The sequence below is a fragment of the Salmo trutta genome, unplaced genomic scaffold, assembly GCF_901001165.1.
Source record: "Salmo trutta unplaced genomic scaffold, fSalTru1.1, whole genome shotgun sequence".
Lineage (NCBI taxonomy): Eukaryota > Metazoa > Chordata > Actinopteri > Salmoniformes > Salmonidae > Salmo > Salmo trutta.
This window is the reverse complement of record NW_021822911.1, coordinates 226109-298197: the sequence shown is the minus strand read 5'-3', so window position 1 is coordinate 298197 and position 72089 is coordinate 226109. Positions and strand designations below refer to the sequence as shown.

At 40.7% G+C, this 72089-nt stretch overlaps 10 non-coding genes across 10 annotated transcripts; all 10 read left to right on the top strand.

Moving 5' to 3' along the window:
• Nucleotides 1-30709: 30709 nt before the first annotated feature.
• Nucleotides 30710-30782, top strand: trnav-uac (transfer RNA valine (anticodon UAC)). The gene has a single exon. It is a non-coding gene; the product is annotated as a tRNA-Val (tRNA).
• Nucleotides 30783-31138: 356 nt separating this feature from the next.
• On the top strand, nucleotides 31139-31211 carry trnav-cac (transfer RNA valine (anticodon CAC)). Its single transcript has one exon. It is a non-coding gene; the product is annotated as a tRNA-Val (tRNA).
• A 348-nt stretch (nucleotides 31212-31559) lies between these two features.
• trnav-aac (transfer RNA valine (anticodon AAC)) lies at nucleotides 31560-31632 on the top strand. Its single transcript has one exon. It is a non-coding gene; the product is annotated as a tRNA-Val (tRNA).
• Nucleotides 31633-31957: 325 nt separating this feature from the next.
• Nucleotides 31958-32030, top strand: trnaa-agc (transfer RNA alanine (anticodon AGC)). The gene has a single exon. It is a non-coding gene; the product is annotated as a tRNA-Ala (tRNA).
• A 2977-nt stretch (nucleotides 32031-35007) lies between these two features.
• On the top strand, nucleotides 35008-35080 carry trnav-aac (transfer RNA valine (anticodon AAC)). The gene has a single exon. It is a non-coding gene; the product is annotated as a tRNA-Val (tRNA).
• Nucleotides 35081-35221: 141 nt separating this feature from the next.
• Nucleotides 35222-35294, top strand: trnav-cac (transfer RNA valine (anticodon CAC)). The gene has a single exon. It is a non-coding gene; the product is annotated as a tRNA-Val (tRNA).
• Nucleotides 35295-36065: 771 nt separating this feature from the next.
• trnav-cac (transfer RNA valine (anticodon CAC)) lies at nucleotides 36066-36138 on the top strand. The gene has a single exon. It is a non-coding gene; the product is annotated as a tRNA-Val (tRNA).
• A 331-nt stretch (nucleotides 36139-36469) lies between these two features.
• trnav-aac (transfer RNA valine (anticodon AAC)) lies at nucleotides 36470-36542 on the top strand. Its single transcript has one exon. It is a non-coding gene; the product is annotated as a tRNA-Val (tRNA).
• A 134-nt stretch (nucleotides 36543-36676) lies between these two features.
• trnaf-aaa (transfer RNA phenylalanine (anticodon AAA)) lies at nucleotides 36677-36749 on the top strand. The gene has a single exon. It is a non-coding gene; the product is annotated as a tRNA-Phe (tRNA).
• A 7953-nt stretch (nucleotides 36750-44702) lies between these two features.
• On the top strand, nucleotides 44703-44775 carry trnav-aac (transfer RNA valine (anticodon AAC)). Its single transcript has one exon. It is a non-coding gene; the product is annotated as a tRNA-Val (tRNA).
• The last annotated feature ends 27314 nt before the right edge of the window (nucleotides 44776-72089 follow it).

The window sequence follows — 72089 nt, the reverse complement described above, 5'->3', positions numbered from 1 at the left end:
ACTGGTGTTCTTCCATGCCGTCCATGGGAGGGGTGCGTCACTTGAGTGGGTTGAGTCACTGGCGTGGTCTTCCTGTCTGGGTTGGCGCCCCCCCCTTGGGTTGTGCCATGGCGGAGATTTTTGTGGGCTATACTCGGCCTTGTCTTCGGACGGTAAGTTGGTGGTTGTAGACATCCCTCTAGTGGTGTGGGGGCTGTGCTTTGGCAAAGTGGGTGGGGTTATATCCTGCCTGTTTGGCCCTGTCCGGGGGTATCATCGGATGGGGCCACAGTGTCTTCTGATCCCTCCTGTCTCAGCCTCCAGTATTTATGCTGCAGTAGTTTCAACTTTTCTGCCTGCGGCTACGGAACCCTGACCTGTTCACCGGACGTGCTTGTTGCACCCTCGACAACTACAATGATTATTATTATTTGACCATGCTGGTCATTTATGAACATTTTAACATCTTGACCATGTTCTGTTATAATATCCACCCGGCACAGCCAGAAGAGGACTGGCCACCCCTCATAGCCTGGTTCCTCTCTAGGTTTCTTCCTAGGTTTTTTGCCTTTCTAGGGAGTTTTTCCTAGGGAGTTTTTCCTAGCCACCGTGCCTCTTTCACATGCATTGCTTGCTGTTTGGGGTTTTAGGCTGGGTTTCTGTACAGCACTTTGAGATTTCAGCTGATATACGAAGGGCTATATAAATACATTTGATTTGATTTGATTTTGAATTCCCGACCTGCTGCTGGCCTTCGTAAATTCTGATGTTATGCTGCTGAAGTTTCCGTTAAAATCGACAAACTTTTTCCATTTACGTTTGAAGTGCCAATTTATCTGACCATTTTTACCGATCTGCGTGCCAGTTATGAACGAGGTACAACACCATACTATCAGACATCCCCAAATGTAACTTTGACTATACTTACTCTTCCCTGAAGGAGGGAAATGAAGTACAACACCTGTTTGGCCCCACCCCTTCCTGGGTTGGTGAAAAGCGGTATTAAATTGAAGGATTAAATCCAAGCCTCACTCTCATCACCTGTGGAAGATGGGGCTTCCAGCGAGGCGTGGATTTAATAGTATGTTGTACCTAGTTTCCCTCCTTCAGGGAACACTAGTTATAGTCATAACGTGTGGATTTAATAGTATGTTGTACCTAGTTTCCCTCCTTCAGGGAACAGTAGTGATAGTCATAACATGTGGATTTAATAGTATGGTGTACCTAGTTTCCCTCCTTCAGGGAAGAGTAGTTATATTCATAACGTTAAGATTGTCGTATGATAAACTTAAATACTGGATCTTGCTGTCGGACAGTTTTTTTGTATTCAGATCTCTGAAATGCTCTCTAACTACGTAACATTTAGTGTCTCCTTATGTTACGCTGGGAAAACAGTTTTCACTGGCACAGAAATCTTAAATAATTTCAGAGTTTGCCAAATCCAATGGTTCTAACCTAGAGTCACCTTGACTTTATTGACAACACCCAAATGGATACTGTCATTAATGCGGTTCTTCAATAATTACACATAATACTTTATTCTGTAGCTGTTTAGTTACAGTCACATGTTCAACTATCATCAGATGATCCAGGAAATCATTTCCGCATGTCTGTCAAATGTGCTTCTTCATTCATTCATTACACCGGTAAAGCAAGTTATGCTGTGCTCCACGTTGGATCCAACATCCCTAACAAATTGATGTTTATAATGTGTTATTGTCTACTTGATTTCTAGTAGGGTCTCATTAGTTTGTTTGGAAACAGAGATACTTAGCTCATAATGTGTTCCTTGATGGATAGGCTATTGCACAACACACAGATATTTTCCTTTATTCAGGACATTTAGAATGACAACACATTACAGAGTAGCCTAGTGGGATTATTCACAAAATTATCTGGTGATCAGGTTATGAAATGTCATGACAAAGACATTTTAGTTTCCATGTTTCACCTGAAATATTAAATGATTTATAGTCCTAGGTCTATGTTGTTGTTAGATGAAGTTATGGGTCCTACAGTAGGTCCATGTTATTGTTAGGTGAAGTTATGGGTCCTACAGTAGGTCTCTGTTATTGTTAGGTGAAGTTATGGGCCAATTTGTTCAACACTTAGTGTACAAACCCTCATTGTCAGGCTGATGTTAAAGATAGCAAAATAGCATTTTACTGGTTGAAGTGTTTTTTAAGTGTAAAGAAGTTGATTTGCGACAATAACACAAACATATTAAGCAGGAGATTCAAGCGAGCCTTACAATTATAATCTTAAAGTAGTGTGAAATTCACTCATAAGCAACCTGGAAATGGAAGCTTTTTTTGCTGTCAGCCTATGAGAACTCCCCTGAGTTTTCCCCCACGGTGGTGAATTAGGGAATAGACACAGAGCTAAATGTGAGTTTCCTTGAGTAGCCCTCCTGATCTTGCGCTGTAATATTCAGAATACATTGTGAAAAACTAAAATTTTCACTCACCATTTTTGCCATATGCAGATATACTACATCAATAACTATCGGTTTCCTCATTAGCAGGGAGGAATTTCTGCAACCAAATTGTGTGTGAATTGCCCTCGTGCCACAATTTTAGCAAACACAGAAAGGAGCCAAAATTGGAGACCAAAAGTCGTCTGGCACACTGCTTAGGATTTCAACAACTTTAATAACTTATTTCTAGCCTACAATCATCGATGTTACTACTAATGTGAAAACAAGACAAAATATGATTATTGCGGCTCACTTGACTGTCTTAATTGTCAAATAATTTAACAGACGTCAGTTGTTGTACAACTTCGTGGGTATGATCTGGGCATCACCTTTTACCTCAAATGGTCTGACTTTGTTGTTCACACAGGAGAGAGATGTGACTATCGTGGATCCTCTGGAGAGCCTCAACAACATCATGATGCTGACAAGCCAGAGCAGAGTCTCTCCACATCAGAACAACTCAAGAAACAGCAGCAGAGACCCACAGGAAAGAAATCTATCTGCTGCTCTGACTGTGGGAAAGATTGCAAATCTTCATCAGAACTTAAAGTACACCTGAGAATTCACACTGGAGAGAAATCTCACTGCTGCGCTGACTGTGGAAAACGTTGCAAAGATTCATCAGAACTTAAAATACACCAGCGAGTACACACAGGAGAGAAGCCTCACCACTGTTCAGATTGTGGTAAAAGCTTTTCAACATCACAGACTTTGAAGCTGCACCAGAGAACACACACAGGAGAGAAATCTTTTAGCTGTGATCAATGTGGGAAGAGTTTTACTCAGTCAAGCTGCCTGAAATCACACCACAAAATACACACTGGAGAGAAACCGTATAGCTGTGCTCAGTGTGGGAATTGTTTTGTTACATCTAGCAACCTGATATCACACCAAAGAACACACACAGGAGAGAAATCATATAGCTGTGATCAATGTGGGAAGAGTTTTGGTACATCTCAAAATTTGATGATACACCAGAGAACACACACGGGAGAGAAGCCTTATAGCTGTGATCAATGTGGGAAGAGTTTTACTACATCTAGCCATCTGACTGTACACCAGAGAAGACACACAGGAGAGAAACCTTATAGCTGTGATCAATGTGGGAAGAGTTTTGTTTCATCTGGCCCTCTCGCTAAACACCAGAGAACACACACAGGAGAGAAATCTTATAGCTGTGATCAATGTGGGAAGAGTTTTATTTCATCTGGCCCTCTCGCTAAACACCAGAGAACACACACAGGAGAGAAATCTCATAGCTGTGATCAATGTGATAAGAGATACTCTGATAAAAGATCTTTGATCAAACATCAGAAAATACATACATGAAGGAGTTGTTTCATGATATCAATGAATTAATGTCACAATGTAGAATGTTTTAACATTGTAGTAGGAGTATTTTAATGATGTCACAATGTAGAACCCTAAACGTTTGTCCCCTGTTCTATTGATTTCAACATGATATGGATATTAGCCTCAGGGGGAAAATCCAGGCTCTGAAATGGAAGAGTTACTATTTATAAGATTTTACAAAAAGTGACTAACAAAAAGAGTTGTGTTACACTTACCACGTTGGTGACCCACTTGAATCAAAATGCAACACTTCAAAATGTATCTAGCTGTTTTCTACAAGTTGTCCTCTAACCAGGGATGTACACATCATTTCCAGATTCCGTGTGATTTTTGAGCTGTTTTAACAGGATGTGCAACCTCATCTCCCTCCTCGATGAGTGATTACAAATAAGTGTTGTGTTCCTTTGTTTAGCAACCCCCATAGTGTCTTCAGAGCCCCTCCTAAAAAACAAGTTATATTTTGGGTTGGATATTGCATCATATTGTTGATATTTTAATCAATGGCATTTCCTTACAATGCTCAATAGTCTTTCAGTTATTGTTTTTTATCCTCATATTTGTGTACTAAATATTTCTGATTATTTTCATAGTTTTTTCCTGTGAAGCCATTGTGTTGCATCCATGTCTGAAATGTGCTGTGTAAATAAAGCTTGATTTGATTTGAACCTATTGCAAAACTAATGAACCCTATGACCGACCAATCAACAGACTCTTGGTCCCTGTTAGTATGAAAATCAGTATCAATCCCATGTCAAAGGATTCAACTACTGATAACAGAAACAAACAAATGGATCAAACAGATCAATCCCACTTTTCCAGCCTGCTGAAGGCGTGGTAGAGTGGTAAACACCACCCCCGGCTCTACCAGGGGCTTGAGGTGGTCTCCCACAGCTCTGCTTATGTCATGTTCTGTGGCCTTGCTGTTCCATTTCTTGACTGCCCCTGCAACACAGAAAGAAACACATTTAGTCATATTATGTAAAACACTCAAAGTAATGGATATGGAGCATCTATGGCCTCAGTTACACCTGGCACCTAAATGTGACTTCTGTCATCTGATCACTCCAAGCTGCATTAGGTTCAGATCTACCAGGATGGGCCTTTGACATTGTCTGGATGCAGTCAGGCCACTGATTATGCATAAGCAATGTAAAGAGATGGGGTGAATGAGTGGAAAAGTACATTTGACACAAATTACCTTCATATTATCAAAGAACAAATGTGTGTGTCTGAGGGGAAATTAACTTTCATACAGCCAAAAGGGGTGAGAAATTACACCAATATCAGTGGACAATTTGCACTAATGTAAATAAACATAGATGGAACATATTCCCTTTAGCTGATGTGATGAACCACTAAGGGGACATAAATATTTACCATCTAAACCATGTGTGACCTCTCACCTCTCTGGCTGTAGAAGTGTTCTTCCTAACCAGTCCCTCAACAGCTCTCTGACTGAGCTCCACCCTCACTGGGTCTTCAGAGGAGAGGAAGGCTGAGGAGGGATGGAAGGATGAATGGATCAGTCAGTCAATAAAGTGTAGAGCTGCTGTCTATGCTGTCTGACAAAATCACTATTTTAGTAGTTCATTAAAGTAAATTAGGCTTTATGACTGCTGAATACCAACTATCAATCACTTAGATCATGTATTTTCAGGTAGAGATACATCCTTGGGACGTCCCTAGCCGGTTGAAGTTGACATTTAAAATGGTTAAGGTAGGGGGTTAAGGTTAGGGTTTAGGGTAGGGATGTCCCAAGGATGATGATGTTTCTATATGATAACAATAGAGTAATATATTTAATATGATGTATAATATTCCATGATGTTTCTATATGATAACAATAGAGTAATATATTTAATATGATGTACAATATTCCATGATGTTTCTATATGATAACAATAGAGTAATATATTTAATATGACAAATACTATTTTTTAATAGTTTCACTAATTCATTTTAATTAACTTAATCATTATGATTCAACATCAGTTCACCGTCTCACCTCATACTGTATTGGAGCAGCAGCAGCTGACTGCCCAGTTCAACATCAGTTCACTGTCTCACCTCATACTGTATTGGAGCAGCAGCAGCTGACTGCCCAGTTCAAAATCAGTTCACCGTCTCACCTCATACTGTATTGGAGCAGCAGCAGCTGACTGCCCAGTTCAACATCAGTTCACCGTCTCACCTCATACTGTATTGGAGCAGCAGCAGCTGACTGACCGGTTCAACATCAGTTCACCGTCTCACCTCATACTGTATTGGAGCAGCAGCAGCTGACTGCCCGGTTCAACATCAGTTCACCGTCTCACCTCATACTGTATTGGAGCAGCAGCAGCTGACTGACCGGTTCAACATCAGTTCACCGTCTCACCTCATACTGTATTGGAGCAGCAGCAGCTGACTGCCCGGTTCAACATCAGTTCACCGTCTCACCTCATACTGTATTGGAGCAGCAGCAGCTGACTGCCCGGTTCAACATCAGTTCACCGTCTCACCTCATACTGTATTGGAGCAGCAGCAGCTGACTGCCCGGTTCAACATCAGTTCACCGTTTCACCTCATACTGTATTGGAGCAGCTGACTGCCCGGTTCAACATCAGTTCACCGTCTCACCTCATACTGTATTGGAGCAGCAGCAGCTGACTGCCCAGTTCAACATCAGTTCACCGTCTCACCTCATACTGTATTGGAGCAGCAGCAGCTGACTGCCCAGTTCAACATCAGTTCACCGTCTCACCTCATACTGTATTGGAGCAGCAGCAGCTGACTGCCCAGTTCAACATCAGTTCACCGTCTCACCTCATACTGTATTGGAGCAGCAGCAGCTGACTTGATCGTTGATGCTAATCATCATGTTTGAATCTGAGAGTAAATAGAGCCGACTACACTCTAAAAATGAAGGGTTCAACTGGAGTTGTTCTCAGATCCCCTAAGAACCGTACGGTTCTTGGTCAATGAAAAACAGCCCCAAAAGGTTCTTCAAAGAACTTGTTAGAAGGTGGGTTCATCGAGGAACCTCCGTTGTTGCTGGACTTCTTCCGGGAACTTCGCAATTACAACTGAAAACGATGGTGACAAGTTTGGATGCGACAACAGTTAAAAAGGTTAAGTTGGGTTGATGTTTGGCTCTGAATATGTCTCGAAATCATTTATTATAATAATATAACATACTAATAATGAATAACGAAGACAATGATGGTTTTCTGTGAATATCTTCCATAACGTTACTATAGTTAATGAACGTAAATATTAGAAAGCCGGGTTTGACCGTCGGCGTTGTATGAGCTACAGTACAGTACCGTTAGCTAGCTAGCTAACATTATGTCCTAACTAGGCACAACTAGGTTTGGATTATTTCCTCAACTATATTCTTTCCCATATATTGTATATCGTTTCCATAAAGCCAACATGGCTTTACACTCATTAACGTAATTTTCCAATCTAGAGCAGTTCTCACTTTTGTGATAATGAACTAGCTAACGTTAGCTTCGTTAACTAACTAACTAACTTAGGACGGTGACCTGTCCAGACGAGATGTTACGCCCCTGAAAAAGGGGAGAAATAATCACGAGAGTATATTTTCCTCAATGACCTTTAGTGCAATGAGTTAAAACCCGTGATTTCCCCCGAACTTGGGTGGAGACCAGAGCAATCGATCTCAGGCTCATAGATTAAGAGCATTTAGTAGATCACAGATTAACACTTTTCCCCTTCAATTTGGCACCACAAAATAAAGTAACTAATATAACGTTTACACATTCCTTTTACAATTTTTACCCTTTGTAAGCTTGACGGATTTGAACTTTTTAACACAATTATATGAATGTTTTCCATCTCTATCAACTAATACAGAATGCATGATCTTTTTAACCTTAGATGTTTTAAGATCCTCACATACTATGAACTTACTAATACTTTTTAATGTATAACAGGCTATGAGTATTTCCTTTAACCTGTCACAGTTACAACAAACTGAATTGTCAATGGAGGTCTTCCTCTTTATATAGCCTGCTACAGCATGCAATACTATTAACTCACAAGGGGGCAAAACGTTACATGTACAATACTATCCCATTTTGGAAATGTTACATGTACAATACTATCCCATTTAGGAAACGTTACATCTACAATACTATCCCATTTAGGAAACGTTACATGTACAATACTATCCCATTTTGGAAACGTTACATGTACAATACTATCCCATTTAGGAAACGTTACATGTACAATACTATCCCATTTTGGAAACGTTACATGTACAATACTATCCCATTTAGGAAACGTTACATGTACAATACTATCCCATTTAGGAAACGTTACATGTACAATACTATCCCATTTAGGAAACGTTACATGTACAATACCATCCCATTTAGGAAACGTTACATGTCCAATACTATCCCATTTAGGAAACGTTACATGTACAATACTATCCCATTTAGGAAACGTTACATGTACAATACTATCCCATTTAGGAAACGTTACATGTACAATACTATCCCATTTAGGAAACGTTACATGTACAATACTATCCCATTTAGGAAACGTTACATGTACAATTCTATCCCATTTTGGAAACGTTACATGTCCGCACCCTTGTGGAGGGAAATTAATATCTTAGATGGTAGCTGTAGATGGGATTCAAATGCATAATGGTATTAATACAGTGTCTAGACTACCTCTTTTGTATAAATGCCCTTCAGAATCCAAACACAGTATTGCCACGCAGCAAAATGTTGTGTATAATCTTTCAAGTCAGCCTGATAAAATATTGAACAATTTGTGTACAAAGATATCTTGAAATGTGATATTAGGCCTGTATGGCAGTACTGTTACTGTATGGCAGTACTGTATTGGCTAGTGCTTTCTCCAATATGTTCTTCTATTTTGCATTACATTGTATGTTGATGCCATTTATCTTTCAATATTTATATTTCAATATTTATTTTATACATATCTTTTAATGCTTGTAAGACTATTCCTTGACACATTTTCTCTTCCTTTGAAATTCTTATAGGACAGAACATGGACACAATGCAATTGGGATCAAGAAGGTACAGATATGTTGTAGGACAGCTGCATTTGAAGTGTACATTTAACCTACATAGCAGTCAATACAAACTGAAATCTATTAGCATACAAATGTGTGCAAATTATCTTCTCAGAAATGAATAAAGTCTATGGAATGGATATAGACAACAAGAGAATAAGGACAAGCAGAGGTAGAGAGGCGAGGCAGGGGTGAGGACATCATCCTGCTATTTTGGCAGTCCAGATCTCTGAGAGGAACTACAGATCTCTGTGAGGAACTATAGATCTCTAGGAGGAACTAAAGACCTCTGAGAGGGACTATAGATCTCTAGGAGGAACTATAGATCTCCAGGAGGAACTATAGATATCTGAGAGGAACTACAGATCTCTAGGAGGAACTATAGATCTCTAGGAGGAACTATAGATCTCTGTGAGGAACTATAGATCTCTGTGAGGAACTATAGATCTCTAGGAGGAACTATAGATCTCTGTGAGGAACTATAGATCTATCTCTATGAGGAACTATAGATCTCTATGAGGAACTATAGATCTCTATGAGGAACTATAGATCTCTATGAGGAACTATAGATCTCTATGAGGAACTATAGATCTATGAGGAACTATAGACCTCCAGGAGGAACTATAGATCTCTGAGAGGAACTATAGATCTCTAGGAGGAACTATAGATCTCTGTGAGGAACTATAGATCTCTGTGAGGAACTATAGATCTCTGTGAGGAACTATAGATCTCTGTGAGGAACTATAGATCTCTGAGAGGAACTATAGATCTCTGAGAGGAACTATAGATCTCTGTGAGGAACTATAGATCTCTGAGAGGAACTATAGATCTATGTGAGGAACTATAGATCTATCTCTATGAGGAACTATAGATCTATCTCTATGAGGAACTATAGATCTACCTCTATGAGGAACTATATATCTATCTCTATGAGGAACTATAGATCTATCTCTATGAGGAACTATAGATCTATCTCTATGAGGAACTATAGATCTCTATGAGGAACTATAGATCTCTATGAGGAACTATAGATCTCTATGAGGAACTATAGATCTCTATGAGGAACTATAGATCTCTAGGAGGAACTATAGATCTCTATGAGGAATTATAAATCTCTGTGAGGAACCACAGATCTCTGTTACTATCCAAACATCAGATTAACTTCTTGAGGCTACCTGGGACGTTAGCGTGCCACCTGTGGCGCACCCTATCAACAGCAGGTGCATTTCAAGAGCGGCAAATTTGAAACCAAATAAATGTACAAATTCAAATTTCTCAAACATACAACTAACTTACAGCCTTTGAAAGATAAACATCTTCTTAATCTAACCACGTTTACCGATTTCAAAAAGGTTTTACGGGGAAAGCATAAAGTTAGGTTATGTTAGGAGAGTACATTGACAATAGCTGTGTGCAATGCATTGTCGATTCAAAGACATGCCTCACCAAAACCATACAATCAGCTAAAATTATGCACTAACCTTTTACAATCTCCATCAGATGACACTCCTAGGACATTTTGTTAGACAATGCATGCATTTTTAGTTCTATCAAGTTCATATTTATATCTAAAAACAGTGTTTTACTATGGCGTTGATGTTCAGGAAATCGTTTCCCTCCAATACCGGCAGTCAAGTCATGACGACAAAATAATTAATTAATATTAGAAAACATTGCTAAAATATTATATTGTCATTCAAAGAATTATAGATTTACATCTCTTGAACGCAATGGACTTGTCAGATTTTAAATTAACCTTACTGGGAAATCACACTTTGCAATAATCTGAGCACTGCGCCAGAAAAATACGCATCGCGATACAGACTAACCGCCATGTTGGAGGAATCTAAAATCGAAAATACTATATAAATAATCCATTACCTTTGATTCTCTTCATCAGATGTCACTTCCAAAGAGTCCCAGGTCCATAACGAATGTAGTTTTGTTCAAAAAAGCTCATCATTTATGTCGAAAAACCTCCGTGTTGTAGCGCATGATCTAAGCCAGCCGGACTTCACTTCACTTCAAGAACGGAAAAAATATATTTCCGTTCGTTCAAACATGTCAAACGTTGTATCGCATAAATCATTAGGGCCTTTTTTAACCAGAACATGAATAAAATTCAAGGCGGACCATTGGGTTTTCTTTTAAAACGTTTCGGAATGAGAGTACCCACCATCAAATCGCGCGCCAGGGTGAATGATGGACCATCACGTTCCATGGCTCTTATTCGGTCAGATCTCACTGTAGAACACTCAAAACACTTTGTAAAGGCTGGGGACATCTTGTGGAAGCAATAGGAAGTGCCAGAATATAATTCACCCCCTTTGTTTTTCAATGGCATAGGCTCAAAGTCAATTCAACACATCAGGTATCCACTTCCTGTCAGAATCTGTCTCAGGGTTTTGCCTGCCAAATGAGTTCTGTTATACTCACAGACACCATTCAAACAGTTTTTGAAACTTTAGGGTGTTTTCTATCCATATATAATAAGTATATGCATATTGTAGTTACTGGGTAGGTGTAGGAGGCATTTAAAAATGGGCACATCTTTTTTCAAAAAAGTCTCAATGCTGCCCCCTATACCCTAACAGGTTAAGACACAGTCACACAACTCTCATATCACAGTCACACAACTCTCATATCACAGTCACACAATGCTATTCATAAACATACCTAATCAATTAGTTTTTCAACAATATTTTAACCTGCAGGAATATTTTCTAATTTGTATCTCATAGTTAGTTCCTAGGATAATGAATCAAATACATTTACATCTTTCAATACTTCTAAAATGGGGTCCAGGTTTAAAACAATCACAGGTTTACCTTACTATCTTATACTATGTCACAAATGGTCTTAACTAGTAAACACAGATTCCAGTTTGCACAGATAGCTGACTCAGCCTCAGATTCTGACTGGGCCCTGTTTACACCTCCACACAGGAATACACACTCAGAGCCTCCTGACTGGGCCCTGTTTACACCTCCACACAAGAATACACACTCAGAGCCTACGAGAATTTTCTAAAAACTCCACTTTGCGTGCTTCGCTCACCTCTTTCTTTTTAAACTGCGTTCGAGATGTGGTATCCACTTGGCTTGCTGCCTCTCAGATCAAAGATGGGACCATCTGCTCCGTTCCCTTAGTGTGGTTTCCCTGAGATCCCAAGTTAGAGGGATCCCTGGTGCACCATTTACCCAGGTCACCAGGAGCGGTCACCAAGTCAAGATTCACATCCCCAAATGTGGTTGTTAATTTCTTTAATATCAAATGAGACAAACTTATCACACAAGTCAGAGTTATACTTAAACTAAATCTTTATTCACTTAATAAGGGAGCAGGTCAATACAACACACAAATAAAGTGAATCAATTGAGTGTTCTACGATAATGATGGCTGGTCGACGAATCACCCCCAGATGATTTGTTGAGAGATGAATCAACCCCAGATGATTCATTGAGAGCCGAGACAAAAGTACAAAGGTATTTTACAGCCAAGATACAGCCAAGGTTTTATCACCCAAAAGACATTGTAAATCTCCTGTCAGTGTTTTCTCCCAGAGGCCCTTCCTTAGTAGAACACACAGACACAATAGTTCTAAGAACCCTCTATTCTGTTGCATAAAACCACCATTTGATGCAATAAAAGTATTATAACATAATCTTGCAGTTTTGCTCTCAGTGTCCACTGAAAGTTGACTAGTAACAACAACTGGGACCTAAAAGACACCCACCATGAGACCCACTAAATCTGCCCAAGAAGAGGCAAACAAAAGAAAAACCCACACCAAACTTAAAGACAGGAAACCAAAAAGGTGGCGCAACTAAAGGTGTTGACTCTCCACATGTATCAAGACAACTGGAGCACTGGGCCAGACACTCTTAAATAGAACCTGGACCAGCTCAGGTGAAACACCTTCCCACTAACGAGATGGACAAGCCAGCACAGGTGTAACACATACTGACTAACGAGGTGACACCAATCAGTGCATCCTACGTGCTACATTCCAAACCTCAAAACAAAAATGGAAAAACCAAAGACAGTAACACCTTAAGAGAATGCTTTCCAACAACAGAAAAAAACTTCCAATTCACATTATAATCAACTACAATGCTTCACCTTCACCAATATAAACATGGTGTCCACTGGCTGTCAACAATTCAAGACAATATATATACTTCTAGAACTCTAGTCTTCCTAAAACTAACTAGTTTCTAGAACTCTCGTCCCCTTGGAACGAGCCCAAACAAAACACATCTCCAATAAGGAAAAACATGCAGTCAAAATAAATTGTGATCCATGGCAACGCACTGGCTAAACACAAAACACTCAACTTTTTAACTGCCCACCCTTGAGACAATCAGAAACAAAGTTGTCCTTACCACAGACATGTCTGATTTCAAGAGGAAACTCCTGCAATATCCGTAGTAACTTTCCACCTCACTGCAGAGCTTCTCTCTCTTTTCAGGGTTCACTAGACAGGCATGTTGTTGGATCGGGGCCCAGTCCCCAATGTCATGCTCTAGTACATTTGGGTTGGCACATCTGAGAATGAACCCTGATATTCTAAAAGCAGGGTAACAATGTCAATATAATAGTCAGTTGGTTACATAAATAATTATTACTAAATGTTACATAAAATGTAAATATGAAATATTTGGTTGCATAGTCTTATTTTCAACAGCTTTTCAATTACATGTTGCTCGGTGGGATATCAAAACACAATTTTAACATGTCCAAATCTAAACATAAAATGTGCTATATACACAAACATCTGCCACAATAATCATATTACTTGTATTTTTTAAACAAGCACCTTATAAACTGCACAAGCATCAGAAACGCTGTTGTTTTGACAAGAAGCAATAAATCACTGATATCGATTAGGGGGGAAATCAGGTTGTACGTGCTGTTGAAACTAACACAACTGAAAAACACACATGGAAATGGGAGATATATTTTACCTCACTGATTAGAGGACAACCTGCAGAAGACAGTCAGCTACATTTTGGAGTGATGCATTTAAATTTAGGGGTTGCTAAACAAAGGAACGCAACACTTATTTGTCATCACTCATCGATATCATGTGGATTTTTTTTCTCTTTTTTTTACCATTGTTTTACCAGTTAAGTTGACTGAGAACACATTATCATTTACAGCAACAACCTGGGGAATAGTTACAGGGGAGAGGAGGGGGATGAATGAGCCAATTGCAAGCTGGGGATGATTAGGTGGCCGTGATGGTATGAGGTCCAGATTGGGAATTTAGCCAGGACACCAGGGTTAACACCCTACTCTATGATAAGTACCATGGGATCTTTAATGACCACAGAGAGTCAGGACACCCGTTTTAACGTCCCATCCGAAAGACGGCACCCTACACTGGGCAGCCACAGCCCTGGGGCATTGGGATATTTTTTAGACCAGAGGAAAGAGTGCCTCCAACTGGCCCTCCAACACCACTTCCAGCAGCATCTGGTCTCCCATCCAGGACCAACCCTGCTTAGCTTCAGAAGCAAGCCAGCAGTGGGATGCAGGGTGGTATGCTGCTGGCAACAATTGTGCGAAAGGAGGAAGATGAGTTTACACGTCCTGTTAAAACGAACAGCTCAAAAACCACACGGAATCTGGGAATAATGTGTACATCCCTGGTTAGAGGACGATTTGTAGAAAACAGCTCGCTACATTTTGAAGTGTTGCATTTTGATTCAAGTGGGTCACCAACATGGTAAGTGTAACAACTTTTCTATTAGTCACTTTTTGTTAAATCACATAAATAGTAACTCTTCCATTTCAGAGCCTGGATTTTTCCCCTGAGGCTAATATCCATATCATGTTGAAATCAATAGAACAGGGGACAAACGTTTAGGGTTCTACATTGTGACATCATTAAAATACTCCTTCTACAATGTTAAAACATTCTACATTGTGAGATTTCATTTCGTTGATATCATGACACAATTCCTTCATGTATGTATTTTCTGATGTTTGATCAGAGGTCTTTTATCAGAGTATCTCGTCCCACATTGATCACAGCTATAAGGCTTCTCTCCTGTGTGTCTCCGCTGGTGTATAGTCAGATATCTAGATGTAGTAAAACTCTTCCCACATTGACCACAGCTATAAAGTTTCTCTCCTGTGTGTGTCCTCTGGTGTTGAGTCAGAGTACTAGATGTAGTAAAACTCTTCCCACATTGACCACAGCTATAAAGTTTCTCTCCTGTGTGTATTCTCTGGTGTAGAGTCAGAGAGCCAGATGTAGTAAAACTCTTCCCACATTGATCACAGCTATAAGGTTTCTCTCCTGTGTGTGTCCTCTGGTGTAAAGTCAGATATCTAGATGTAGTAAAACTCTTCCCACATTGATCACAGCTATACGGTTTCTCTCCTGTGTGTGTCCTCTGGTGTAAAGTCAGATATCTAGATGTAGTAAAACTCTTCCCACATTGATCACAGCTATAAGGTTTCTCTCCTGTGTGTATTCTCTGGTGCACTCTCAGAGTTTCAGATTGACTAAAACTCTTCCCACATTGATTACCACTAAAAGGTTTCTCTCCTGTGTGTATTCTCTGGTGTGATACCAGAAGGCCAGATTGACCAAAACTCTTCCCACATTTATCACAACTATAAGGTTTCTCTCCTGTGTGTGTTCTCTGGTGTAGAGTCAGAGTGAAAGATGCCGCAAACCTCTTCCCACATTGACCACAGATATAAGATTTCTCTCCTGTGTGTGTTCTCTGGTGCACTGTCAGCCCTCCAGATTGACCAAAACACTTCCCACATTGATTACAGCTAAAAGGTTTCTCTCCTGTGTGTATTCTCTGGTGTGATACCAGAAGGCCAGATTGACCAAAACACTTCCCACATTGATCACACCTATAAGGTTTCTCTCCTGTGTGGATTCTCTGATGAATTTTAATGCCTGAGGAGGTGAATCTCTTCCCACAGTCAGAGCAGCAGTGAGTTTTCCTTGTGGATCTCTGCAGGTGTTTACTGAGGTGTTCTAATGTGGAGAGACTCTTCTCTGCCTCTTCAGCATCATGAGGTTGTTGAGGCTCCCCAGAGGATCCACGATAGTCACGTCTCACTCCTGTGTGAACAACAAAGTCAGACAGATGGTTAAAGGCCCACAACAGCGGTAATCCACTGTAAAAGGTGATGCCAACAGCGGAGCCATGATGTTGGACAACAATTGACTTCTGTCATGAATATTAAAATTATTTGATATTTGCCTTAAAATGAGCAAGAATAGTCATATTTTGTCTTCTTTTCACATTAGCAGTAACATAGATGATTGTAGGCTAGAAATACGTTATTCATGTTGTTGAAACTCTAAGCAGTGTGCCAGACTACTTTTGGTCTCCAATATAGGCCCCTTCCTGTGTTTGCTAAAATTGCGGGACGAGGGCAATTTGATTGCAGAAACTCCTCCCTGCTAATGATGAAACCGATAGTTATGGATGTAGTATATCTGGTAATGAGGAAACCGATAGTTATGGATGTAGTATATCTGGTAATGAGGAAACCGATAGTTACGGATGTACTATATCTGCCTGGAGCAAAAATGGTGAGAAAAGATTTTAGTTTTTCACAATGTATTCTGAATGTGAATGGGGTAAACTCAGGGGAGTAACCTCCATTTCCAGGTTGATGATGAGTGCATTTCACACTACCTTGGATTATAATTGTAAGGCTATTTGAATGTCCTGTGTAATATAATGTTTGCTACAGTATTATGAATTATGTGTAATTATTGAAGAACCGCATTAATGACAGTATCCATTTGGGTGTTGTCAATAAAGTTAAGATTCTATTTTCTATTTTTTTATTTCACCTTTATTTAACCAGGTAGGCCAGTTGAGAACAAGTTCTCATTTACAACTGCGACCTGGCCAAGATAAAGCAAAGCAGTGCGACACAAACAACACAGAGTTACAAGTGGGATAAACAAACGTACAGTCAATAACACAACAGAAAAATCTATATACAGTGTGTGCAAATGGATTAACCTGTTGGGGATAGGGGACAGTATTTGCACGGCCGGATAAAAAACGTACCCGATTTAATCTGGTTACTACTCCTGCCCAGTAACTAGAATATGCCTATAATTGTTTGATTTGGATAGAAAACACCCTAAAGTTTCTAAAACTGTTTGAATGGTGTCTGTGAGTATAACAGAACTCATTTGGCAGGCCAAAACCTGAGAAGATTCCAAACAGGAAGCGCTCTCTCTGACCATTTCATGGCCTTCTTGATCATCTCTAACCAAAACAGGGGATCTCAAAATAGCTAGCCTGTGATGGCCGGGCTATCTACTCAGAATATTGCAAAATGTGCTTTCACTGAAAAGCTATTTTAAAATCGGACATAGCGAGTGCATAAAGGAGTTCTGTATCTATAATTCTTAAAATAATTCTTTTTTTGTGAACGTTTATCGTGAGTAATTTAGTAAATTCACCGGAAGTGTTCGGTGGGAATGCTAGTCACATGCTAGTCACTTGCTAATTTAAAAAGCTGGTTTTTGATATAAATATGAACTTGATTGAACAAAACATGCATGTATTGTATAACATGATGTCCTAGGATTGTCATCTGATGAAGATCATCAAAGGTTAGTGCTGCATTTAGGGGTTGCCACAATGGCGGTGGAACATTTTAGAAAGAGAGGGTCCAGATTGTCTAGCCCAGCTGATTTTTACGGGTCCAGGTTTTGCAACTCTTTCAGAACATCAGCTATCTGAATTTGGGTGAAGGAGAAGCAGGGGAGGCTTGGGGAAGTAGCTGCGGGGGGTGGGGAGTTGTTGGCCGGGGTTGGGGTAGCCAGGAGGAAAGCATGGCCAGCCGTAGAGAAATGCTAATTGAAATTCTCAATTATTGTGGATTTATCGGTGGTGAGTGCTATCCGAGTTTCACTGACCGAGTTGATAGTTGATATAATGTTTCAGGTTTGTTGTAGACAGGCCATGTGCAGCCAAAGTGATTTCTAGGATATTTATTTTTATCACAATATTTTCTGCCTGCAGAATGCAGGTCAGGTCATGTTGATGACTGGCTCCCTCCCTCTAGTCAGGTTATAGTGATGACTGGCTCCCTCTAGTCAGGTTATAGTGATGACTGGCTCCCTCTAGTCAGGTTATAGTGATGACTGGCTCCCTCTAGTCAGGTTATAGTGATGACTGGCTCCCTCTAGTCAGGTTATAGTGATGACTGGCTCCCTCTAGTCAGGTTATAGTGATGACTGGCTCCCTCTAGTCAGGTTATAGTGATGACTGGCTCCCTCTAGTCAGGTTATAGTGATGACTGGCTCCCTCTAGTCAGGTTACGTTGACGACTGGCTCCCTCTGGTCTGGTTATGTTGACGACTGGCTCCCTCGTCATTTGCGTGTCTTATTTATTCAATCAAACAGCGTGCTTAAAGCATCAGACAAGTTCAGTACATATAGATTTTATAAAAACACATGGGGCGATTGGTAGAAAGAACAGATGACTCTTGGTTGACCAAGATGTATTTTAGTTGGGGACAGCACTAGAACATGATTTTGGGGCTCCAGAGTGGACAGCACTAGAACATGATTTTGGGGCTCCAGAGTGGACAGCACTAGAACATGATGTTGGGGCTCCAGAGTGGACAGCACTAGAACATTATGTTGGGGCTCCAGAGTGGACAGCACTAGAACATGATGTTGGGGCTCCAGAGTGGACAGCACTAGAACATGATGTTGGGGCTCCAGAGTGGACAGCACTAGAACATGATGTTGGGGCTCCCGAGTGGCACAGCGGTCTGCATCTCAGTGCTTGAGGCATCACTACAGACACCCTGGTTCAAATTCAGGCTGTATCAAAACCGGCCGTGATTGGGAGTCCCACAGGGCGGCGCACAACTGGCCCAGCGTCGTCAGTCATTGTAAATAAGAATTTGTTCTTAACTGACTTGCCTAGTTCAATAAAGGTTACGTTTAAATAAATTTTAAAAAATGGTGTTTCATGACAAACCATTTTTTACAAATCCGTCAAGGCACCAACTTTGAGAAGGGTTAAAAACAAAGGTTTCAAACCAATTCATGAATGTAATTAAATCTAGGTATGTCTTGCCTTTAATGTAATGGCATGAAAAAAAAATTGGCTGAATATTATACAATGACTTATCAACAGCTCTAACAATTTGCCTCCACAGGAAATCTACACTGGCAGTTATAGAATATACTATATATCCTAGAAACCTGGTTAAACTATCATTAAGACATCATGGATGAATTCTAGAATACACTATATAGCCTAGAAACCTGGTTAAACTATCATTATGACATCATGGATGAATTCTAGAATATACTATATAGCCTAGAAACCTGGTTAAACTATCATTATGACATCATGGATGGCCAGTCTTTGTATTCATAGTGTAGTGAATTCAGGGGGTAGACCTGAGCTGAACTCAAATCTGGGTCCAGTGACTGTCAAGCCAACACCTTATAACTGTTACACCAAGATGTCTGAACTTCTTGACGAGGTCGCTAGGTGTTGAGTTACGGTTTCTACAATAGCTTTCTCTATGAATTTCACAGTGGTTGCACTTCTCCTTCCCCCACCCCTCAGCTGTTTACCAAATCAAGTCTCTGGGCAGCCATTTTGTTGCTGTTTAAAAAACCCACACAACCCAGCAATCTGCAGTTCATACAATAACAAAGCTGTCATTCCACCACTAGTTTGGTTATAAGATGATTATGGGGTTGGAGAAATGTAACTACTCTCAAATTCATAGACAGACCTATGGATGCAAGGACTGACCATCCATGATATCAACATTATAGTTTTAACCATGTTGAGGCTATACAGTGTTGATTTACATTTCTTTACTCTAATGTTTAGAACCAAGCTTATTTGGGGTTGTGATGGGGAACAACAGTTGAACTAAGCTCATGAGACATGTGTTATATTCTTCAAGAATCAATGGCTATAAATTAATAATTTAAAAGTCACAATATGGATGTAGCTATTGCATATTTCCCCTTTAACACCAAACATCAGTTCAACAACTGCAGAGTTTGTGCCTCTGTATTTAAGACAGTACTTACTAGTGTTAATCAGGGAACGGTTTCTCAAAACCATCTTATTGCTAAGTTCACCGTTAGAACCATTGGACGCCTTAAGATGCTTTTGGGAAACCGGGACCAGATATCCAGTTTCCACCTCTATCGATGTAACAGTCATCTCCCCCTCTTCCTCTTTCACTCCATAAACTGCTCCTCCTCTCCTTTTACTGTAACATCCTCCTCCTCTTTCACTCTGAACGTGTCTTTTTCTTCTTTCACAGTAACGGCCTCACCCTCTACTTCTTGTTTTACTGTGATGTCCTCCTCCTCTTTCACTCTGAACGCGTCTTTTTCTTCTTTCACAGTACTGGCCTCACCCTCTACTTCTTGTTTTACTGTGATGTCCTCATCTTCTTTAGCAGGAGGAGAGTAGCTCAGTGACCGCATGGTCGGAGATGTTAGCTAACTAGGCTAATGCTAACTTAACCAGCCCGCTAGCTGAATAATAACAACAACACCGTAAACATGAAATTAAATCTGATAACTAACTAGACGACAGTAGTGGGTTTAAAACACAGTGTCTAATATACACTAACGCGTCTAAATAGCTTTATTGGTTCGGCTATTTTGTCTAGCAAGCTACCGAGGTGGCTGAATAACTGTTGCTACTGTTGAAAGAAGAGTTCCGTCCACTACATTATACGTCACACCAAAAGCATTGCGTTAAATTCCCAGACCGCCATCTGCTGACTGGAGTGGGTAACGCAGTTGAGTAAATGTTTATTTTGTCAGACAAAAAGTTAAAGGGTAGGAATAAGGGACATCGCTGGTCCTAAAATATTCATTAGACGGGCGGCACTAGGACCGGGGGAGGCTGCTGCTGCACTAGTGACTGTTAGACTTTCTTCAGAAATACTAGGAGAGGGGGGTACCCCTACACAGAACTGATCTGGATCTAAGATGGCGGACAGAAATACTAGGAGAGAGGGGTACCCCTACACAGAACTGAACTGGAACAAAGATGGCGGACAGAAATACTAGGAGAGAGGGGTACCCCTACACAGAACTGAACTGGATCAAAGATGGAGGACAGAAATACTAGGAGAGAGGGGTACCCCTACACAGAACTGAACTGGAACAAAGATGGCGGACAGAAATACTAGGAGAGAGGGGTACCCCTACACAGAACTGAACTGGATCAAAGATGGCGGACAGAAATACTAGGAGAGAGGGGTACCCCTACACAGAACTGATCTGGATCAAAGATGGAGGACAGAAATACTAGGAGAGAGGGGTACCCCTACACTGAACTGATCTGGATCAAAGATGGCGGACAGAAATACTAGGAGAGAGGGGTACCCCTACACAGAACTGATCTGGATCAAAGATGGTGGACAGAAATACTAGGAGAGAGGGGTACCCCTACACAGAACTGATCTGGATCAAAGATGGTGGACAGAAATACTAGGAGAGAGGAGTACCCCTACACAGAACTGATCTGGATCAAAGATGGCGGACAGAAATACTAGGAGAGAGGGGTACCCCTACACAGAACTGATCTGGATCAAAGATGGCGGACAGAAATACTAGGAGAGAGGGGTACCCCTACACAGAACTGGACTGGATCAAAGATGGTGGACAGAAATACTAGGAGAGAGGGGTACCTCTACACAGAACTGAACTGGATCAAAGATGGCGGACAGAAATACAAGGATGGAAGCAAATGTAATGGATTATAACGAATCATGCAGAAACATGTACAGTTGACAGTGTTGATGATCAGTTACTTGAGAAGGAGACCAAGTCAAGACGCTGGACCGGGTGGATTCAATTATCGTAAGGCAGCTTTATTAAGAGACAAAGATATTTGGCAAAACGTGCACGGACTCGTTCTTTTAGCTCTTATGGAACTAGCGGAAGCGAGCCCCTACACATAGTGTGCATCTATTTTATACAACATGATTGAAATATAATGACGTATGTTGAGTCTTGTAGATTCGTCCTCCTGACTGGTCGATGAGTGGAGTGACGATCTGGTCTCAGGTCGGTATCAACTCCCCATTGGTCCATGAGTGTGTTCTTTGTTCCGCTGACCCAGCCCTCTGGGATGGGTTTGTGTGTGTGTGTGTACTTTGTGCTGAGTCCTTGTCTGTGTATCTCTGTTGTCACAAGATGTTATTGCGAGACTGGACGTTGACCCCTGTGATCAGGTCATTTCCTGTTTTATCAGTGCTGTGTAAGGTCTAATTCGGCCAATCTGTTTCTGGGTGTGCGTGTATAGCTAGTATCAGTTCAACACAGAATGTGTCTTTTGTATCAGCAGATAAGTGTTGCGCAATAGACCAGCTTATCAAATATATTTATAACAAATCCCCCTCTTCACGTCTCCTAAGAGATGTGACAATTATATATATGAATAGGAAAACAAGGGCAAAATTTGCAAGAGGCAAATTTTGTGAGTCCCCCTCTTCACGTCTCACAAGAATATGTAAGTAGGTTCTGCTTCCTCAACAGTAAACCAAGGATCATTGCCCATAGCTGGATTCAGTGTCCTCCGGGGTCACTTCCATCAAAGGCATCATTCCAGTTGCCCATCTGCTCCGTTATCAATCTCTCCAGAATCCTGGAAATGAGACCTCTCGCACACGGGACCAAACAACAACCACACAACACAAACACACTCATACCGGTGAAAGCAGCCCATAATACAGTTCCTACAACACTTTTCCATTTCCCAAACATGGGCTGTGTTATCAGGAATGTACGTACAGCAATGAACCTAATCATTCTACCTACACCATCCTCCTTTGCCAATAACATATCGAGAGTCAGTCTATTTTACCAGGTCAAGAGGGGGGTGGCGGATAATTGGTCAGAGAACCTCTTTACTGCATCCCCGGTTTCATTCATGAATATATTTGATTCATAGCTTTGTATTCATCTGGAACTTCCCTGAGGATGCCAATAGCATCCATCTAGACAAAGCTACTCCCATCCTGGTCAAAACTCCTCCTGTACCTACTTTAGCCTCCTATAACTGGTCTCTTATCACTAATTTAAACTGGTTGGACCAATAACCCCAGGGCGCAAGTTCCTAACCACCCTTTGTGGTAATTTCTGTCGTATGCGTCCTTTGCTGGTACTAGCCCACCCTTCATCAGTTATAGGTGCTATGAGGTTACACATTTTCTCCTGTGCTTTCAAACCTAAGTCAGTCACATTAACGATTACCTTTCCAGCCATTAAAATCATCTTAATTCTCGGTGCCATTCTTGTATCTATTACACTGGTGCTCATCAGGAATCCAGGTGAACCGAGGTGTGTTGGCTGAGCACTTCAATCTGGCCAACCCCCATTCCTATACAGTTGTCTTCTTTCCCAGGAAATTGTTTAATGTTTACCTTAAATCCTACATCTTGATCTTCTTTGACTCCTTATTCTGTAAGTCACTCATCAGTGTATTATATAGTTTATCCTCTACTTTTTCTCAATGACAACGGTATCGTATGATTTGTACCAGAAGGTGGTGGATCTGAATGTATCAGTCAGATTAGACTATGATGCAGCTCAGAGTCTCTACTCTTCCCAAAAACCGCCAACCCTCTCCTGCCCTTAGTCTCTCTGCTAGGTACCACCCCATACTCACACCTCTAGGAGCACACACAGTGATGAACGGTCGGGATAGGAAATCTTCGTTAAGGAGGTAACCCCCGGACCCTATTGGTATCGGTTCTTCTCCTAACTCTGTGTGTGATCAACAGTGTTCATATGTGTACATACCTCCTTGCAGTGGGTAACGTGGACCCAAGTGACTCTCTCAGCTTTTCTAATGGCAAAGGCAGTGGTTTAACAGAACCTGGTATGGGCCTTCCCAACTGTGTTGCTTCCAGTTTTTTCTCCTCAGGGACTGGATCCACACCCAGTCTCCTGGTTGGATTGAGTGAATCACCTTCTCCTGTAATTCACCTGTTGGACACAAATTCTTGCACATACGGGTTTGGTTAACAAACAGTCTTCTCATGTGCTCTGCCAGTATATTTTTAATTTCTATGTCTACCTGTTCTGGTATCTCTAACTCTGGCATTCTATAGGCTCTACCTGATTAGCTAATCTGTCATTCATTCTTTAAAGAGATAGATCCCAGTAAACCAACTCTAGGGATAATATCTCAATTCGGAATAGTTCAATAAGTCCATTTCCAAATGTTGGAATGGAAATTCTACAAAAATGTTTTTTGTTCTAGTAGCATCCTATCCTGTTCTATCGCCTGCTCTACTATACTCCCCCTTTTTATACATGGCTCAAGCCCTGTATCAATTTTGCTGCATTTCTTAACAATGTCTTTTGTAAGGTTAGTAAATTATCCTTATGTCAGCCCTTCTCTTGTAGGATTGCCCCCTTTCATTTTCCACATGTCCAATTCTCCCTGGGGCATTCCTCCTTAGCTACCCTGTAACAATTCTCTATCAAGTGTCTTATCTTCTTTAAGATTTAACTACTTTCCTTTAAATTATCATATCTTTTCCTAGCGAATTTTACCAAACATAAACTTCAAATCAAAACTAAAATACATGCCTGCCAATGGAGCCGATAGTCTCTCCATGAATTAATATCCTAAATCTAAGTGAACCAAATCCTCTTCCTATCTACTCCTGCTGGCCCCCCTTCTTTCTTCCTGCTACTCCCCAACCCTCAAGGTTACAGCAGTGCAGGGGAGGATCTCTCTGTCTGCCCTTCTATCTGTCTCCAGCTTTTTCTCATAACAGAAAGTATCAAATCTGGGTTGTTTCCAAATATTGACAAAATGTCTCATTGTCTTCTTGGTTGCACTCCTGAACTTTAGAAAAATCAACCCGTCTAGATATTGCATATCTACTTAAATTTATCTCGATACCCTCAATAATCCTGGATCACCTAAAGATGTCATGTATCCCTGTCCTGTTGACATAAGTCTACCATTATTAAACTTATTCACAACAAAATATAGTAATACTAGTATATCAATTTCACAGCCTTGTTGTGTTAAATCTCTTACACTGAATTCAACAACAGCTGACTTCCTAAGGGAAAATAAACGTATCTAGATCATGTAAAAAATACCCCTGCTACTGGTCAAAATATTTTCAAATCACATAATCAGATCAAAATGTCTCATCTGATTTACTCCACCCAGAAAAAATATTTTACCCTTATTGTTCTAGGAAAATAGACTTAAGGAAGCCTACCCTTAGTCTAAGGCTTTACCCTTTTAGTCCTATCATTGGTTCAAATGATCAATTGTGTCTAAGAGCTTTAACTCCATCATTATTATCAGTTCTACAAATTCCCTTAAAATCAATATCACCAATGCCCTTAAATTCACCATCCAAATGGCTTTTTAATGTGGCTGATCAGACCACACAGGAAAAGTCACCAGAGGGGTTAAAAAGTCATACCACCCTTTCAGAACCGTGTTTCTTACTACATTTAACAAATTAAAGCTAAGAACTTTATCTACATTTGTATCCCAGGTTCCCAGAACATCCCTTATCAAAAGAATTTCGTGTGTTTATTAAAACTCAGAAAACAAAACTTCCAAAATGCCATGTGTGTATACCCCTTTAAGATATCCTGTCCCTAGGATTTTTCCAAAGACAGTTAAGCGCTCCTTTTTCCATAAAATAACCACTTGGTCAGCATTTCCTCATACTACACCGATTCAGAAACCCAAAAGTTAACTACAAACAAAACCTAAAAATACTTTATAATTCCATTATACTCCCCCCGGTCATTAGTTTTAAACTTACTTGAACATGCGCTACCCTTGGATACAATACTGTACTTCAAACCTATTAAACTCCCCTACTTTAACATACTACTTAACTAATTTAACCCAAGATTTCTTAAAACCTTAAACCCCTTCAGTTTGTCTGCAAACCGGCCCATTCTGTTTGCTAAGAATACCTTGCCATTATACACAACTGTGTTTAATGTGCACCGTCCCTGTAAAAATAAAATTAACTCCACCTGCAATTCACTTTACTAACTTAATATTTTTCCATGCAATGTTCAAATCCCCACCAGTGAGAGTTCCTAAGGATACTCCGGCAATGTTTATGAAAATAACAAACAGGGGAGCTGATATCCCTAGCCTCTCCCAGGGAGGGAAATAACCCGACCCTGGGCGTGGCGCCTTAGGTCGTGGAAACGGGAGCTGTGGTCCCATTTTCCCCAACTAAGGTTTCAGTGGTTGGAATTGAATTTTAGGGCGCGCAAATCGGCCCTGGTTTTAGTCAAAGTTCTGGAAGGGGTTGGGGCCGGAGTGCAGTGTGTAAGGTGGTGCCAAGGCGCGCCTGATTTGCCTTTGACCTGGACAGAGTGTGAAGTAACTTCCTTCACTTCGTACGGTCCAGTCCACCTGGGTTCTAGCCACTTTCTCTTGTGGACTTTGACCCTCACCCAGTCCCCAACTTTTACCTTCAGTGGTGGCGAGTCTCCCGACAGCCCCCCCTTCTTGGACCTTGCGGATCTGTGTGGAGAGAGCTGCAGACAGTTCCGTCAGTTTTCTCACATAGTCAGACATTCCAATTCTCAGCACATCAAGAGGGGGCATATGACCTCCCTCCCTTGGTGGGCCAGGCATGACTCTCCCCGTCATTATCTCATGGGGAGAGAGATGGGTCCCCGCCCCTGGCGAGGCCCTCATGGCCATCAGTGCCAGTGGTAGGGCTTCCACCCAGGTTAGCTTCGAACCTGCACATACCTTAGCAATCTTAGCCTTAAGAGTTTGATTTGCATGTTCCGCTAGGCCCTGAGATTGTGGCCTGTACACTGACCCGAATTTGTGCACAATTCCAAACCTTTCCTCCACCTGTCTCAGGTGTTTATTGCTGAAATGGGATCCGTTTTCGGAACGGATTTGTCTCGGAACCCCATACCTAGGGATGAGGTCTCTTTGCAGCCATTTGATGACTGATTTGGCATCTTCCCGTGCCGTTGGTATTGCCTCTACCCACCTAGAGAACCTGTCTACCATTACTAACAGGTACCTTTTTCCTCCCCCCACGTTATCTGCTCCCATGTCTGTGTAATCTATACTAATGTCTTGGAAACAGGCATTGGGTACTGGGTAAGCATATCTGGTTTTTTATATAGAAGCGCCCTTCTAGTCTCCTCTATAGCCCAAACTCCTATTCTCAATTCTGCTTCTGCCTTTTCTCTGTTCTTAGTCCCTTTTTTCTTAAACATATGCTTTCTGTTACCTTCTATCTCACCTTCTATTCCTTTCTGAACTGCCTCCTTCAAACCTTCCTCCATCACCATCAGCTGGCCTTTAGTGGGAGCTCCCCCGCTAAAATAGCCCGCCTGTGTCCATCTCAACTTCACTTCCTCCCACACTTTTCTTATTACTTTATATTGTTCCTCTCCTCCAGCTCTATCCTGTATTTTTTTGTTCCAAATTTTCGCTGAATTTAAGTTTGGTGGGCGGAATAGCTGCCATGTTATTATTTGTATAAATGTCCCTCTATCTTTGTATACTTAGCTCGTCGTTGGTCAAGACCAGCGATGTATTCACGGTGCTGGCTCAGACTTATCTCTGGTGCCCCACCCTCGTAAACAAAGTTTTTTGAAATATTAGGACTAATATTTTGAATAGGCTAAAACATTAACCCGGTCAATACCAACTCCCCGGTGATTACCCCAATTTGGTGTTCAATGTTATTTAGGTCCCCCGCAGTACTTGCAAATCAAATCCTCACTCAGTTCTATAGACAGACAGATCGCACACCCGGGCTGAAACCCAAACTATTGGTATAGTTTCGGACCTTCGGGGTACGTACAAACAAGCACACTCAAACAGGGCTGGAAACAAATTCCAGACGCACTGGAGGCGCACAAATCCCTCCCTAAACAAAGTCAAAACCGGAACTATTTCTAGATCTCCGGGACGAAACTAAACACGTTATTACAATGTACGGGACTTCCGACCAAAATCGGTTTATCTACCTACTTGCTACTTCAATTATTCCCTAAGCAAAGTCAAAACCGGAACCAGAATAAATTCCAGATCTCCGGGACGAAACTAAATAATTTTACAATGTACGGGGCTTCCGACCAAAATCGGTTTATCTACCTACTTGTTATTTCAATTATTCCCTAAGCAAAGTCAAAACCGGAACCAGAATAAATTCCAGATCTCCGGGACGAAACTAAATAATTTTACAATGTACGGGGCTTCCGACCAAAATCGGTTTATCTATCTACTTGCTATTTCATTATTCCCTAAGCAAAGTCAAAACCGGAACCAGAATAAATTCCAGATCTCCGGGACGAAACTAAATAATTTTTAACAGGATTAATGTTTTAGTTATATTTACTTTACTGAATCCGCTTGTTCTGAGTGTTCCCTTCTGGTCACCTATTCCAGTAGGCCTTCTCTAGTTAGCAGATGTATACTATCAATATTTCGCCACACATGCTTTTAATTTAGCATGGGCGACCGACACACAATCTCTCTGTTCACTCTATTCGCGATCTCTCTATTCCATTTTTATGTATCCGACTTTCTATTGATGTCCCTTATCCACACGCCACGGTGAATGGTCATAATCTCACGGTATACATTTGTAACAATCCCAGTTTCTACTGATGCTACTTGGTATCAAGCCTATTACCACAAATATCCTTGTACTCAGCCCTTACATTTCGTTATTACAATCCTATACAATATTAACAGTAATTCATACTCACGCCCGGTACTTCTGATCAAAATGTGGATATGACTATAATACAATATGCAGATTTTTGTTTTAACAGGCTCTGCTTACCTTTTATTAGTCGAGCTCGTTGATCAGTTTCCCGGGGCAAGTAGAATCACCGATGGCTCCTGCGGACAGGTCACCCGTCCTCACGAGATTGTCCTGGACTTGTCCCCTCTCACATCAACCATCTATGGACCGAATTCAGAAGTATGAAACCTTCCTCTGCTACCAAGTTTTGTTGATGATCAGTTACTTGAGAAGGAGACCAAGTCAAGACGCTGGACTGGGTGGATTCAATTATCGTAAAGGCAGCTTTATTAAGAGACAAAGATATTTGGCAAAACGTGCACGGACTCGTTCTTTTAGCTCTTATGGAACTAGCGGAAGCGAGCCCCTACACATAGTGTGCATCTATTTTATACAACATGATTGTAATGTAATGACGTATGTTGAGTCTTGTAGATTCGTCCTCCTGACTGGTCGATGAGTGGAGTGACGTTCTGGTCTCGGGTCGGTATCGACTCCCCATTGGTCCATGAGTGTGTTCTTTGTTCCGCTGACCCAGCCCTCTGGGATGGGTTTGTGTGTGTGTGTGTACTTTGTGCTGAGTCCTTGTCTGTGTATCTCTGTAGTCACAAGATATTATTGCGAGACTGGACGTTGACCCCTGTGATCAGGTCATTTCCTGTTTTATCAGTGCTGTGTAAGGTCTAATTCGGCCAATCTGTTTCTGGGTGTGCGTGTATAGCTAGTATCAGTTCAACACAGAATGTGTCTTTTGTATCAACAGATAAGTGTTGCGCAATAGACCAGCTTATCAAATATATTTATAACACACGCGAAAGGTGCTCGGTTTGAAACCGGGTGGAAACAGTGCTCTTTGACACCTGCAGTAGGTACTGTACTTTTAACAGAGAAAAGTTATTTTCATAAATTCTGTATTTTGGAAATTGGAATACTTGCCATGAATATCTGTAAAATTCGGTTTACTCCTTGCAGATAATTGTAGCAGCAGTTTCTGTAGTGTAGTGGTTATCACGTTTGCTTCACACGCGAAAGGCCCCTGGTTCGAAACCGGGCGGAAACAACGCTCATTGACACGTTCAAGAAGTACTATAGCGGTAACAGAGAATTTCATTAATGCCTTATTTTGGAAATTCGAATACGTGCCATGAATATCTGTAAAATTCGGTTTACTCCTTGCAGATAATTGTAGCAGCAGTTTCTGTAGTGTAGTGGTTATCACGTTTGCTTAACACGCGAAAGGTCCTCGGTTCGAAACCGGGTGGAAACAGTGCTCTTTGACACGTCCAGTAAGGTACTGTACTTTTAACAGAGAAAAGTTATTTTCATAAATTCTGTATTTTGGAAATTCCAATACGTGCCATGAATATCAGTAAAATTCGGTTTCCTCCTCGTAGCTAAATATAGCAGCAGTTTCTGTAGTGTAGTGGTTATCACGTTCGCTTAACACTTGAAAAGTCCTCGGTTCGAAACCGGGTGGAAACGGTGCTCTTTGAGACGTGCAGTAGGCACTATACTTTTAACAGAGAATAGTTATTTTCATAAATTCTGTATTTTGGAAATTCGAATACGTGCCATGAATATCTGTAAAATTCGGTTTACTCCTTGTAGCAAACTGTAGCAGCAGTTTCTGTAGTGTAGTGGTTATGACGTTTGCTTAACACGCTAAAGGTCCTCGGTTCGAAACCGGGTTGGAACAGTGCTCTTTGACACGTGCAGTAGGCACTATACTTTTAACAGAGAATAGTTATTTTCATAAATTCTGTATTTTGGAAATTCGAATACGTGCCATGAATATCTGTAAAATTCGGTTTACTCCTTGTAGATAAATTTAGCAGCAGTTTCTGTAGTGTAGTGGTTATCACGTTTGCTTCACACGCGAAAGGTCCCTGGTTCGAAACCGGGTGGAAACAACGCTCATTGACACATTCAAGAAGTACTATAGCGGTAACAGAGAATTTCATCGATGCCTTATTTTGGAAATTCGAATACGTGCCATGAATATCTGTAAAATTCGGTTTACTCCTTGTAGAAAAATCAATCAGCAGTTTCTGTAGTGTAGTGGTTATCACGTTCGCTTTACACGCGAAAGGTCCTTGGTTTGAAACCGAGCAGAAACAGTGCTCTTTGACACATGCAGTAGGTACTGTACTTTAAACAGAGAATAATTATTTTCATAAATGCCTTATTTTGGAAATTCGAATACGTGCCATGAATATCTGTAAAATTCGGTTTACTTCTTGCAGAAAAATCAAGCAGCAGTTACTGTAGTCTAGTGGTTATCACGTTCGCTTTACACGCGAAATGTCCTCGGTTCGAAAAACGGGTGGAAACAGTGCTCTTTAACACTTGCAGTAGGTACTATACTTTTAACAGAGAATAATTATTTTCATAAATACCTAACTTTGGAAATTTGAACACATGCCATGAATATCAGTAAAATTCGGTTTACTGCTTGCAGACAATTGTAGCAGCAGTTTCTATAGTGTAGTGGTTATCACGTTTGCTTCACACGCGAAAGGTCCCTGGTTCGAAACCGGGTGGAAACAACGCTCATTGACAAATTCAAGAAGTACTATAGCGGTTACAGAGAATTTCATTGATGCTTTATTTTGGAAATTCGAATACGTGCCATGAATATCTGTAAAATTCGGTTTCCTCCTCGTAGCTAAATGTAGCAGCAGTTTCTGTAGTGAAATGGTTATCACGTTCGCTTAACACGCGAAAAGTCCTCGGTTCGAAACCGGGCGGAAACAGTGCTCTTTGACACGTGCAGTAGGCACTATACTTTTAACAGAGAATAGTTATTTTCATAAATTCTGTATTTTGGAAATTCGAATACGTGCCATGAATATCGGTAAAATTCGGTTTACTCCTTGCAGGTAATTGTAGAAGCAGTTTCTGTAGTGTGGTGGTTATCACGTTCGCTTAACACGCGAAAGGTCCCTGGATCAAAACCAGGCGGAAACAATGCTCATTGACAAATTCAAGAAGTACCGTAATGGTAACAGAGAATTTCATTAGTGCCTTATTTTGGAAATTCGAATACCTGCCATGAATATCTTTAGAATTCGGTTTACTCCTTGCAGCTAATTGTAGTACTAGTTTCTGTGGTGTAGTGGTTATCACGTTTGCTTCACATGCGAAAGGTTCGAAACCAGGCGGAAACAACGCTCATTGACACATTCAATTAGTACCACAGAGAATTTCATTAATGCCTTATTTTGGAAATTCGAATAGGTGCCATGAATATCTGTAAAATTCAGTTTACTCCTTGCAGAAAAATCAAGCAGCAGTTTCTGTAGTATAGTGGTTATCACGTTCGCTTAGCATGCGAAAGGTCCTCGGTTCAAAACCGGGCGGTAACAGTGAATTTCTTTAAAATTCGGTTTACTCCTTGCAGCTAATTGTAGCAGTAGTTTCTTTGGTGTAGTGTTTATCACGTTCGCTTCTCACACGAAAGGTCCCTGGTTCGAAACCAGCAGAAACAATGCTCATTGACACATTCAAGAAGTATCATAGTGGTAACAGAGAAATTCATTAATGACTTATTTTGGAAATTCGAATACGTGCCATGAATATCTGTAAATTTCGGTTTCCTCCTTGTAGCAAAATGTAAAAGCAGTTTCTGTATTGTAGTAATTATCACGTTTGCTTCACACGCGAAAGGTCCCTGGTTTGAAACCAGGCGGAAACAACGCTCATTGACAAATTCAAGAAGTACCGTAGTGGTAACAGAGAATTTCATAAGTTCCTTATTTTGGAAATTCGAATACCTGCCATGAATATCTTTAAAATTCGGTTTACTCCTTGTAGCTAATTGTAGCAGCAGTTTCTGTAGTCTAGTGGTTATCACGTTCGCTTTACATGCGAAATGTCCTCGGTTCGAAACCGGGTGGAAACAGTGCTCTTTGACATGTGCAGTAGGTACTATACTTTTAACAGAGAATAGTTATTTTCATAAATACCTAATTTTGGAAATTTGAACGCGTGCCATGAATATCTGTAAAATTCGGTTTACTCCTTGTAGCAAAATGTAACAGCAGTTTCTGTAGTGTAGAAATTATCACGTTTGCTTCACACGCGAAAGGTCCCTGGTTCGAAACCAGGCGGAAACAACGCTCATTGACAATTTCAAGAAGTACCGTAGTGGTAACAGAGAATTTCAATGGTGCCTTATTTTGGGAATTCGAATTCCTGCCATGAATATCTTTAAAATTCGGTTTACTCCTTGTAGCTAATTGTAGCAGCAGTTTCTGTAATGTAGTGGTTATCACGTTAGCTTCACACGCGAAAGGTCCCTGGTTCGAAACCGTGTGGAAACAACGCTCATTGACACATTGAAGAAGTACTATTGCGGTAACAGAGAATTTCATTACTGCTGTATTTTGGAAATTCGAATTCGTGCCATGAATATCTGTAAAATTCGGTTTACTCCTTGCAGAAAAATCAAGCAGCAGTTTCTGTAGTGTAGTGGTTATCACGTTCGCTTTACATGCGAAAGGTCCTCGGTTTGAAATCGGGTGGAAACAGTGCTATTTGACACGTGCAGTAGGTACTGTACTTTTAACAGAGAATAGTTATTTTCATAAATGCCTAATTTTGGAAATTTGAACGCGTGCCATGAATATCTGTAAAATTCGGTTTACTCCTTGCAGATAATTGTAGCAGCAGTTTCTGTAGTGTAGTGGTTATCACGTTTGCTTCACACGTGAAAAGTCCCTGGTTCGAAACCCGGCGGAAACAACGCTAATTGAAACATTCAAGAAGTATCATAGTGATAACAGAGAAATTCATTAATGACTTATTTTGGAAATACGAATACGTGCTATGAATATCGGTAAAATTTGGTTTACTCCTTGCAGCTAATTGTAGCAGCAGTTTCTGTAGTCTAGTGGTTATCACGTTTGCTTAACACGCAAAGGTCCTCGGTTCGAAACCGGGTGGAAACAGTGCTCTTTGACATGTGCAGTAGGTACTGTACTTTTAACAGAGGTAAGTTATTTTCATATATTCTGTATTTTGGAAATTCGAATACGTGCCATGAATATCTGTAAAATTCGGTTTACTCATTGCAGATAACTGTAGCAGCAGTTTCTGTAGTGTAGTGGTTATCATGTTTGCTTCACACGCGAAAGGTCCCTGGTTCGAAACCGTGCGGAAACAACGCTCATTGACACATTCAAGAAGTACTATAACGGTAACAGAGAATTTCATTAATGCCTTATTTTGGAAATTCGAATACGTGCCATGAATATCTGTAAAATTCGGTTTACTCCTTGTAGCAAAATGTAACAGCAGTTTCTGTAGTGTAGTAATTATCACGTTTGCTTCACACTCGAAAGGTCCCTGGTTCGAAACCAGGCGGAAACAACGCTCATTGACCAATTCAAGAAGTACCGTAGTGGTAACAGAGAATTTCATTAGTGCCTTATTTTGGAAATTCGAATACCTGCCATGAATATCTTAAAAATTTGGTTTACTCCTTGTAGCTAACTGTAGCAGCAGTTTCTGTAGTCTAGTGGTTATCACGTCGAACCGAGGACCTTTCGAAACCGGGTGGAAACAGTGCTCTTTGACATGTGCAGTAGGTACTATACTTTTAACAGAGAATAGTTATTTTCATAAATACCTAATTTTGGAAATTTGAACGCGTGCCATGAATATCTGTAAAATTCGGTTTACTCCTTGTAGCAAAATATAACAGCAGTTTCTGTAGTGTAGAAATTATCACGTTTGCTTCACACGCGAAAGGTCCCTGGTTCGAAACCAGGCGGAAACAACGCGCATTGACAAATTCAAGAAGTACCTTAGTGGTAACAGAGAATTTCAATAGTGCCTTATTTCGGAAATTCGAATACCTGCCATGAATATCTTTAAAATTCGGTTTACTCCTTGTAGCTAATTGTAGCAGCAGTTTCTGTAGTCTAGTGGTTATCCCGTTCGTTTTACATGCGAAATGTCCTCGGTTCGAAAGTGGGTGGAAACAGTGCTCTTTAACACGTGCAGTAGGTACTATACTTTTAACCGAGAATAGTTATTTTCATAAATACCTCATTTTGGAAATTTGAACACGTGCCATGAATATCAGTAAAATTCGGTTTACTCCTTGCAGATCAGTGTTGCAGCAGTGTCTGTAGTGTAGTGGTTATCACTTTTGCTTAACACGCGAAAGGTCCTCGGTTCGAAACCGGGTGGAAACAGTGCTCTTTGACACGTCCAGTAAGGTACTGTACTTTTAACAGAGAAAAGTTATTTTCATAAATTCTGTATTTTGGAAGTTCGAATACGTGCCATGAATATCAGTAAAATTCGGTTTACTCCTTGTAGCTAAATGTAGCAGCAGTTTCTGTAGTGTAGTGGTAATCACGTTCGCTTAACACGCGAAAGGTCCTCGGTTCGAAACCGGGCGGAAACAGTGCTCTTTGACACGTGCAGTAGGCACTATACGTTTAACAGAGAATAGTTATTTTCATAAATTCTGTATTTTGGAAATTCGAAAACGTGCCGTGAATATCTGTAAAATTCGGTTTACTCCTTGTAGCTAAAAGTAGCAGCAGTTTCTGTAGTGTAGTGGTTATCACGTTCGCTTCACACGCGAAAGGTCCCTGGTTCGAAACCAGGTGGAAACAACGCTATTTTGACACGTTCAAGAAGTATCATAGTGATAACAGAGAAATTCATTAATGACTTATTTTGGAAATTCGAATACGTGCCATGAATATCGGTAAAATTCGGTTTACTCCTTGTAGCTAATTGTAGCAGCAGTTTCTGTAGTGTAGTGGTTATCACGTCGAACCGAGGATGCGAAAGGTCCTCAGTTCGAAACCGGGTGGAAACAGTGCTCTTTGACACGTGCAGTCGGTACTATACTTTTAACAGAGAATAGTTATTTTCATAAATTCTGTATTTTGGAAATTCGAATACGTGCCATGAATATCAGTAAAATTCGGTTTACTCCTTGCAGATAAGTGTTGCAGCAGTGTCTGTAGTGTAGTGGTTATCACTTTCGCTTAACACGCGAACGGTCCCTGGTTCGAAACCGGGTAGAAACAACGCTCATTGACAAATTCAAGAAGTACTGTAGCGGTAACAGAGAATTTCATTACTGCCTTATTTTTGAAATTCGAATACATGCCATGAATGTCTGTAAAATTCGGTTTACTCCTTGTTGAAAAATCAAGCAGCAGTTTCTGTAGTGTAGTGGTTATCACGTTTGCTTTACACGCGAAATGTCCTCGGTTCGGAACCGGGTGGAAACAGTGCTATTTGACACGTGCAGTAGGTACTGTACTTTTAACAGAGAATAGTTATTTTCATAAATGCCTAATTTTGGAAATTTGAACGCGTGCCATGAATATCTGTAAAATTCGTTTCACTCCTTGCAGATAATTGTAGCAGCAGTTTCTGTAGTGTAGTGGTTATCACATTCGCTTCACACGCGAAAGGTCCCTGGTTCGAAACCAGGCGGAAACAACGCTCATTAACACATTCAGTTAGTACCACAGAGAATTTCATGAATCCCTAATTTTGGAAATTCGAATACGTTCCATGAATATCTTTAAAATTCGGTTTACTCCTTGCAGCTAATTGTAGCAGTAGTTTCTGTGGTGTAGTGTTTATCACGTTCGCTTCACACACGAAAGGTCCCTGGTTCAAAACCAGCGGAAACAATGCTCATTGACACATTCAAAAAGTATCATAGTGGTAACAGAGAAATTCATTAATGCCTTATTTTGGAAATTCGAATATGTGCCATGAATATCAGTAAAATTCGGTTTACTCCTTGCAGATAAGTGTTGCAGCAGTGTCTGTAGTGTAGTGGTTATCACTTTCGCTTAACATGCGAAAGGTCCCTGGTTCGAAACCGGGTAGAAACAACGCTCATTGACAAATTCAAGAAGTACCGTAGCGGTAACAGAGAATTTCATTACTGCCCTATTTTTGAAATTCGAATACGTGCCATGAATATCGGTAAAATTCGGTTTACTCCTAGCAGCTAATTGTAGCAGCAGTTTCTGTAGTGTAGTGGTTATCACGTTCGCTTAAAATGCTAAAGGTCCTCGGTTCGAAACCGGGTGGAAACAGTGCTCTTTGACACGTGCAGTATGTACTGCACATTTAACAGAGAAAAGTTATTTTCATAAATTCTGTATTTTGGAATTTCGAATACGTGCCATGAATATCTGTAAAATTCGCTTTACTACTTGTAGCTAAATGTAGCAGCAGTTTCTGTAGTGTAGTTGTTATTGCGTTTGCTTCACATCCGAAAAGTCCTTGGTTCGAAACCGGGCGGAAACAACGCTCATTGACATTCAAGAAGTATCATAGTGGTAACAGAGAAATTCGTTAATGCCTTATTTTGGAAATTCGAATACGTGCCATGAATATCGGTAAAATTCGGTTTACTCCTTGCAGATAATTGTAGCAGCAGTTTCTGTAGTGTAGTGGTTATCATGTTTACTTCACACGCGAAAGGTCCCTGGTTCGAAACCAGGCGGAAACAATAATAATTGACACATTCAAGAAGTATCATAGTGATAACAGAGAATTTCATTAATGACTTATTTTGGAAATTCGAATACGTTCCATGAATATCGGTAAAATTCGGTTTACTTTTTGTAGCAAACTGTAGCAGCAGTTTCTGTAGTGTAGTGGTTATCAAGTTTGCTTCACACGCGAAAGGTCCCTGGTTCGAAACCAGGCGGAAACAACGCTCATTGACACAATGAAGAAGAACCATAGAGGTAACAGAGAATTTCATTAATCCCTTAATTCGGAAATTTGAACACGTGCCATGAATATCTTTAAAATTCGGTTTACTCCTTGCAGCTAATTGTGGCAGAAGTTTCTGTAGTGTAGTGGTTATCACATTCACTTCACACGCCCCTTTTTGGAGTTTCAGAAGTGGAAGAGAAGCAGGTGTCTGAGTGCTTGAGAGAGAATATCGTTGTTTTTGGAGGTCTATTTGCTTTATAAGTTTGAAAGTTTGTGAGTGACTGTAGTGAAGTTTCTGTGAAACTTTTTTGCTATTGTCCCCCATCAGCGTGAGCTGTTTGGGGGATATTGCTTAAAATAACCGGACGGACAACATGGCTTCGACATCAAGAATACAAACGACGACGAGAAAGGACAACAGTGAAATCAGAATGTTAAACGAAGAACTGAAAAAAAGAACATATGAGAAGGAACTGACGGTGAACGTGGAAATAAGTGGAGAAGGGAAAATAACAACGATGGAATTGCTGAGAGGAATAAAGGAAGTTTGCGGAGCAATACTGGGATGTCGAATGAAAGACGGAAATAAGTATGAAATAACAATGTCTCATGTAAATGGAAAAGAAAGACTAATAGACGGGCTAAAGATAAAGAACTGTCAAATCATGGCTAAAGAATTAGGGAACGATGAGCTGGTGGTGTCCTTTTTGAACTTGCCCGCATACATTACGGATGAGGAGATAGAAGAGAAACTAAAAGGCTGGAATGTGAAGGCGACCACGCCAATCAAGAGGAGGATGTGGCCAGGAACGGACATTGTAGATGGGACGAGATTTTGCAAGGTAAAGTTTACAGACAATGTGCAATCCTTGCCATATTCTACTAAATTTAACACTGTCGAGGGATTTGAATATTTTCGTGTAATCCACGACAATCAAGTGAAGGTATGTAGATTATGTATTCAGCCGGGGCACATACTAAAGGAATGTCCGGAATTCACATGCCACAAATGTAGTGAACAAGGGCATTATGCCAGAGAATGTCGGAACATAGGAAATGTGTGCAAAATGTGTGACAGACCCAAAGTTAGATGTAGCTGTAATAAGGGAGAAGATCACTTACTTTTGCAAACAATGGACCTCACGTCTGAGGAAGGGGAGGGGAGTGTGCCGATGGAGAGAGAGGATGAGAGTGACATGGAGAGTGTGACTCCAGAGACAATGGCAGATAAGCTTGAAGAGCCTGTAATGTCTTATGGCAAAGCACGAGACAGGGTTTTAGTCTCTGCTGCTGACAAGGTGGAACAGCAGCACATGATGGGTGAAATACATACACAGGTGGAGATGGTGCAAGGTGCTTCTCAGGTGCCTGAGCCAGCTTTAAGCCTGTGTGAGAATTACACCAAAGAGTGGGTTGGGTCCACTGAAGTCACGGGCACTGTTAAAGCGCACTTTTCAAAAGGCTTCACAGCCGCTCCCCCCAAAAATCCAAATAAAGAGACGGATGATGAAATAGATGGTGAAGATCTTCAGTTGTTTGTAAAAAATAAGAGGTCATTGTCGAAAACCAGGGAGATGATGGGATTTGGAAAAAAGAAAAAGTAGGATTTGAAAGGACTTGTTTGACTCTGATTATACTTCTGCAAACATTAATAATGATTACAGTCGCATCCCTAAACGGTAACAGTTTGAGAAACATGAGAAAATTTGAGCAGGTATTAGTGTCTGTTAAGGCAGACATGTTGTGTTTTCAAGAGACCAATTGGACAGAATCCAAAATGCAGGAGATTAAGAGTAAATGGTCTGATTTAATTTTTTGTAGTCATGGAGGAGATAAAACATGTGGTGTGGCTATTTTGATAAAAAATGATGTGGTGCAGAATGTAAAACAAATATATGCTGACAATGATGGTAGACTTATTGTAATTGAATTTGAAGTTCAAAATGTAGTTTTTCGTTTAATTAATGTTTATGCTTCAAATATTGAATCTGAAAGGAGAGAAATGTTTCACAAATTAAAAACACTGTGCTCAGAAAACTGTATACTGATAGGAGATTTTAATGTGAGGTGTAGTAGAATGGATGCCTCTAGTTGTGCTAAATTCAGATATGACTCTTCTAGAAATGCATTATGGAAACTTATGAATGAGGAGAATCTAGTAGATATATGGAGGGCTGAAAATCCAAACAGAAGAGTATTCTCTAGAAGGCAGGTGGTTCTAAAGGAATTAAAACAAAGCAGAATTGATTTATGTCTAGCAAAACAAGAATTGGTGCAGAATGTTAAGAAGGTGTCATATACCTTTACAGCATATAGTGATCATGCAGTAATGTCATTTGAAATGGGTTTTGGTGTGGAGAGGAGAGGAGAGGGGGAGGTGTATGGTGTTTAAATGCCAGTCTGTTAAAGGAGGAAGGATATAGAAATGAAATTGTTGAATGTATTAATGATGAAATGTCTAATGTACTGTTAAAAGAGAATGTGTGTTTATGGTGGGAGGAAGTGAAAGTAAAAGTAAAAAATAGGAGTATTAGGTACGCAAAAAATCATAACCGGTTAGATAAGCAGAAAGAAATAATGCTTAGGAATAGGATGTTGCATGAACTTGAAAAGGCTGATACGGATCCAGACTATGATGTTGTGAATTATTTGAAAATCCATGCAGAGCTGGGTAGTTATGAAAAAAAGAAATGTTTGGGTGCTATTGTTAGGAGCAGGGCACAGTACGCTTTGGAGGGAGAGAAATGTACATCCTTTTTTTTGGGTCTGGAAAAAAGAAAACAAACTAAGAGTTACATTGTAGAGTTGGAAGATGAAAGAGGTGTAAAGGTAAACGATTTTGTTGGGATCTTGGAGACAGTTGAAAACTTTTACAGAAATCTTTACAAAAAGAATGATGTAGATAAAGTGTGTGTTGTAAAAGTGTTGGATACAATTAGTGCCAAAGTATCGCAGGCAGAGAGAATGATGTGTGATGAAGAGATTTCGATTATGGAAATCAAGGAAGCAATTGTTAGCACGCAAGGTAATAAAAGTCCGGGTTTGGACGGTTTAACAAATGAGTTCTATAAAGTCTTTGTAGATATTTTGGCACCCATTTTAGTGAGGGTGTTTCATTATATGGAAGAGAATAAGGAAATCCCTGAGTCTATGTCAACTGGAATGTTAACGATCTTATTCAAAAATAGGGGCAGTAGATTAAAGTTAGAAAATTATAGGCCTATTAGCCTTCTAAATTCGGACTATAAGATACTGACTAAAGTGTTAGCGAATAGGATGAAAAAGGTGATTGGGAGTATTATTGAATCAACACAAGCCTACGGCATACCTGGAAGAGATATTGCAGATGTAATTTGTACAATTAGGGATGTTGTTAATCAAATGAAAAATGAAGGTGGTATAGTTTTAAGTTTGGATTTTAACAAAGCTTTTGATAGAGTGGAGCACAGCTTTTTATTACAAACTATGGAGAGGTTTGGGTTTGGGCCAAAGTTTGTATCTTGGATCAACCTGTTGTATAGTGGGGCTAAAAGTTGTGTGAAATGTAACGGAGTGTTAACAGATACTTTTCCTGTGGAGAGGTCAGTAAGGCAGGGTTGTCCTTTGTCAGCTCTGCTGTACAGTGTTTCTACAGAACCGTTAGCTACATTGATAAATAGTAATAAAGAAGTAAGGGGTATTGGAATCCCAGGTGGTGGTGTCAGTGTTGTACATCAGTATGCTGATGACACTACTTGTACTGTGAAGGACATAGAAAGTATTGGAAGCATTATGGAAATCATAGATATATATGGCAAGGCATCGGGTGCTAAAGTTAATATAGAGAAGACTGAAATAATGTTTGTTGGGGATATCAATGTAAAAGGGTGTGAGATTCCATTCAAGAGCGCAAAGGATTTTATTAAAGTGCTGGGAGTAAACATTGGTGTAAAGGAGAAAGAGGCAAAATATATAACTTGGACTGGGATCCTTAATAAAGTCAAGCTAACGTTGAATTTCTGGAAAAATAGAAAACTTAAGTTAGAAGGGAAAGTAATTGTTGCAAATGCTTTGGTATTATCCAAATTTGTGTATGTTTTGGGAGTCCTGGACATGCCGGAGTGGGTCCTAAATGAATTGAATAATGTGGTGTCAAATTTTATATGGGATGGTAAAGGAGTGAGAATAGCTCAGAAAACATTGATTGCTGACTATGTGGATGGAGGTTTAAAACTTGTAGATTTAGATGTCAAAAGAAAAGCTATTAGGATAAAAACAGTAAAGAAATATTTGTATGACAGTGAAGATTATGGCTGGAAACACTTCTTTAAAGTCTACTTAGAGGAGAGTGGTGGTTGTGAGGATAATGGTTTATTGATGGGGCTTAAAAGGGCAATGTTTGAAAAGGTACCAGATTTTTATAAAGAGGTGCTAAATGCATGGGCAGAGTTGTTGCCTAATGTATATTATGAATGTGGACATATTGACCTGATTATGAATCAACCTATATTTCTGAATGAGAAAATCAAGAACAAAGAAAAAGTTTTGTATAATAAAGTATTTATGAGTGCAGGTCTACGGCAAATAAAAGATTATACATATGAGGTAATTCCAGGGTTTTTACCTGGGGAAGCTATTTTTGACATAATCAATGAATGGGATGAAGAGGTGGGAAGGGGAACAGTGAATAATATGTATAACAAGATAAAGAATAGTATACCAAGAGAATGGGTTGATTTAATAAATAGTGAAGTTGAAAGAGAAGATTTATTTGTATTTCCTAATTTGTTCATTGGTAGCAGTAAGAAGAAAGTACATTTATCTAGTATACCAGTGAAAAGATTGTATAGAATAATGGTAGGAAAAGTGTGTAGAAGGCCGGCTGCTGATAAATTTTGGAAAGTAGTTTTTCCGGAATTAGATGAAAAAAAGATATGGGAAAATTTAAATGTAAAATATAATAGTAAGGAGTGTGAAAATAATGATTTCAAATTAAGACATAATAGAATATTTACAAAGGTGGTGTTAAAGCAAATTAATGGTGAGATAGAAAGGGAATGCGATGTATGTGGACGTTTCCCGGAAACTCTAATGCATTTGTTTATAGAATGTGAGGATTTAAAATATTTTTTTTGTAAAGTTAAGGAAATGTTATGTAGAAACTGGGGGGGAGATTTCGTGAAAAAGTATGCGTGGGAGGAACTTTTGTTATTTGGAGTGTCTGGTAAATGTGAGGGTGTTAATGTGTGTTTGTTGAATATGGTTTTGAGTTTTGTGAGGTATGCTATTTTTTGTAGGAGGAATTATGTTTCTTTTGACAGAAAGAGGGTTCAGGTGTGGAGTATCTTTATAGCACTGTTCAGTAAACACATAGATATGTTGTTTAATTATGGGATGGAACATTTTGATGAATCTTTTGTTGAAGGGAGTGGGTTAATTTCACGAGAGGAGAGTGGAGGTATCACTTATAATTTTTGAAAGCACTGTTTTGATATTTACTTTATTTTTCATTGGGTCCCTTGAATTTGATAGGGGGTGAATTGTTCACCAGCTTCTGTTAGTCTAGTGTCTTCTGTATTGTTCTCTGTGGATTGTACTGTAAACAGTAGATTGTACTGTAAATATTGTAAACAAACATTTTTGATAATAAAAAAAAAAAAAAATCACGTTCGCTTAACACGCGAAAGGTCCTCGGTTCGAAACCGGGCGGAAACAGTGCTCTTTGACACGTGCAGTAGGCACTGTACTTTTAACAGAGAATAGTTATTTTCATAAATACCTTATTTTGGAAATTCGAACGCGTGCCATGAATATCTTTAAAATTTGGTTTACTCCTTACAGGTAATTGTACCAGCAGTTTCTGTACTGTAGTGGTTATCACATTAGCTTTACACGCGAAAGGTCCTCGGTTTGAAACCGGGCAGAAACAGTGCTCTTTGACACATGCAGTAGGTACTGTACTTTTAACAGATAATAGTTATTTTCATAAATACCTTATTTTGGAAATTCGAATACGTGCCATGAATATCTGTAAAATTCGGTTTACTCCTTGTAGCAAACTGTAGCAGCAGTTTCTGTAGTGTAGTGGTTATCACGTTTGCTTTACACAAGAAAGGTCCTCGGTTCGAAACCGGGTGGAAACAGTGTCTATTTGACATGTGCAGTAGGTACTGTACTTTTAACAGAGAATAGTTATTTTCATAAATTCTGTATTTTGGAAATTCGAATACGTGCCATGAATATCTGTAAAATTCGGTTTACTCATTGCAGATAATTGTAGCAGCAGTTTCTGTAGTGTAGTGGTTATCAGGTTTGCTTCACATGCGAAAGGTCCCTGTTTCGAAACCGGGCGGAAACAACGCTCATTGACACATTCAAGAAGTACTGTAGCGGTAACAGAGAATTTCATTAATGCCTTATTTTGGAAATTCGAATACGTACCATGAATATCAGTAAAATTCGGTTTACTCCTTGTAGCTAAATGTAGCAGCAGTTTCTGTAGTGTAGTGGTTATCACGTTCGCTTAACACGCAAAAGGTCCTCGGATCGAAACCGGGCGGAAACAGTTCTCTTTAACACGTGCAGTAGGTACTTTACTTTAAACAGAGAATAGTTATTTTCATAAATACCTAATTTTGGAAATTTGAACACGTGCCATGAATATCAGTGAAATTCGGTTTACTCCTTGCAGCTAATTGTAGTACTAGTTTCTGTGGTGTAGTGGTTATCACGTTTGCTTCACACGCGAAAGGTCCCTGGTTCGAAACCGGGTGAAAACAACGCTCATTGACACATTCAAGAAGTACTATAGCGGTAACAGAGAATTTCATTAATGCCTCATTTTGGAAATTCGAATACGTGCCATGAATATCTGTAAAATTCGGTTTACTCCTTGCAGCAAAATGTAGCAGCAGTTTCTGTAGTGTAGTGGTTATCACGTTTGCTTAACACGCGAAAGGTCCTCGGTTCGAAACCGGGTGGAAACAGTGCTCTTTGACACGTCCAGTAAGGTACTGTACTTTTAACAGAGAAAAGTTATTTTCATAAATTCTGTATTTTGGAAATTCGAATACGTGCCATGAATATCAGTAAAATTCGGTTTACTCCTTGCAGCCAATTGTAGCAGCAGTTTCTGTAGTCTAGTGGTTATCACGTCGAACCGAGGATGCGAAAGGTCCTCGGATCAAAACCGGGTGGAAACAGTGCTCTTTGACACGTGCAGTAGGTACTGTACTTTTAACAGAGAATAGTTATTTTCATAAATTCTGTATTTTGGAAATTCGAATACGTGCCATGAATATCTGTAAAATTCGGTTTACTCCTTGTAGCAAACTGTAGCAGCAGTTTCTGTAGTGTAGTGGTTATCACGTTTGCTTAACATGCGAAAGGTCCTCGGTTCGAAACCGGGCGGAAACAGTGCTCTTTGACACGTGCAGTAGGCACTGTACTTTTAACAGAGAATAGTTATTTTCATAAATACCTTATTTTGGAAATTCGAACGCGTGCCATGAATATCTTTAAAATTCGGTTTACTCCTTGCAGCTAATTGTACCAGCAGTTTCTGTACTGTAGTGGTTATCACGTTTGCTTTACACGCGAAAGGTCCTCGGTTTGAAACCGGGCAGAAACAGTGCTCTTTGACACATGCAGTAGGTACTGTACTTTAAACAGAGAATAGTTATTTTCATAAATGCCTTATTTTGGAAATTCGAATACGTGCCACGAATATCTGTAAAAATTCGGTTTACTCCTTGCAGAAAAATCAAGCAGCAGTTTCTGTAGTCTAGTGGTTATCACGTTCGCTTTACACAAGAAAGGTCCTCGGTTCGAAACCGGGTGGAAACAGTGTCTATTTGACATGTGCAGTAGGTGCTGTACTTTTAACAGAGAATAGTTATTTTCATAAATTCTGTATTTTGGAAATTTGAATACGTGCCATGAATATCTGTAAAATTCGGTTTACTCCTTGTAGCTAAATGTAGCAGCAGTTTCTGTAGTGTAGTGGTTATCACGTTCGCTTAACACGCAAAAGGTCCTCGGATCGAAACCGGGCGGAAACAGTTCTCTTTAACACGTGCAGTAGGTACTTTACTTTAAACAGAGAATAGTTATTTTCATAAATACCTAATTTTGGAAATTTGAACACGTGCCATGAATATCAGTGAAATTCGGTTTACTCCTTGCAGCTAATTGTAGTACTAGTTTCTGTGGTGTAGTGGTTATCACGTTTGCTTCACACGCGAAAGTTCCCTGGTTCGAAACCGGGCGAAAACAACGCTCATTGACACATTCAAGAAGTACTATAGCGGTAACAGAGAATTTCATTAATGCCTCATTTTGGAAATTCGAATACGTGCCATGAATATCTGTAAAATTCGGTTTACTCCTTGCAGCGAAATGTAGCAGCAGTTTCTGTAGTGTAGTGGTTATCACGTTTGCTTAACACGCGAAAGGTCCTCGGTTCGAAACCGGGTGGAAACAGTGCTTTTTGACACGTCCAGTAAGGTACTGTACTTTTAACAGAGAAAAGTTATTTTCATAAATTCTGTATTTTGGAAATTCGAATACGTGCCATGAATATCAGTAAAATTCGGTTTCCTCCTCGTAGCAAAATGTAGCAGCAGTTTCTGTAGTGTAGTGGTTATCACGTTTGCTTCACACGCGAAAGGTCCCTGTTTTGAAACCAGGCGGAAACAACGCTCATTGACAAATTCAAGAAGTACCGTAGTGGTAACAGAGAATTTCATTAGTGCCTTATTTTGGAAATATGAATATCTTTAAAATTCGATTAACTCCTTGCAGCTAATTGTAGCAGCAGTTTCTGTAGTCTAGTGGTTATCACATTCGCTTTACACGCGAAAGATCCTTGGTTTGAAACCGGAAAGAAACAGTGCTCTTTGACACATGCAGTAGGTACTGTACTTTAAACAGAGAATAATTATTTTCATAAATGCCTTATTTTGGAAATTCGAATACGTGCCATGAATATCATTAAAATTCGGTTTACTCCTTGCAGCCAATTGTAGCAGCAGTTTCTGTAGTCTAGTGGTTATCACGTCGAACCGAGGATGCGAAAGGTCCTCGGATCAAAACCGGGTGGAAACAGTGCTCTTTGACACGTGCAGTAGGTACTGTACTTTTAACAGAGAATAGTTATTTTCATAAATTCTGTATTTTGGAAATTCGAATACGTGCCATGAATATCAGTAAAATTCGGTTTACTCCTTGCAGCTAACTGTAGTACTAGTTTCTGTGGTGTAGTGGTTATCACGTTTGCTTCACACGCGAAAGGTCCCTGGTTCGAAACCGGGCGAAAACAACGCTCATTGACACATTCAAGAAGTACTATAGCGGTAACAGAGAATTTCATTAATGCCTTATTTTGGAAATTCGAATACGTGCCATGAATATCTGTAAAATTCGGTTTACTCCTTGAAGCAAAATGTAGCAGCAGTTTCTGTAGTGTAGTGGTTATCACGTTTGCTTAACACGCGAAATTTCCTCGGTTCGAAACCGGGTGGAAACAGTGCTCTTTGACACGTCCAGTAAGGTACTGTACTTTTAACAGAGAAAAGTTATTTTCATAAATTCTGTATTTTGGAAATTCGAATACGTGCCATGAATATCAGTAAAATTCGGTTTCCTCCTCGTAGCTAAATGTAGCAGCAGTTTCTGAAGTGTAGTGGTTATCACGTTCGCTTAACACGCGAAAGGTCCTCGGTTCGAAACCGGGTGGAAACAGTGCTCTTTGACACGTGCAGTAGGTACTGTACTTTTAACAGAGAATAGTTATTTTCATAAATTCTGTATTTTGGAAATTCGAATACGTGCCATGAATATCTGTAAAATTCGGTTTACTCCTTGTAGCAAACTGTAGCAGAAGTTTCTGTAGTGTAGTGGTTATCATGTACGCTTAACACGCGAAAGGTCCTCGGTTCGAAACCGGGCGGAAACAGTGCTCTTTGACACGTGCAGTAGGCACTGTACTTTTAACAGAGAATAGTTATTTTCATAAATACCTTATTTTGGATATTCGAACGCGTGCCATGAATATCTTTAAAATTCGGTTTACTCCTTGCAGCTAATTGTACCAGCAGTTTCTGTACTGTAGTGGTTATCACATTAGCTTTACACGCGAAAGGTCCTCGGTTTGAAACCGGGCAGAAACAGTGCTCTTTGACACATGCAGTAGGTACTGTACTTTAAACAGAGAATAGTTATTTTCATAAATGCCTTATTTTGGAAATTCGAATATGTGCCATGAATATCTGTAAAATTCGGTTTACTCCTTGCAGAAAAATCAAGCAGCAGTTTCTGTAGTCTAGTGGTTATCACGTTCGCTTTACACAAGAAAGGTCCTCGGTTCGAAACCGGGTGGAAACAGTGTCTATTTGACATGTGCAGTAGGTACTGTACTTTTAACAGAGAATAGTTATTTTCATAAATTCTGTATTTTGGAAATTCGAATACGTGCCATGAATATCTGTAAAATTCGGTTTACTCATTGCAGAAAAATCAAGCAGCAGTTTCTGTAGTCTAGTGGTTATCACGTTCGCTTTACACAAGAAAGGTCCTCGGTTCGAAACCGGATGGAAACAGTGTCTATTTGACATGTGCAGTAGGTACTGTACTTTTAACAGAGAATAGTTATTTTCATAAATTCTGTATTTTGGACATTCGAATACGTGCCATGAATATCTGTAAAATTCGGTTTACTCATTGCAGATAATTGTAGCAGCAGTTTCTGTAGTGTAGTGGTTATCAGGTTTGCTTCACACGCGAAAGGTCCCTGTTTTGAAACCGGGCGGAAACAACGCTCATTGACACATTCAAGAAGTACTATAGCGGTAACAGAGAATTTCATTAATGCCTTATTTTGGAAATTCGAATACGTGCCATGAATATCTGTAAAATTCGGTTAACTCCTTGCAGAAAAATCAAGCAGCAGTTTCTGTAGTCTAGTGGTTATCACGTTCGCTTTACACAAGAAATGTCCTCGGTTCGAAAAACGGGTGGAAACAGTGCTCTTTAACACGTGCAGTAGGTACTTTACTTTTAACAGAAGCACAGCCTTCCTCTGTGACTAGACATCCTGACAGCCTGCAAAGAGTCAAATCATATTAAAAACACACTGCTATTCTTTGGTTGTGAAAATAGTGGCAGTATATTTTTTCAACATATTCAGATATATCAGTGTCCTGAAACCTTCCATATCTATTCATAAATGAATGTATCATTATTAAAAATGACAAATGATCAAAGTTTTGCCTGCAGATAGAAACATGTATAGTACAAATATTTGAGTAGACTGACCAGACCAGTTTAAAAGCAGTATCAGTCAAAAGACAGTGAGGTGAAGACTTTTGGAGGATAGCCTGGTGTCAAGAAGGGCAGCAAAGAAGCCACTTGTCTCCAGGAAAAACATCAGGGACAGACTGATATTCTGCAAAAGGTACAGGGATTGGACTGCTGAGGACTGGAGTAAAGTAATTTTCTCTGATGAATCCCCTGTCTGATTGTTTGGTGCATCAGGAAAAAAGCTTGTCCGGAGAAGACAAGGTGAGCGCTACCATCAGTCCTGTGTCATGCCAACAGTAAAGCATCCTGAGACCATTCATGTGTGGGGTTGCTTCTCAGCCAAGGGAGTGGGCTCACTCACAATTTTGCCTAAGAACACAGCCATGAATAAAGAATGGTACCAACACATCCTCCGAGAGCAACTTCTCCCAACCATCCAGGAACAGTTTGGTGACGAACAATGCCTTTTCCAGCATGATAGAGCACCTTGCCATAAGGCAAAAGTGATAACTAAGTGGCTCTGGGAACAAAACATCGATATTTTGGGTCCATGGCCAGGAAACTCCCCAGACCTTAATCCCATTGAGAACTTGTGGTCAATCCTCAAGAGGCGGGTGGACAAACAAAAAAACACATATTCAGACAAACTCCAAGCATTGATTATGCAAGAATGGGCTGCCATCAGTCAGGATGTGGCTCAGGAGTTAATTGACAGCATGCCAGGGCGGATTGCAGAGGTCTTGAAAAAGAAGGGTCAACACCGCAAATATTGACTCTTTGCATCAACTTCATGTAATTGTCAATAAAAGCCTGTGACACATGAAATGCTTGTAATTATGCTTCAGTATTCCATAGTAACATCTGACAAAAATATCTAAAGACACTGAAGCAGCATACTTTGTGGAAATTAATATTTGTGTCGTTCCCAAAACTTTTGGCAACGACTGTAGATAACATGTTTCTAAACAATAATAAATTAATCCTGATGATGCCATGATTAATACAACTCATTAATGAATCATGAATAATAATGAGTGAGAAAGTTACAGAGGCTACAACAAAACACGCTAACCTCTCACCATTACCAATAACAGAGGCTACAACAAAACATGCTAACCTCTCACCATTACCAATAACAGAGCCTACAACAAAACATCCTAACCTCTCACCATTACCAATAACAGAGGATACAACAAAACATGCTAACCTCTCACCATTACCAATATCAGAGGCTACAACAAAACATGCAAACATGCAAACATGCAAACATGCAAAATTATTAATGAACCCACCAGGTACAACCCCAAAGCCGCAAACTCTGGCACCCTCATAGATATCATCCTAACCAATGTGCCCTCTAATTACACCTCTGCTGTTTTCAACCAAGATCTCAGCGATCACTGCCTCATTGCCTGCACCCGTAATGGGTCAGCGGTCAAACGACCTCCACTCATCACTGTCAAACGCTCCCTGAAACATTTCAACGAGCAAGCCTTTCTAATCGACCTGGCCCTGGTATCCTGGAAGGATATTGACCTCATCCCGTCAGTAGAGGATGCCTGGTTATATTTTAAAAATGCCTTCCTCTCCATCTTAAATAAGCATGCCCCTTTCAAGAAATTTAGAACCAGGAACAGATATAGCCCTTGGTTCTCCCCAGACCTTACTGCCCTTAACCAACACAAAAATATCCTGTGGCGTTCTGCATTAGCATCGAACTGCCCCCGCGATATGCAACTTTTTAGGGAAGTTAGAAACCAATACACACAGGCAGTTAGAAACGCCAAGGCTAGCTTTTTCAAACAAAATTTTACTTCGTGCAACTCCAACTCTAAAAAGTTCTGGGACATTGTAAAGTCCATGGAGAATAAGAACACCTCCTCCCAACTGCCCACTGCACTGAGGATAGGAAACTCTGTCACCACCGATAAGCCCACTATAATTGAGAATTTCAATAAGCATTTTTCTACGGCTGGCCATGCTTTCCACCTAACTACCCCTACTGCATTCAACAGCACTGCACCCCCCACAGCTACTCGCCCAAACCTCCCCCATTTCTCCTTCTCCCAAATCCATTCAGCTGATGTTCTGAAAGAGCTGCAAAATCTGGACCCCTACAAATCAGCTGGGCTTGACAATCTGGACCCTTTCTTTCTAAAATTATCTGCCGAAATTATTGCAACCCCTATTACTAGCCTGTTCAACCTCTCTTTCGTGTCGTCTGAGATTCCCATAGATTGGAAAGCAGCTGCTGTCATCCCCCTCTTCAAAGGAGGTGACACTCTTGACCCAAATTGCTACAGACCTATATTCATCCTACCCTGCCTTTCTAAGGTCTTCGAAAGCCAAGTCAACAAACAGATTACCGACTATTTCGAATCCCACCGCACCCTCTCCGCTATGCAATCTGGTTTCAGAGCTGGTCATGGGTGCACCTCAGCCACGCTCAAGGTCCTAAACGACATCGTAACCGCCATCGATAAGAAACAATACTGTGCTGCCGTATTCATTGACCTGGCCAAAGCTTTTGACTCTGTTAATCACCACATCCTCATCGGCAGACTTAGTAGCCTTGGTTTCTCAAACGATTGCGTCGCCTGGTTCACCAACTACTTCTCTGACAGAGTTCAGTGTGTCAAATCGGAGGGCCTACTGTCTGGACCTCTGGCAGTCTCTATGGGGGTACCACAGGGTTCAATTCTTGGGCCAACTCTTTTCTCTGTATACATAAATGATGTCGCTCTTGCTGCTGGTGAATCTCTGATCCACCTCTACGCAGACGACACCATCCTGTATACTTCTGGCCCTTCTTTGGACACTGTGTTAACAACCCTCCAGACGAGCTTCAATGCCATATAAATCTCCTTCCGTGGCCTCCAACTGCTCCTAAACACAAGTAAAACTAAATGCATGCTCTTCAACCGATCGCTGCCTGCACCTGCCCGCCCATCCAGCATAACTTCTCTGGACGGTTCTAACTTAGAATTTGTGGACAACTACAAATACCTAGGTGTCTGGTTAGACTGTAAACTCTCCTTCCAGACTCACATCAATCATCTCCAATCCAAAGTGAAATCTAGAATTGGCTTCCTATTTCGCAACAAAGCATCCTTCACTCATGCTGCCAAACATACCCTCGTAAAACTGACCATCCTACCAATCCTCGACTTCGGCGATGTCATTTACAAAATAGCCTCCAATACCCTACTCAACAAGCTGGATGCAGTCTATCACAGTGCCATCCGTTTTGTCACCAAAGCCCCATATACAACACACCACTGCGATCTGTATGCTCTCGTTGGCTGGCCTTCACTTCATAATCGTCGCCAAACACATTGGCTCCAGGTCATCTACAAGACCCTGCTAGGTAAAGTCCCCCCTTATCTCCGCTCACTGGTCACCATAGCAGCACCCACCTGTAGCACGCGCTCCAGCAGGTATATCTCTCTGGTCACCCCTAAAGCCAACTCCTCCTTTGGTCGTCTCTCCTTCCAGTTCTCTGCTGCCAACGACTGGAACGAACTACAAAAATCTCTGAAATTGGAAACACTTATCTCCCTCACTAGCTTTAAGCACCAGCTGTCAGAGCAGCTCACAGATCACTGCACCTGTACATAGCCCATCTATAATTTAGCCCAAACTACTACCTCTTCCCCTACTGTATTTATTTATTTTATTTATTTTGCTCCTTTGCACCATATTATTTATATTTTAACTTTGAACTTTCTTCCACTGCATATCTACCATTCCAGTGTTTTTCTTGCTATATTGTATTTACTTTGCCACCATGGCCTTTTTTGCCTTTACCTCCCTTATCTCACATCATTTACTCACATTGTATATAGTCTTATTTTCTCTACTGTATCATTGATTGTATGTTGTTTTACTCCATGTGTAACTATGTGTTTTTGTATGTTGTCGAACTGCTATGCTTTATCTTGGCCAGGTCGCAATTGTAAATGAGAACTTGTTCTCAACTTGCCTACCTGGTTAAATAAAGGTGAAATAAAAAAATTAATTAAAAAACTGGAATGGTAGATATGCAGTGGAAGAAAGTGCAAAGTAGAAATAATGGGGTGCAAAGGAGCTAAATAAATAAATACAGTAGGGGAAGAAGTAGTTGGGCTAAATTATAGATGGGCTATGTACAGGTGCAGTAATCAGTGAGCTGCTCTGACAGCTGGTGCTTAAAGCTAGTGAGGGAGATAAGTTTTTCCAGTTTTAGAGATTTTTGTAGTTCGTTCCAGTCATTGGCAGCAGAGAACTGGAAGAAGAGGCAGCCGAAGGAGGAATTGGCTTTGGGGGTGACCAGGGAGATATACCTGCTGGAGCGCGTGCTACAGGTGGGTGCTGCTATGGTGACCAGTGAGCTGAGATAAGGCGGGGCTTTACCTAGCAGGGTCTTGTAGATGACCTGGAGCCAGTGGGTTTAGCGAAGAGTATGAAGCGAGGGCCAGAAAACGAGAGCGTACAGGTCGCAGTGGTGGGGGGAAAAAGTATTTGAAAAGTATTTGATCCCCTGCTGATTTTGTACGTTTGCCCACTGACAAAGAAATGATCAGTCTATAATTTTAATGGTAGGTTTATTTGAACAGTGAGAGACAGAATAACAGCAAAAAAACCAAGAAAAACGCATGTCAAAAATGTTATACAATTATTTGCAATTTAATGAGGGAAATAAGTATTTGACCCCTCTGCAAAAAATTACTTAGTACTTGGTGGCAAAATCAAACAGTACATACCAGAGGAGGCTGCTGAGGGGAGGACGGCTCATAATAATGTCTGGAACAGAGTGAATGAAATGGAACACATGGAAACCACGTGTTTGATACCATTCCACTTATTCCACTCCAGCCATTACAAGCCTGTCCTCCCTAAATAAGGTCCCACCAACCTCCTGTGGTACAAACACAAACAGGAAAATATATCATAAAAAATGCAAAGTGGTAAAAGATAAGAAAATATTACAAGCCTGTCATGTGTGTGTGTCCAGTGTGTGTGTGTGTGTCAGTGTGTGTGAGTATGTGCCCAGTGTGTGTGTGTGTTCAGTGTGTGTGTGTGTGTGTCCAGTGTGTGTTTCAGTGCAGTGTGTGAGTATGTGCCCAGTGTGTGTGTGTGTGTTCAGTGTGTGTGTTTGTGTCCAGTGTGTGTGTGTGTGTGTGTGTGTGTGTGTGTTTCAGTGTGTGAGTATGTGCCCAGTGTGTGTGTGTGTTCAGTGTGTGTGTGTGTTCAGTGTGTGTGTCCAGTGTGTGTGTGTGTCCAGTGTGTGTGTGTGTGTGTCCATTGTGTGCGTTTGTGTGTCCAGTGTCTGTGTCAAGTGTGTGTCCATTGTGTGTGTGTGTGTGTGTGTGAGTATGTGCCCAGTGTGTGTGTGTGGGTGTTCAGTGTGTGTGTGTGTGTCCAGTGTGTGTTTCAGTGCAGTGTGTGAGTATGTGCCCAGTGTGTGTGTGTGTGTGTTCAGTGTGTGTGTGTGTGTCCAGTGTGTGTGTCCAGTGTGTGTGTCCAGTGTGTGTGTCCAGTTTGTGTCCGTGTGTGTGTGTGTGTCCATTTTGTGTGTGTGTGTGTCCATTTTGTGTCCAGTGTGTGTGTGTCCATTTTGTGTGTCCAATTTGTTTCCATTGTGTGTGTGTGTGTTGAGTGTGTGTATATCCATTATGTGTGTGTCCAGTGTGTGTGTGTGTGTTGAGTGTGTGTGTGTTCAGTGTGTGTTTGTGTGTGTCCAGTTTGTGTCCAGTGTGTGTCTGTCCAGCGTGTGCGTGTGTGTGCCTGTGTCCAGTGTGTGTGTGCGTGTGTGCCCAGTGTGTGTGTGTGTGTGTTCAGTGTGTGTGTGTATGTTCAGTGTGTGTGTCCAGTGTGTGTGTCCAGTGTGTGTGTCCAGTGTGTGTGTGTGTTCAGTGTGTGTTTGTGTGTGTCCAGTTTGTGTCCAGTGTGTGTGTCCGTCCAGTGTGTGCGTGTGTGTCCAGTGTGTGTGTGTGTGTGTGTGTGTGTGTGTGTGTGTGCCTGTGTCCAGTGTGTGTGTGCGTGTGTCTGTGTCCAGTTTGTGTCCAGTGTGCGTGTCCAGTTTGTGTCCAGTGTGTGTGTGTGTGTGTCCAGTTATTATTTCAGGGACACTGATGATTCATCATAAACCCCAAACCCTGGATAGAGGGGCTCAGTGAATGTGGAGGTGAATGTGATCAGGTGGGTCAGTGTGTCAGAGGAGGCTCTATAGAAGGACAGAGTGCCGGCTGACCAGTCCAGATACACTCCTACTCTGTGGGGGCTGGAGGAGGGGACGTCTATGGTAGTGAGATTATTATTATGCCAGGCAATGTAACTGTTGTCAGAGCAGAACAGACTCCAGGACTTGTCATTGCATCCAAGCCAACAGTCCTTATCCCATCCTCTCCTGCTGATTCCTTTATATGTCACTCCTATACCAGCCTCTCCCCCACTCCACTCTACCTCCCAGTAACAGCGCCCAGTCAGACCCTCTCTACACAGCACCTGTCCACAGTCCTTAAATCTCTCTGGGTGATCAGGATACGGCTGCTCCTCTCTCCTACATGTCACCTTTCTGTTCTCCTCAGACAGAGAGAGGAGTCTGTTTACTGTGTTTAGGTCCAGTGTGAGATCACAGACATCTGATGGATGAAACCAGACACAATATTAGAAATCATCATCATTCACATTAGAATGTTAACTCACTTTTCACTAATTCATTTAATGTAGATGTTTCTAGGTATCAAAAGGAGAAGTTAAGGTAACTTGAGACTTGTTGAATGATCATATGTTATACTGTATGGTAATATAAAACACACTTATTCACATTAATTACACACACACACACACACACACCAACTGTTTGTAAACGTTGGTGTCCCTGATTTGTGCTTCTGTAGAACTACAGATGATATTTAATATGACCAAGTCAGTAATGATGGGGGTCATTGACTTAACTTGAATTAAGACTTATTCTTAGTCATATTCTTCACAGCAGTCAACACTCACATTTTCTAAGTCCAGGTTTCATTCTGTTCTCTCCACCATGTTCCACACTGTAGCGGTAAGCAGAAGAACAGACAGTCATTGAGAGATACACCTGAACACACACACACACACACACACACACACTGGAGACACACAATGGAGACACACAATGGAGACACACAATGGAGACACACACACCCACACAATGGACACACACACAATGGACACACACACACACACACACTGGACACACTGGACACACACACAATGGACAGACACACACACGGACGGACACACATACTGGACACACACACACATACACAATGGAAACACACACAATGGACACACACACACACACAATGGACGCACACACACACAATGGGAACACACACAATGGACGCGCACACACACACAGGACACACACACACTGTACACACACATAATGGAAAGACACACACTGTACACACACACACACACAGGACACAATGGAAACACACACACACACACACAGGACACACACACACTGTACACACACATAATGGAAAGACACACACTGTACACACACACACACACACACACACACACACTAGACACACACTGGACACACACACACTGGACACGCACACACTGGACATGCACACACACACACTGGACATGCACACACACACACTGGACACGCACACACACACACTGGACACGCACACACTGGACACGCACACACACACACTGGACACGCACACACTGGACATGCACACACACACACTGGACACGCACACACACACACTGGACACGCACAATGGACACGCACAATGGACACACACACACACACACACAATGGAAACACACACACACACTGGACACGCACAATGGACACGCACAATGAACACACACACACACACAATGGAAACACACACACACAAAATGGACACACACTGGACACACACACACACACTGGACACACACACACACACTGGACACACACACACAATGGGAACACACACAATGGACGCGCACACACACAATGGGAACACACACAATGGACGCGCACACACACACACACAATGGACGCGCACACACACACACAGGACACACACACACTGTACACACACTGTACACACACACACAGGACACAATGGAAACACACACACACACAGGACACAATGGAAACACACACAGGACACACACACACTGGACACACACACTGGACATGCACACACTGGACACACACACTGGACATGCACACACTGGACATGCACACACTGGACACATACACTGGACATGCACACACACACAATGGACACACACACACACACAATGGACACACACACACACACAATGGACACACACACACACACAATGGACACACACACACACAATGGACACACACACACACACAATGGACACACACACACAATGGACACACACACACACAATGGACACACACACACACAATGGACACACACACAAAATGGACACACACACACACAATGGACACACACACACACACACAATGGACACACACACACACAATGGACACACACACAAACAATGGACACACACACACACACACACAATGGACACACACACACACAATGGACACACACACACACAATGGACACACACACACACACAATGGACACACACACACACACAATGGACACACACACACACACAATGGACACACACACACACACAATGGACACACACACACAATGGACACACACACACACAATGGACACACACACACAATGGACACACACACACAATGGACACACACACACACAATGGACACACACACACAATGGAAACACAAACAATGTGTGTGTGTGCGTCTAAAGTGTGTGTGTGTGTGTGTGTCTCCAGTGTGTGTGTGTCCATTGTGTGTGTCTGTGTGTGTGTCCAATGTGTGTGTGTGTCCAGTGTGTGTTTGTCCAGTGTGTGTGTGTGTGTGTCCAGTGTGTGTGTGTCCAGTGTGTGTTTGTCCAGTGTGTGTTTGTCCAGTGTGTGTGTGTGTGTGTGTGTGTGTGTCCAGTGTGTGTGTGTGTCTCCAGTGTGTGTGTGTGTGTGTGTCCAGTGTGTGTGTGTATGTCATTGAGAGATTGCCACTGGACCAACACAAAAAAGGACACATACACACACTGGAGATACACACATACAGGAAACACACAGACAGTGGACACACACACACAGTCAGCATATAACTTTGTCCAAGTGGTGGTCAGAATGTTTGTCCTAACTAGCCTGAAAAGTCAATCATGTCTGATATGAACATTGACATAAACCCTCTACATACTTGAGTTTCTCCAGTCTGCAGTGTGGATCCCCCAGTCCAGCAGAGAGCAGTCTGACTACTGAGACTCCTGGGTGATTGTAGCTCAGGTCCAGCTCTCTCAGGTGTGAGGGGTTTGACCTCAGAGCTGAGACCAGAGAAGCACAGCCTTGCTCTGTGACTAGACAGCCTGACAGCCTGCAAAGAGTCAAATCATATTAAAATCACACTGCTATTCTTTGGTGGTGAAAATAGTGGCAGCATATTTGTTTCTACATTTTCAGAAATCAGTGTCCTGAAACCTGCCAAATCTATTCATCAATTAATGAATCTTTATTTTAAATGATCATATTACTTGTAGAGAAATATGTACAGTACAAATATTTGAGTAGACTGGTGAACAGTTTTCACTTGTTGACCAACTACAGGAATACTGACCTCAGAGTCTCCAGTTTACAGTGTGGATCCTCCAGTCCAGCAGAGAGCAGCTTCACTCCTGAATCCTTCAGGTCATTGTTACTCAGGTCCAGCTCTCTCAGGTGTGAGGGGTTAGACTCCAGAGCTGAGACCAGAGAAGCACAGCCTTTCTCTGTGACTCCACAGCCTGACAGCCTGCAAACAGTCAAATCATATTAAAATCACACTGCTATGCTTTGGTGGTGAAAATAGTGGCAGTATCATTTTTCAACATATTCAGATATCAGTGTCCTGAAACCTTCCATATCTATTCGTAAATGAATGTATCATCATTAAAAATGACAAATTATCAAAGTATTGCCTGCAGATAGAAACATGTATAGGACAAATATTTGAGTAGACTGACCAGACCAGTTTAAAAGCAGTATCAGTCAAAAGACAGACAGTGAGGTATCAGATTTAGATTGTATTGAGTATACAGTCCACACCATATCTATTTTGACAGTGAAGATAACATTTTAAATGTGTCTCTAAACTCCAACATTTCGGATTTCAGATCAAATGTTTCATATGAGGTGACAGTATATAATGTCACCTTATATATGAGGATATTTTCATAAATTTCTGTTTCACCATTTAGAAAAATAAAAGCACTTTATGCATCTAGTCCCCCTATTTAAAGAAGTCATATGTTTTCTGACCAATTAAAGTGTAGTTGGTCACATTTGCAGTTTGTTTTGCCCAATAATAAAATGGTGGATGATGACTGGATTAATTTCTGTCTAAGTGAGTAGATAACATGTTTCTAAACACTACTAAATGAACCCTGATGATGCCATGATTAATACAAATCATGAATGAATCATGAATAATAATGAGAGAGAAAGTTAGAGGCTACAACAAAACATGCTAACCTCTCACCATTACCAATAACAGAGGCTACAACAAAACATGCTAACCTCTCACCATTACCAATAACAGAGGCTACAACAAAACATGCTAACCTCTCACCATTACCAATAACAGAGGATACAACAAAACATGCTAACCTCTCACCATTACCAATAACAGAGGCTACAACAAAACATGCTAACCTCTCACCATTACCAATAACAGAGGATACATCAAAACATGCTAACCTCTCACCATTACCAATAACAGAGGCTACAACAAAACATGCTAACCTCTCACCATTACCAATAACAGAGGATACAACAAAACATGCTAACCTCTCACCATTACCAATAACAGAGGCTACAACAAAACATGCTAACCTCTCACCATTACCAATTTATTTATTTATTTCACCTTTATTTTAAAAGAAATAAAAAAATAATAAACCCCAATGAGTCGTGCACAACCTGTGTCCAAATTAAGCACCTCACATTGTTGTTACTCACGACTTGGTAGATATTCCCTCAGCGAAGTATGGCAGTTCCATGCAGGTTTCCTCACCAAGTCCAAGGCAGCACAGCTACCCATGCAGACAGTCCTCCTTAGTAACCGATATCCCCATGGCAACACAGCTCCCCATGCAGACAGTACTCCTTAGTAACCGATATCCCCATGGCAACACAGCTCCCCATGCAGACAGTCCTCCTTAGTAACCGATATCCCCATGGCAACACAGCTACCCATGCAGACAGTCCTCCTTAGCCGTAACCGATATCACCATGGCAACACGAACTCGTTAAGCTTCCCAAGCAATTATCTCCCGGTGTCACACGATGCTAGGCTAACCTCTAGGCTGGCTAATACCTCCACGACGAGACGGTAGCTTCAGTCTTTACTAAGTTTTAACTAAATTATAACAACTCTTTTATTAAATAAAACATGTATTTCCCTTCATGTCTTAGTAGCTATGGGTTTTGTTGTAGTTCTGTCGTCTTCTTTTATAATTTTTCTTCACCAACCGTCCTGAGGTAAAACGACCATCCTTTCATCAACGTCTTTTTCCCTCCCGTTAACCAGGTCAACTCCCATTGGCCACAACTTAACAAGCGACCTTATTGGTCAAAACTTAAACTTCAAAGTAAAACAAACTATTCACTTATACATTAAATAAATATTTCTTCAAAAAGCATAATGCATTAACATTACAGTTTAGGAGCAATTCAATAATCTTTTAAATATAATACCAATTAATTATAACAAATAAACTCAATACTTGGTTCAAACAAGGGTATTACACAAACATACAGTCAATAATACAGTAGAAAAATAAGTCTATATACAATGTGAGCAAATGAAGTGAAATAAGGGAGGTAAAGGCAAAAAAAGGCCATGGTGGCAAAGTAAATACAAAATAGCAAGTAAAACACTGGAATGGTAGATATGCAGTGGAAGAAAGTGCAAAGTAGAAATAATGGGGTGCAAAGGAGCTAAATAAATAAATACAGTAGGGGAAGAAGTAGTTGGGCTAAATTATAGATGGGCTATGTACAGGTGCAGTAATCTGTGAGCTGCTCTGACAGCTGGTGCAAATCAATTTATAAATTTTCTGACATGAGTTTTTCTGGATATTTTTGTTGTTATTCTGTCTCTCACTGTTCAAATAAACCTACCATTAAAATTATAGACTGATCCTTTCTTTGTCAGTGGGCAAACGTACAAAATCAGCAGGGGATCAAATACTTTTTCCCCCCACTGTATATGGGGCTTTGGTGACAAAACGGATGGCACTGTGATAGACTGCATCCAATTTATTGAGTAGGGTATTGGAGGCTATTTTGTAAATGACATCGCCGAAGTCGAGGATCGGTAGGATGGTCAGTTTTATAAGGGTATGTTTGGCAGCATGAGTGAAGGATGCTTTGTTGTGAAATAGGAAGCCAATTCTAGATTTAACTTTGGATTGGAGATGCTTATAGTGAGTCTGGAAGGAGAGTTTACAGTCTAACCAGACACCTAGGTATTTGTAGTTGTCCACAAATTCTAATTCAGAACCGTCCAGAGTAGTGATGCTGGACAGGCGGGCAGGTGCAGGCAGCGATCGGTTGAAGAGCATGCATTTAGTTTTACTTGTATGTAAGAGCAGTTGGAGGCCACGGAAGGAGAGTTGTATGGCATTGAAGCTCGTCTGGAGGTTAGTTAACACAGTGTCCAAAGAAGGGCCAGAAGTATACAGAATAACACCAATAACAGAGGGGGTCTGATCTTTGTGCCTCTGTAACTTTCTCATTCATCATCATTAACGATTCATTCATGATTATTCATAATCATGGTAGCATCCATATGAATGTAGAAGTGTTCAGAAACATCTTCTATTCTTACTGACAATACAAGTGAAGTGACTCCAAAATGACAGGACATTATTCACCATTCAGTTTCTATTAGGAAAAACATCATCCAAAACACAACCAAGACAAACTGCAAATGAATTCAACAAGTTTGTAGAATCACAAGCTTGATGTAATCACTGCAGGCATGGAACATGGGACCAAATACTAAACTTATGACAACTTTAATACAATATAAGTGAATTTGTCTGAATATGTACAACTTTTTCAAATGGGAGAACTAAATACATAAAGTGCTTTCCTTTCTTAACAGTAACACAGCTATGTATGAAAATACCCTCAAATAAAAGGTGACATTCTGTACTGTCACCTAATATGAAACATTCTATCTCAAATCCAAAATGCTGGAGCATAGCACCACATTTAAAACTGTAAGCTTCACTGTCCAAACATATGGTGTGGACTATGTGTGCCTGGTAAACACATGTGGATCTGGTGAACAGTTTTCACTTGTTGACCAACTACAGGAATACTGACCTCAGAGTCTCCAGTTTACAGTGTGGATCCTCCAGTCCAGCAGAGAGCAGCTTCACTCCTGAATCCTTCAGGTCATTGTTACTCAGGTCCAGCTCTCTCAGGTGTGAGGGGTTAGACTCCAGAGCTGAGACCAGAGAAGCACAGCCTTTCTCTGTGACTCCACAGCCTGACAGCCTGCAAAGAGTCAAATCATATTAAAATCACACTGCTATGCTTTGGTGGTGAAAATAGTGGCAGTATCATTTTTCAACATATTCAGATATCAGTGTCCTGAAACCTTCCATATCTATTCGTAAATGAATGTATCATCATTAAAAATGACAAATTATCAAAGTATTGCCTGCAGATAGAAACATGTATAGGACAAATATTTGAGTAGACTGACCAGACCAGTTTAAAAGCAGTATCAGTCAAAAGACAGACAGTGAGGTATCAGATTTAGATTGTATTGAGTATACAGTCCACACCATATCTATTTTGACAGTGAAGATAACATTTTAAATGTGGCTCTAAACTCCAACATTTCAGATTTCAGATCAAATGTTTCATATGAGGTGACAGTATATAATGTCACCTTTTATTAGAGGATATTTTAATACATACAGTTGAAGTCAGAAGTTTACATACACCTTAGCCAAATGCATTTAAACTCAATTTTTACAATTCCTGACATTTAATCCTAGTAAAAATTCCCTGTCTTAGGTCAGTTAGGATCACCACTTTATTTTAAGAATTTGAAATGTCAGAATAATAGTAGAGAGAATGATTTATTTCAGCTTTTATTTCTTTCATCCCATTCCCAGTGGGTCAGAAGTTTACATACACTCAATTAGTATTTGGTAGCATTGCCTTTAAATGGTTTAACTTGGGTTAAACGTTTCGGATAGCCTTCCACAAGCTTCCCACAATAAGTTGGGTGAATTTTGGCCCATTCCTCCTGACAGAGCTGGTGTAACTGAGTCAGGTTTGTAGGCCTCTTTGCTAGCACACGCTTTTTCAATTCTGGCCACAAATGTTCTATAGGATTGAGGTCAGGCTTTTGTGATGGCCACTCCAATACCTTGACTTTGTTGTCCTTAATCCATTTTGCCACAACTTTGGAAGTATGCTTGGGGTCATTGTCCATTTGGAAGACCCATTTGTGACCAAGCTTTAACTTCCTGACTGATGTCTTGAGATGTTGCTTCAATATATCCACAATTTTCCTGCCTCATGATTCCATCTATTTTGTGAAGTGCACCAGTCCCTCCTGCAGCAAAGCACCCCCACAACATGATGCTGCCACCGCCGTGCTTCACAGTTGGGATGGTATGACGGCAGTGTGGTCCCATGGTGTTTAGACTTGCGTACTATTGATTGAACAGATGAACGTGTTACCTTCAGGCATTTGGAAATTGCTCCCAAGGATGAAGCAGACTTGTGGAGGTCTACAATTTTTTTTCTGAGATCTTGGCTGATTCCTTTTCATTTTCCCATGATGTCAAGCAAAGAGGCACTGAGTTTGAAGGTAGGCCTTGAAATACATCCAAATTATGTCAATTCGTCTATCAGATGCTTCGAAAGCCATGACATCATTTTCTGGAATTTTCCAAGCTGTTTAAAGGCACAGTCAACTTAGTGTATGTAAACTTCTGACCCACTGGAATAGTGATACAGTGAATTATAAGTGAAATAATCTGTCTGTAAACAATTGTTTCAAAAATTACTTGTGTCATACACAAAGTAGATGTCCTAACCGACTTGCCAAAACTATAGTTTGTTAACAAGACATTTGTGGAGTGGTTGAAAAACACGTTTTAATGACTCCAACCTAAGTGTATGTACACTTCCGACTTCAACTGTATGTGTTTCACAATTAAAAACGAAATTCTGATGATGCCATGATTAAGAAAAATCATGAATGAATCATAATGAGTGAGAAAGTTACAGAGGCTACAACAAAACATGCTAACCTCTCACCATTACCAATAACAGAGGCTACAACAAAACATGCTAACCTCTCACCATTACCAATAACAGAGGCTACAACAAAACATGCTAACCTCTCACCATTACCAATAACAGAGACTACAACAAAACATGCTAACCTCTCACCATCACCAATAACAGAGACTACAATAAAACATGCTAACCTCTCACCTTTACCAATTTATTTATTTATTTCGCCTTTATTTAACCAGGTAGGCAAGTTGAGAACAAGTTCTCATTTACAATTGCGACCTGGCCAAGATAAAGCAAAGCAGTTTGACACATATAACACAGAGTTACACATGGAGTTAAACAAATGTAACCCTCTCACCAGGCTTGAATATGACTCTCACAATATTAACATATGTAGAGTATCTCAGCAGCATGGGATGTTAGGTGAGAAGGACATCTCCAATAAGAATTCCTATTGTAAACTATCTAGGGTTATCACAATAGGGTATTAATTTCAGATGAAATGATTATAGGTTTCTGTTATTGAATCAGGATAAACCATCCCATGCATTAAACTGAAACAATCAATGACTCCACCAAGGCAACATACATAACGTTCCATATGTGTATTAAAACATTTTCAAACACAAATACATGTTCAGACACAACATCAAAATATATATTTTTTAAAATAAACCCCAATGAGTCGTGCACAACCCGTGTCCAAATGAAGCACCTCACATTGTGGTTACTCACTACTTGGTAGATATTCCCTCAGCGAAGTAAGGCAGTTCCATGCAGGCTTCCTCACCAAGTCCAAGGCAGCACAGCTACCCATGCAGACAGTACTCCTTAGTAACCGATATCCCCATGGCAGCACAGCTACCCATGCAGACAGTACTCCTTAGTAACCGATATCCCCATGGCAACACAGCTACCCATGCAGACAGTCCTCCTTAGTAACCGATATCCCCATGGCAACACAGCTACCCATGCAGACAGTACTCCTTAGTAACCGATATCCCCATGGCAACACAGCTACCCATGCAGACAGTACTCCTTAGCCGTAACCGATATCACCATGGCAACACGAACTCGTTAAGTTTCCCAAGCAATTATCTCCCGGTGTCACACGATGCTAGGCTAACCTCTAGCTGGCTAATACCTCCACGACGAGATGGTAGCTTCAGTCTTTACTAAGTTTTAACTAAATTATAACAACTCTTTTATTAAATAAAACATGTATTTCCCTTCATGTCTTAGTAGCTATGGGTTTTGTTGTAGTTCTGTCGTCTTCTTTTATAATTTTTCTTCACCAACCGTCCTGAGGTAAAACGACCATCCTTTCATCAACGTCTTTTTCCCTCCCGTTAACCAGGTCAACTCCCATTGGCCACAACTTAACAAGCGACCTTATTGGTCAAAACTTCAACTTCAAAGTAAAACAAACTATTCACTTATACATTAAATAAATAAGTATATATACAATGTGAGCAAATTAAGTGAAATAAGGGAGGTAAAGGCAAAAAAAGGCCATGGTGGCAAAGTAAATACAATATAGCAAGTAAAACACTGGAATGGTAGATATGCAGCGGAAGAAAGTGCAAAGTAGAAATAATGGGGTGCAAAGGAGCTAAATAAATAAATACAGTAGGGGAAGAAGTAGTTGGGCTAAATTATAGATGGGCTATGTACAGGTGCAGTAATCTGTGAGCTGCTCTGGCAGCTGGTGCTTAAAGCTAGTGAGGGAGATAAGTGTTTCCAGTTTTAGAGATTTTTGTAGTTCGTTCCAGTCATTGGCAGCAGAGACCTGGAAGGAGAGGCGGCCAAAGGAGGAATTGGCTTTGGGGGTGACCAGGGAGATATACCTGCTGGAGCGCGTGCTACAGGTGGGTGCTGCTATGGTGACCAGTGAGCTGAGATAAGGGGGGACTTTACCTAGCAGGGTCTTGTAGATGACCTGGAGCCAGTGGGTTTGGCGACGAGTATGAAGCGAGGGCCAGACAACGAGAGTGTACAGGTCGCAGTGGTGGGTAGTACAGTGGGGAAAAAAGTATTTGATCCCCTGCTGATTTTGTACGTTTGCCCACTTACAAAGAAATGATCAGTCTATAATTTTAATGGTAGGTTTATTTGAACAGTGAGAGACATAATAACAGCAAAAAAATCCAGAAAAACGCATGTCAAAAATGTTGTACAATTATTAGCATTTTAATGAGGGAAATAAGTATTTGACCCCTCTGCAAAACATGACTTAGTACTTGGTGGCAAAACCCTTGTTGGCAATCACAGAGGTCAGACGTTTCTTGTAGTTGGCCACCAGGTTTGCACACATGTCATTTTTTTTTTGTCCCACTCCTCTTTGCAGATCTTCTCCAAGTCATTAAGGTTTCGAGGCTGACGTTTGGCAACTTGAACCTTCATCTCCCTCCACAGATTTTCTATGCGATTAAGGTCTGGAGACTGGCTAGGCCACAGGACCTTAATGTGCTTCTTCTTGAGCCACTCCTTTGTTGCCTTGGCTGTGTGTTTTGGGTCATTGTCATGCTGGAATACCCATCCACAACCCATTTTCAATGCCCTGGCTGAGGGAAGGAGGTTCTCACCCAAGATTTGACGCTACATGGCCCCGTCCATCGTCCCTTTGATGCAGTGAAGTTGTCCTGTCCCTTTAGCAGAAAAACACCCCTTAGCATAATGTTTCCACCTCCATGTTTGACGGTGGAGATGGTGTTCTTGGGGTCATAGGCAGCATTCCTCCTCCTCCAAATACGGCGAGTTGAGTTGATGTCAAAGAGCTCCATTTTGGTCTCATCTGACCACAACACTTTCACCATTTGTCCTCTGAGTCATTCAGATGTTCATTGGCAAACTTCAGACGGGCATGTATATGTATTCTTGATCAGGGGGACCTTGCGGGCACTGCTGGATTTCAGTCCTTCGCGGCGTAGTGTGTTACCAATTGTTTTTTTGGTGACTATGGTCCCAGCTGCCTTGAGATCATTGACAAGATCCTCCCGTGTAGTTCTGGGCTGATTCCTCACCGTTCTCATGATCATTGCAACTCCACGAGGTGAGATCTTGCATGGAGCCCCAGGCCGAGGGATATTGACAGTTCTTTTGTGTTTCTTCCATTTGCGAATAATCGCACCAGATGTTGTCACCTTCTCACCAAGCTGCTTGGCGATGGTCGTGTAGCCCATTCCAGCCTTGTGTAGGTCTACAATCTTGTCCCTGACATCCTTGGAGAGCTCTTTGGTCTTGGCCATGGTGGAGAGTTTGGAATCTGATTGATTGATTGCTTCTGTGGACAGGTGTCTTTTATACAGGTAACAAGCTGCAGTTAGGAGCGCTCCCTTTAAGAGTGTGCTCCTAATCTCAGCTCGTTACCTGTATAAAAGACATCTGGGAGCCAGAAATGTTTCTGATTGAGAGGGGGTCAAATACTTATTTCCCTCATTAAAATGCAAATCAATTTATAACATTTCTGACATGAGTTTTTCTGGATGTTTTTGTAGTTATTCTGTCTCTCACTGTTCAAATAAACCTACCATTAAAATTATAGACTGATCCTTTCTTTGTCAGTGGACAAACGTACAAAATCAGCAGGGGATCAAATACTTTTTCCCCCCACTGTATATGGGGCTTTGGTGACAAAACGGATGGCACTGTGATAGACTGCATCCAGTTTTCTGAGTAGGGTATTGGAGGCTATTTTGTAAATGACATTGCCGAAGTCGAGGATCGGTAGGATGGTCAGTTTTACAAGGGTATGTTTGGCAGCATGAGTGAAGGATGCTATGTTGCGAAATAGGAAGCCAATTCTAGATTTAACTTTGGATTGGAGATGCTTATAGTGAGTCTGGAAGGAGAGTTTACAGTCTAACCAGACACCTAGGTATTTGTAGTTGTCCACATATTCTAAGTCAGAACCATCCAGAGTAGTGATGCTGGACAGGCGGGCAGGTGCAGGCAGCGATCGGTTGAAGAGCATGCATTTAGTTTTACTTGTATTTAAGAGCAGTCGGAGGCCACGGAAGGAGAGTTGTATGGCATTGAAGGTCGTCTGGAGGTTAGTTAACACAGTGTCCAAAGAAGGGCCAGAAGTATACAGAATAACACCAATAACAGAGGGGGTCTGATCTTTGTGCCTCTGTAACTTTCTCATTCATCATCATTAACGATTCATTCATGATTATTCATAATCATGGTAGCATCCACATTAATGTACAAGTGTTCAGAAACATCTTCTATTCTTACTGACAATACAAGTGAAGTGACTCCAAAATGACAGGACATTATTCACCATTCAGTTTCTATTAGGAAAAACATAATCCAAAACACAACCAAGACAAACTGCAAATGAATTCAACAAGTTTGTAGAATCACAAGCTTGATGTAATCACTGCAGGCATGGAACATGGGACTAAATACTAAACTTATGGCTACTTTAATACAATATAAGTGAATTTGTCCAAATATGTACAACTTTTTCAAATGGGAGAACTAAATACATAAAGTGCTTTCCTTTCTTAACAGTAACACAGCTATGTATGAAAATACCCTCAAATAAAAGGAGACATTCTGTACTGTCACCTGATATGAAACATTCTATCTCAAATCCAAAATGCTGGTGCATAGCACCACATTTAAAACTGTAAGCTTCACTGTCCAAACACATATGGTGTGGACTATGTGTGCCTGGTAAACGCATGTGGATCTGGTGAACAGTTATCACCTGTTGACCAACTACAGGAATACTGACCTCAGAGTCTCCAGTTTACAGTGGGGATTCCCCAGTCCAGCAGAGAGCAGCTTCACTCCTGAATCCTTCAGGTCATTGTTACTCAGGTCCAGCTCTCTCAGGTGTGAGGGGTTTGACCTCAGAGCTGAGACCAGAGAATCACAGCCTTCCTCTGTGACTCCACAGCCTGACAGCCTGCAAACAGTCAAATCATATTAAAATCACACTGCTATGCTTTGGTGGTGAAAATAGTGGCAGTATCATTTTTCAACATATTCAGATATCAGTGTCCTGAAACCTTCCATATCTATTCGTAAAAGAATGTATCATCATTAAAAATGACAAATTATCAAAGTTTTGCCTGCAGATAGAAACATGTAAAGGACAAATATTTGAGTAGACTGACCAGACCAGTTTAAAAGCAGTATCAGTCAAAAGACAGACAGTGAGGTATCAGATTTAGATTGTATTGAGTATACAGTCCACACCATATCTATTTTGACAGTGAAGATAACATTTTAAATGTGGCTCTATACTCCAACATTTTGGATTTATGATCAAATGTTTCATATGAGGTGACAGTATATAATGTCACCTTTTATTTGAGGGTATTTTAATACATACAGTTGAAGTCAGAAGTTTACATATACCTTAGCCAAATGCATTTAAACTCAATTTTTACAATTCCTGACATTTAATCCTAGTAAAAATTCCCTGGCTTAGGTCAGTTAGGATCACCACTTTATTTTAAGAATGTGAAATGTCAGAATAATAGTAGAGAGAATGATTTATTTCAGCTTTTATTTCTTTCATCGCATTCCCAGTGGGTCAGAAGTTTACATACACTCAATTAGTATTTGGTAGCATTGCCTTTAAATGGTTTAACTTGGGTTAAACGTTTCGGGTAGCCTTCCACAAGCTTCCCACAATAAGTTGGGTGAATTTTGGCCCATTCCTCCTGACAGAGCTGGTGTAACTGAGTCAGGTTTGTAGGCCTCCTTGCTCGCACACGCTTTTTCAATTCTGGCCACAAATTTTCTATAGGATTGAGGTCAGGCTTTTGTGATGGCAACTCCAATACCTTGACTTTGTTGTCCTTAATCCATTTTGCCACAACTTTGGAAGTGTGCTTGGGGTCATTGTCCATTTGGAAGACCCATTTGTGACCAAGCTTTAACTTCCTGACTGATGTTTCGAGATGTTGCTTCAATATATCCACAATTTTCTTGCCTCATGATTCCATCTATTTTGTGAAGTGCACCAGTCCCTCCTGCAGCAAAGCACCCCCACAACATGATGCTGCCACCGCCGTGCTTCACAGTTGGGATGGTATGACGGCTGTGTGGTCCCATGGTGTTTAGACTTGCGTACTATTGATTGAACAGATGAACGTGTTACCTTCAGGCATTTGGAAATTGTTCCCAAGGATGAAGCAGACTTGTGGAGGTCTACAATTTTTTTCTGAGATTTTGGCTGATTCCTTTTCATTTTCCCATGATGTCAAGCAAAGAGGCACTGAGTTTGAAGGAAGGCCTTGAAATACATCCAAATTATGTCAATTAGTCTATCAGATGCTTCTAAAGCCATGACATCATTTTCTGAAATTTTCCAAGCTCTTTAAAGGCACAGTCAACTTAGTGTATGTAAACTTCTGACCCACTGGAATTGTGATACAGTGAATTATAAGTGAAATAATCTGTCTGTAAAAAATTGTTTCAAATATTACTTGTGTCATGCACAACGTAGATGTCCTAACCGACTTGCCAAAACTATAGTTTGTTAACAAGAAATTTGTGGAGAGGTTCAAAAACACGATTTAATGACTCCAACCTAAGTGTTTGTACACTTCCGACTTCAACTGTATGTGATTCACAATTAAAAATGAAATTCTGATGATGCCATGATTAAGAAGAATCATAAATGAATCATGAATCAGAATGAGTGAGAAAGTTACAGAGGCTACAACAAAACATGCTAACCTCTCACCATTACCAATAACAGAGGCTACAACAAAACATGCTAACCTCTCACCATTACCAATAACAGAGGCTACAACAAAACATGCTAACCTCTCACCATTAACAGAGGCTACAACTAAACATGCTAACCTCTCACCATTACCAATAACAGAGGCTACAACAAAACATGCTAACCTCTCACCATTACCAATAACAGAGGCTACAACAAAACATGCTAACCTCTCACCATTACCAATAACAGAGGCTACAACAAAATATGCTAACCTCTCACCATTACCAATAACAGAGGCTACAACAAAACATGCTAACCTCTCACCATTACCAATAACAAAGACTACAACAAAACATGCTAACCTCTTCATTACCAATAACAGAGGCTACAACAAAACATGCTAACCTCTCACCATTACCAATAACAGAGGCAAAAAAAAACATGCTAACCTCTCACCATTACCAATAACAGAGGCTACAACAAAACCTGCTAACCTCTCACCATTACCAATAACAGAGGTTACAACAAAACATGCTAACCTCTCACAATTACCAATAACAGAGGCTACAACAAAACATGCTAACCTCTCACCATTACCAATAACAGAGGCTACAGCAAAACATGCTAACCTCTCACCATTACCAATAACAAAGGCTACAACAAAACATGCTAACCTCTCACCATTACCAATAACAAAGGCTACAACAAAACATGCTAACCTCTCACCATTACCAATAACAGAGGCTACAACAAAACATGTTAACCTCTCACCATTACCAATAACAGAGGATACAACAAAACATGTTATCCTCTCACCATTGCCAATAACAGAGGCTATAACAAAACATGCTAAACTCTCACCATTACCAATAACAGAGACTACAACAAAACATGCTAAACTCTCACCATTACCAATAACAGAGGCTACAACAAAACATGCTAACCTCTCACCATTACCAATAACAGAGGCTACAACAAAACGTGCTAACCTCTCACCATTACCAATAACAGAGGATACAACAAAACATGCTAACCTCTCACCATTACCAATAACAGAGGATACAACAAAACATGCTAACCTCTCACCATTACCAATAACAGAGGCTACAACAAAACATGCTAACCTCTCACCATTACCAATAACAGAGGCTACAACAAAACATGCTAACCTCTCACCATTACCAATAACAGAGGCTACAACAAAACATGCTAACCTCTCACCATTACCAATAACAGAGGCTACAACAAAACATGCTAACCTCTCACCATTACCAATAACAGAGGCTACAACAAAACATGCTAACCTCTCACCATTACCAATAACAGAGGGGGTTTGATCTTTGTTAGTAGAATCACAAGCTTGATG